The sequence below is a fragment of the Meriones unguiculatus genome, chromosome 6, assembly GCF_030254825.1.
Source record: "Meriones unguiculatus strain TT.TT164.6M chromosome 6, Bangor_MerUng_6.1, whole genome shotgun sequence".
Taxonomy (NCBI): Eukaryota; Metazoa; Chordata; class Mammalia; order Rodentia; family Muridae; genus Meriones; species Meriones unguiculatus.
Genome location: NC_083354.1, coordinates 10,017,280 through 10,089,368, shown reverse-complemented (window position 1 = coordinate 10,089,368; position 72,089 = coordinate 10,017,280).

Genomic DNA, 72,089 nt, shown 5'->3' with positions numbered 1-72,089 from the left:
ATTTTTTTCTTGTTTTCAAGCCATAACATGGAGGCTTTTAAGAGAATGTACTTGGTTCCCGTGTTAAGGAAAAACATACTGACTCATGTAGAAGGTATCTGTAGGAAAACATTTTAAAATTCATAATTACACACATGCACACACACAGAGAGGAGGAGAGACAGAGACAGAAAGAGACAGATAGAGACAAGAGAGACAGAGTCAGAGGGAGAGTAATTTAATAAGTCAAACATTGAGGGAAAGCTTATAAGGGTTCTTTATTTGTTGTTTCTTTTGTATATACTTATAATATTTCAAAATAAAAACTACAGTAACCAAAGGTTATACATATATTCATTCATTTTTAAAAAGATGCCACTACATAAGCAAAATTAATGGAGATAGAGGGGAGAGGTTACCAATTTTATGTTTGAAAGAGCAAGTTGATTGAGAGACCACAAGAGCCCAGAAGGAATTGTGCTACACTAATGTGTGTAAGCCAACGTACTGTAGCTATAGAGAGAGCATTCGAGGCCCTGACATCATGTGGCAATGACGTCATATGGGAAGACCTTTTAGAGATAGTACCTCAACCATCTTCTTTTATTCTTTATGTTAGAGATGGTGCTCAAAGAAGCAGATACCCACATGGAAGTGGGCCGTGTGGTAGACTGATTCTGTAAATACTTGGGACACAAATTAGGGAGGTTTGTTGAGGCTTCATGAACCAGCTAGCTACCACCTCATTTCTGGAGGGAAAACAGGAAAGAAGATCTGGCAGGACAGGCCCAACTGTGGTGCAGTTTCAATGAATTTTAGAAAAAGTTATTGGAAATCTCTCCAGCCAATGCCATCTGCCAGAGAAGGCTTAGATAGTTCAGAAATGGGTTTCCCGGCTGAACTCAATGACTGCCTGGGAGTAATCCAGTGGAAGTGTGGCATTAACAGAGATGTTGGGATGTCTTTTAGATTATACCAACTAGGGCTCTTAGAAAATCATGTATCCCACAGTTGGAGTTGTGCTAGGTACATTTTAAAGGTTGTCATATCATCCTTTAGATACCTAAGTAAAAGCTAGGGGGTAAACATATCCAATTTATATATTTTATAAAGATACTTTTTCTGGAGGACATTTGAAGAAGAACCGGATGGAGCAGTATAGAACTACAGAGTCTGCTAAAGAACCCTTAGCTCATAAATCAAGACAAAAAGAAAGGAAGAAAAGAAAATTTCAAACAGATGTAGACCTCTTGAATATAATTTGGGTAACTATCCTCAAAGGGGAGGCACGGTACTACAAATGATTGAAAAGAGAAGAGGGAAAAATTTCCCAATATCTGGCTGCGATGAGTTGCAAAGAGATGGGGTCATGGAAAGGGGCTAAGATACCAACTGCGGCATGGCTGGGTCCCAAAGAGAAGCTAATAGAAAAGTTCTGACTTGGAGCCCATGTGAGGTCAACCTCCCTGACTGCCAGAAACAGATTCCCCTCTCAAAGATAACAGTGAAAACCTGCGACAGAAGAGGGAGCCACACAGTAGAGCAAATTTATTTTTTTTTACTTTTATTAACTACACTTTATTCACTTTGTATCCCCCATAAACTCCTCCTTTTTCCCCTCCTAATCCCACCTTCCCTCTCCCTTCTTCACATATGCCCCTCCCCACGTCCACTGATAGGGGAGGTCCTCCTCTCCTTCCTCTGATCTTAGTCTATCAAATCTCATCAGGAGTGGCTGCAATGTCATCTTCTGTAGCCTGGTAAGGCTGCTCCCCCCTCAAGGGGAGATGATCAAAGAGCAGGCCAATCAGTTCATGTCAGAGGCAGTCTCTCTTCCCATTACTATGGAGCCCACTTGGACACTGAACTGCCATGGGCTACATCTGTGCAGGGGTTCTAGGTTATCTCCATGCCCAGTACTTGGTTGGAGTATGAGTCTCTGGGAAGACCCCTGTGTTCAAATTTTCTGGTTCTGTTGCTCTTCTTGTGGAGTTCCTGTCCTTTCCAGATCTTACTATTTCCCACTTCTTTCATAAGATTCCATGCACTCTACCCAACAGTTGGCCATAAGTCTCAGCATCTGCTTTGATAGTCTGCAGGGCAGAGCCTTTCAGAGGCTCTCTGTGGCAGGTTCCTAACTTGTTTCCTGTTTTCTTCTTCTTCTGATGTTCATGCTCTTTGCCTTTCAGGATGGAGATTGAGCATTTTAGTCAGGTTCCTCCCTCTTGATTAGTTTCTTTAGATGTACAGATTTTAGTAGGTTTATCTTATATTACATGTCTATATGAGTGAGTATATACCGTGTGTGTCTTTCTGTTTCTGGGACAGCTTACTCAGGATGATCCTTTCCAGGTCCCACCATTTACCTGCAAATTTCATGATTTCCTTGTTTTTCATTGCTGAGTAATATTCCATTGTGTAGATGTACCACGATTTCTGTATCCATTCTTCAGTTGAGGGGCATCTGGGTTGTTTCCAGCTTCTGGCTATTACAAATAAAGCTGCTACAAACATGGTTGAGCAAATGTCCTTATTGTGTACTTGAGCCTCTTTTGGATATATGCCTAGGAGTGGTATGGCTGGATCTTGAGGAAACGTTATTTCTAGTTGTCTGAGAATGCACCAGATTGATTTCCAGAGTGGTTGTACAAGTTTACATTCTCACCAGCAGTGGAGGAGGGTTCCCCTTTTTCCACATCCTCTCCAGCATGTGTTGTCACTTGAGTTTTTGATCTTGGCCATTCTGATGGGTATAAGGTGAAATCTCAGGATCATTTTGGGATACAAAGTGAATAAACTGTAATTAATAAAATTAAATAAAAAATTAAAAAATAAAGAAATGTAAAAAAAAAAAAAAAGAAATGCTCAGTGTCATTAGCCATCAGGGAAATGTAAATCAAAACGATCCTGAGTAGAGCACATTCTAAGCTTCTTAGCATTCATTTCTCCAGGAAGCCTAGCTTAGACCACTGGAACCCTTGAAACAGTGACGAGCAATAACAGTGAATTGATTAGAATCCAAGCATTGCTTTCCTGATTGCAGGAGATACTGACAGTACTTCAGTAATTCTAAACAGCCTGTGTGTAAGGGGGCGGGTATGGGAACAAGCCAATGCCGAACCTTCTCCTAAAGTGACAGAGACTAATGACGAAGCCCCCAAGTACAGACCAATACTGGGCTCTTTAAATATAACACAGACCAACACAAGCCCCTAAAGATAATACAGACCAATGGTGAAGCCCTCAAATACAATGCTGAATCCCTTAAATACAACACAGACCAATGCCACCCCACCAATACATGGCAGGCTTATGTGATCCCCTCAAACACAACACAGACCAATGCCAAACCTCTTAAATTCAACAGAGAACAGTGCTGAGCCCCTCAGGCACAATATGGATTGACATTGAGCCCCTCAAACACAACGCAGACCGAAGCTGAGCCCTTCAAATACAAGACAGACAATGTTGAAGACTCCAAACACAACACAGACAAATGCTGAGTTCCTTAAATTCAACATGGCCCAATGCCATCCCCCTCAAATACAACACAGGCGAGTGCTGAGTGCCTCAAGTACAAACAACAGGCTCAATTTCAGTGACTGACAAGGACATTTCAGAACTTCTGCTTTTCATATAAAGAGTAGAGGATAAGAAAAAATAAGTATGTTTCAAGGCAAATGGCAAAGGCAGATGGTAAACTAAGATTCTTGAATCTTGTTCCACTGACGTTTGTTCAGGCATTCTATGTCATCACTTGGGGACTGTTCCGGTTAGGTTTTGTCAACTTGTCACAAACCTAGACACTGGGAAGAAAGAGTTTCAACTAAGAAATTGCCTCCATCATGATGGGTATGTCCATGGGGACTTTTCTGGATTGGTCATTGATGTAGAAGGCCAAGTCCACTGTGGGAGAAGCCATTTCTGGACAAGTGGCCCTGGTCTGTATAAGAAAGGAAGCTGAGCAATCCAGGGAGAGCAAGCGAATGGCAATCCTCTATGACCTCTGTTTCAGTGCCTGCTTCTTGGGTTCCTGTTTGTTTTCTTGTCTGGCCTTCTTAGATGATGCACTGTAACTTGTAAGCCAATGGACTCTTTTCTCCCCAGGTTGCTATTGCAGGGTTTTATTCCAGCAATGGAGGAGGGGGCAAAGCAGGACAGGAACCAAACAGTGGGTAGAGGGAGGAGTAAGCAGGGAGGGAGGCGTAAGTGATTTCCTCAAAAAGGTGTAATTAAATGGCAAGAGGTAGAGGATGATGGAGGAGGATGTGTTTTGAGGGGGAAAAAGAGAGAGGAGGACATAAAATATTTGAAGCATCCTTTTTTTTTCATGAAGGAAGCTATTGCATTATTTCCAAACTTCAGGCATTTTATAAAACAGAAATAGCATAAATACCCTTCTCCAGAGGTTATTTTTTAATTGATAGGATTATTTTCTATTTGTGATTTTTTTGAGAAAAGAGTAGAAAGTAACCAATGTTGAAGTAACAAACTGTGTGGTAATTTAGTAGCACCGCTCTGAAGAATTAATGCTGTGCTGTGCTCAGCAGATAAAGGGGCTTGTTGCCAATCTTGGTGCTCCAAGTTTAGTTCCCAGGACCGGTAAAGCTGAAGGAAAGAACTGACTCCTGCAAGTTGTCCCCTGACCTCAAGGGTGCTCTATGACACATGAGTCCACCTCACACAATAAATGTAATTTTAAAATTGAAAAGGAACAACTAATACCATTTTGGCAGCTCCCTTAATAATGAGAAAGTATTACACAGCAAATGCTTTCTAAAATTCATTTACAGATAAGAATTCCAAAATATCAATATAATGTAGTGTCCTAGAGAAAGACACCTATGAAAATTTAGAGTTTCAATGTGAAATTTTTGAAGGAAATGGTAAAATGTAACATGCATTTTTCTGATTATAATACCTTTAAAAGTGTTTGATTAGTTAAATCACGAACCAGAACTTTCCCTGAGACTGCTTCTCATCTTCCTATCAAGGTGGTTTTCTACCAAGGGTGGCCTTTCCACACTAAATGTTCCACTCAGTGTCGGGTTCTGTGCACAGTGTCACAGATCAGGACAGGACTCTGGGTGGTGCTATACATTACTCAGTCTGCTGAGCATGAAGTGTCATGTCTGGCAAGCATGTGAGAGGCCAGAGAGGACAAATACTATGTGGAAATCAAAAGAGCCTATTTGAAATTTAAACGTACTTTGTTGGATAGCAGTCTTCAAGTTGTTTATACAGGGTTTCAATAACCACAGTTCAGCTTTAAGGGCAGCCTCACTGTTTACCTTTTTTAGTACAGTTACTTTGCACAGTCCTGTCGACAATGCTAGATAGAAGCAACACAGGGAAGGAAAGAGTTATTTTGGCTTATGGTGTCAGGGAGATTTCACTCCATCATGGTGGCATTGCAGTGAAAGCACTGCAGAGGCATGTTCACGTGGTGACTAACCTAGAAGCAAGAAAATGGGACTTAAGCTCTCCTCCCCTCCAATGTATTCAAGTGGATCATTATTGTGGGTTCTTTAGGTAATAGAAAATGCTTACTTTTCAAGTTATTGCCCTAAGAATCTAATATAAACAACACAACACATACCCGTTTAGCAGCATGACAGGAGTTGGACTTGACCATGACCATTAAATCCCTTCCTTCCCCCACCCACCCTCATCACTAATGATTCCACAGACCCTCACAAAGTACCAGCAGCCACTGAGCAAGCCACTCAGAGCATTCATCTGCGAGGCACACTTTATGGACTTACGGTTGCAATAGGAACAGGAACATTCCAAACAATTATCAGTAAGAGACTAAGATGTTAGACCCAAATGCCCACAATAAAAGAATTTCCTTGAGTTTTGTATTTAATCACAGAAGCATCCGTTTAACTGGACTAACATCATACTGAATGTCACATCAAATAGATACTGTGTCTTTACAGGAAGCAGAGTTGCATTAATTCCTCCTGATGTGGTAAAATGCTCAAACTTTCCTTGCAGTCTGAACAATTCATCAAATTAGATTAATTGGTGATTCATTTGGTCTAAAAAGGAGGAGGTATTTATATTCATAATTTGATTTTACTGATGAAATACTTTATGAGTTGATTCAAAGTTTTTATATTTATAATTCCTTGTGGAACTTAAGTTCTCTGATATACTCAAGTGATTAAACATTGTGGGATTTTAGATAACAGAAATTCTTACTTTCATAGCAGTTGCCTTAAGAATCTAATATACATGAAAAAAAGAATCTAATATAAACAACAAAACACATACTCATGTCGCAATATGATCATTATGACTTGAGAGTACATACTGTTGACATCACAACCAATTCTCATAAACTCTAAACACATCTGTGAGGCTGTTTGAAGAAGATACTGCGATTGTTTTCTTTGATCTTTGTGGTCTTTTAATGAAAGCTGAAGGCATTGACTGTGAAACTACCCAGGGGCTGGGAAAACGGCTCGGTGGGTAAAATGCCTGCCGTGCAAATTCGAGCTTGTAAGTTCAGGACCCCAGCTTCTATCTAAAAGTCAGCATGGCAGTGCCTGTCTGCAGCCCAGTGCCGGGAGCAGGAAGGTTCAGAAGGGTACCTGGGCACAGTGATTTGCCAGACTAGCTGAATCTAACTCAGCAAGAGACCTTGTCTCAAAAAAAAAAAAAATACAAAATAAAAAAAATAAAGATGGAGAGTTTTGGAGGAAGATAATGCACCCATGTGTACCTGTGCACTTAACCATATGAGCACATATACCACACACACAAAGGCACACACACGTACACATATGCACACAGAAAAACAATCTAAAATATTCACATCTCTTGACTTGGAAAATACAGTATATTGGTGTTTGAAAAATAGAAATGGAACAATGTCCAGAAAATCTAATGGTTTCTTTTTATTACAAATAACTAACTTTCTGAATTATTTGGGCTGAGAGATGGAGTAAACATGGGCTCCATTTAAGAGAAGGCCCTGTCTGCTTCCCTTGGTATCTACATGGAGCCGGGCTCACTTCTTATTTAGTGCCTGATTACCTCAGGATTTGTTTTGGGCTTTGAGTAAGCACTATATATTCCATTTGAGTTACTTTTAGTGAATATATGTACACAATTTACAGTTCTAAGGCAGTGCTTTAAGACATGTGAAGTGGAAAATTCTGGTTTCCCTGAAGACCAAGGTTGTCATGTGATGTCTCGCTGCAAGCTGGGCACGTGATGATTTGCCCAGGTTGGCTGGTGAGAGGGCACCTGATGTTTTTCTGTGAGCACTCTTACCCGAGGGGTGTGGCTTTGGCCAGCTGAGAACATCTGTGGGTGGACTCTGAGGAGAGGACATATTTAGAGGCCCATGTACAATGAGACATCGCTTTTTGGATCTACATTGCTGTGCTGATCTTTGGGCTTCGGCGATGCTTGACTTCACAGAGAGAAATGCTCCAAAGAACTTCTCCAGGCAATCCAACTGAGTCTTGCAACTTTCTCTGACTTCGAGTTGCTGCTTTGTGTAACCAACACTTTTATTCACAGAGCCATCTTGCAGACCCCTGAAGATGCACATTTCTAACATTTCCACATGCTGCTTTGTGTTGGCCTTTGGACTGGTCTGCTCGTATCCCGAGGACTGAGTCTGGTAATTTCCTAACGACCCTAATCAGCAGGAATTAGCTCTTTCCCCTACTAATTTTCTACCTAAGGTTTTGGGGGTGGGAGTTGGAAGGGAGGTAAAGGTGTTTAAGAACCCTTAAAAAGAGTAGATTTGGTAAAAAAAAAAACTAAGCCTACAGACATGGCCCTCTATTATACAGACAACAGTGTCATTTAAATCTTAGTTTTAACTGAATGCAACACTAGGTATTAGGCTTGAACAACTAGTTTTATGTAATGTTAAAGACAAATTTGCATTTCTATTTATTAGTTTTTAAGTTGTCTTTTAGTGTTTGGAGGTCTGATAGTTCTTTCCTTTCTTCTTTTTCTTCACATTTTAGATTAGGCCTCAGTATTTAGCTCAGGATGGCCTGGAACTCATTATGTTACTGTCCTCAAACTTTTGATTTTCCTGCGCCAGCCTCCTGAGCAGTGGAATAACAGACATTGTGACCACACAGTGTTTGGAGGTCACCATTTCTGCACGTATTTAGCTTTAAACTGGTACGGATTAAGAGAAATGACACTCTAACTTCTACAAAGAGGGCCAAGTCCTCTAGACCCCGAGTAATGAAAATGAAAGATTTACTAAGTTTTCCTGAGAACTTGAGTAATGGCTATTTATATACACAGGTGAACATCAGGGAGAATTTTGCTAATTGTATAAACATAAAATTGAAATGTATCATGCTTCTAGTGAGTTTATTTGGGCTGTGTATTTGTAGTTCTTCGAAAAGCATTTACTGTTGGGTGTTTCTTCCAATTAAGTTATCTTGAGATCATTTAGTTGGCTTTCTTACAAGGGCTTACAAAGACAGGGTAAGTAAGTGTTCTTGTCACAGAACCCAGTCCATAACTGGCAACCTGTTGATCTACTTGGTGCATATCAACAGATCATACCTTTCCTTCTTTCCTTCCTTCCTTCTTCCCTTCTTTCTTTCTCTCCTTTCCTTCTTTCTTTTGAGGGAGGCTATGCATGTGTGTGTGTGTGTGTGTGTGTGTGTGTGTGTGATAGATAGATAGACAGAGAGATAGAGATAGAGAGAGAGAAAATTAAGAGAAAAGATTAAGAGAGTTAAGAGAGAAGAAATGTTAGCTGCTTACAAACAGGATCAAATTCTTCAGACCCTGTAAAAGGAGATTCACGAAGTTTTCCTAAGAACTTGAGAAATGGTTATTTATGAGAGAGAGAGAGGGAGAGAGAGAGAGAGAGAGAGAGAGAGAGAGAGAGAATCTCAGAGGTTGCTTCTCAACTTCCACAATTGAGGCTACTCTTGATTGGTTTCTGTGTGCCAGGATAGCTGGCTTATGAGCTAGCTTCCTGAGAGCCTAGTGTGGCTGCCTCCAATGTCTCCACAGAAGCACTGAGATTACAAGTGCAAGTACCTGCATCTGTCATTTCAGTGGGTTCGGGGAAACTGAACTCACTTGCTCTTGCTCGAACATCAAGTACTTTATTCCCTGAGCCAGATCCCCAACTCCACAGATAGCATCTTTCTGTAAAGAACATGCAACTATGTCCACCCACGTTTATCTCCTCTGTTACCTCAAACAAGGTAACCATTTTTCTTCTTTCCTTTTCTCTAAGAAGTTTTACAAAGTGCTTCTATCGCCCAGTTCTTGCATGATACAATGTTCCAGAAATCATGCAGTCTGTTGACTCTAGATTTGCTACCCTGAGATTGGCAACTATTTTGTTACATTCATTTACAATGTATTTTGACAACTAATTCTATGCTTTCCACCCTGAATGCTTTCCTGAAATCCAAACACACTTTTGGAGGAGATGCCACAGGCTCAATTCCAGGTTAATTAAGGAGGTACCTTAGAGCTCTGTATGCCATGTTATGTTAAGATGAATGTCTAGCTCCTCAGTCAGAGACTATCTGAATGGGATCTGAAAATGCACTTGTCTGCTTCCTCCATTGGGAAGTGGTGACAACCAGCTACTAGGGCTTGGGCACTGCCAACCAGGCAGGTGCAAGTGATAAGAAATAGGAACTATTTCCAGCTACATGGAGCAGCAATGAAGAGCTGTATGCCCTCTGGTATGAGTCTAAGGATGGGTCTAAGCTTTCCTTCTGAAAGCTGTCTCTGTGGAGAATGGCATGATCATCAATGCGCTGGAACATGGCGCACAGACAGACTTGGCTCTGAACTTACGTGATTATATAGATGCAGAAGACCTGAGTGATTTCCACGGGACATACAAGAACACTTAGGAGCTTTGGTCTCAGATCAGATCTGAGAATTATCACACCTATCCAATGGGAGAAGGCTCCCGTAAACAGTCTCCCCTGGGAGCTCCCACCTGCTACTGCCGGAGAGGTGGACCTCTTTCAGTCTGTGAGTTTTTAGATAATATTTCACTTATTTATGTGTGTCTGTGTACCTGTGTGTGCACATGAACATGCTCACATGTGTGTACTTGAATGTGTACAGGTGTGTGTGTGTGTGTGTGTGTGTGTATGCGTGCATGGGTATGGAGGTCCAACTTGGAGGAATCAATTATTTCCTTTTATCATGTAGGTCCTGGATATTAAACTCATTAACCAGCATTATTACCCACTGAGCCGTCTTACAGATGCCCTGAAGATGCACATTTCTAACAAATTCCTAGGTGACACGGGTCCAAGGACTATATTTTAAAGCTGCCACTGCTCTAGAATATTTTAATCACATGTAGTTTAACAATTGACCTTAAGTATTTGCTCCTACTTTGTTTTTATTCCTTTTTTTTTTCCATTTTTCCTACGTGGAAACCTGCCTTTTACTGTTGTTGTGTTTGTTTTGAGGCAGGGTCTCTCTATTTAGTCCTGGTTGCCTTGAAACTCTATATGGAGAGCAGGCTGGGCTGAACCCACAGAGCTCTGTCTGCCTCTGCCTACCAAGTGCTGTGATCAACGTCGTGTATCACCATTCCCAGCTTTTGTCTTTATTTATTTATTTATTTATTTACATTTTAAAGAGAATGCTACTAGAATTATATATTTTTTTCTTACTTGGTCTAACTTATAATTCCAAATATAATTTGATATGAGCAGTGAGGTTTGGATTTATGTCTTATCTAGATCTTAACCTTTTCATACACACTGAACCTGAGATTCAGTCCAGTGCTTCAGTGAGGTGAATCCTATTTAGGCAGCCTGAATTTTAGGTCCCATCCCATTTATATGATTGTTTAGGTGAAAACAGTGAAATATGTGTGTGATGGAATGCTAGACACTCCTGAGCATCACCTGTGTTTTACTTTGCAAACTTGAGCACAGTTAAGGAACTATTTTAAGTCACAACAGCAACTCTTTTTTTTCCCATTTTATTTAAGTATTTTTTTTATTAATTACTCTTTATTCACTTTGTATTCCCCCATAAGCCCGTCCCTCCTCCCCTCCCGGTCCCACCCTTCCTCCCTTCTTCATGCATGCCCCTCCCCAAGTCCACTGATAAGGGAAGTCCTCCTCTCCTTCCTTCTGATCTTAGTCTATCAGATATCATCAGGAGTGGCTGCATTGTCATCTTCTGTGGCCTGGTAAGGCTGCTCCCCCCTCAGGGGGAAGTGATCTGAGTAGGCCAATCAGATTATGTCAGAGGCGGTCCCTCTTCCCATTAGTACGTAACCCACTTGGACACTAAACTGCCATGGTTTACATCTGTGCAGGGGTTCTACGTTATCTGTTTGACAATATTCAGGGCTCCTTAGTTTAGTATGTTTTCTATTTAATTGTATCTCCTAGCAATAAGGTAGTAATTCTCTGAGAGTCATATTTAGGTAATTTTTGGGGTAATGGCAATAAGGACTCTATGGATTTCCACAGAACTAGAAACATGGCCTGTGCCTTCCTTGTATAGACAAAGAACTAGGTAAAATAAAACAAAACACTGTAAATTTCCCTCCTGTTTAAATGGTTGATTTTTGGGAACTTAATGTTGCGTGGGAAACTCTCCTTTTTTCTGCCTCAGAGCACAGAAACAACGAAGAAGAAGAAGAAGAAGAAGAAGAAGAAGAAGAAGAAGAAGAAGAAGAAGAAGAAGAAGAACACAGAAATGAAGTGGGCAGAGGAGCACATAGCCCATGTGTGACCATCAAATAGGAACGCAGAACATTTTAGCCTAACTAGGGCCTTCACTTCCCAGCGTGACTTGTTTGTATTTGGTGCCAAGACCCCTCAAAGGGGTGACAGCTGCTTTCATTTTTCATTGCAGACTGAAGTGCGCCCCTTGAAGCAGCTGCAGAGCCCCTCCTCCACTCCTGCTCTGCATACATCCAAGAAAGGGACTTTTAATCTCTTGAGACAAAAGGTTTATTAAGGAACGAAATGAGGCCACGGGATTCCTACTTGAGCCTGAGAAACAGTGAAGGTGGCCAGCAAGTCACGACAAAACCAGGGAAAAGGACTCCTTTTGAGGCTTTGCATGGTTAATAAGACATGTGGATTCCAGCTGTTTTCTTAGACGGGACCACAGATTGCAGTTCCCAGAATGAAGGATGGCTTTCCATCTAAGGATTTTGGAAGATTCTCTTGGCAGGTTGTTATGATATAAGCTAGATATTTCCAGTTATTCCTTACTTTTATTGTTTTTTTTTAAAACCAGTTCCATCCTGCCTAGAAATTCAGAAAGTGCTTCTAAAGTTTGCAATAGGAAATGAGATTTCTTGTTGGTCCTTCAATGTCTTTTTCTCATTTACTTTAATAAATGTGGTCCTTATTACTCTTTTGGATCAGGCCTCTGTCTATGTCTCACTGAGACCTGCTGGTGGTGACGGCTGTCTGTCACTCTCCTTCCAAAGTAAACTGAGTATCCATGCAAGCGCAGAAATGGCGCAGCAGCCGAAACCAAGTGGGAGCAGCGGTAGCAGCCTTTCTGAAAGTATTTAAAAACAGTAAGTATATCGAAAACTTCAAGGAGAACTGATCAAACGAACTCATTCAACAAGTTCACTTCAGTACGGACTCACCCCTCCTCTTTTGCGACTCAGGCGTAGCGTAGCTAGTGCTGTGCGTGACTTCTGCTCTTTCATATCTAATGGAAGATTAAGAAAATCTTGCTGTTTTCTACTTAGTCATGATGCCTTTTCTGTTGCCTGCAGGCATTCTGTATGATTTATTGTCTGTATAACTCCTTGGCACCACCCATCAAAAAATATGTAAAGTTCTCTGATATGTAAATGTTTATTATGCATAGTTTATACTGTTATTTATTGTGTATGCTATCCAGATAGTCCCTTTGTATTATGTTTTAAATTAATTTTTAGGCTAGCAGGCAAAGAAATGAGTTTCATCATGGCATTGTCCATGTGTATATTTCAGTATAGTAAGTTCTTGTGTTACTTTCTGCCAGAGTTCTTTTTTTGTGCCCACTCCACCAGCTTATTCCCCCTTTCTCCCAAGAAAGGACCTTGGGGTGCTCATTAAGTTATTTAGTTATGATTCTCCTGGTTGTCTTTTTATTTTATTTTTTGCACTTTAAAAATTGAAAATAGTTCTTTTTAATACAGTATATTCTGATTATGGCTTCCCCTCTTCCAACTCTTTTCAGATCTTTCCCAATCCCCCACCTACCCAAATCCAATCCGATTCTTTTTATCTCTCACTAGAGTATAAACAGGCATTTAGTAAAATAAAATAACATAAAAACAAAAAAATACAGAATAGAACAAAACAAACAAATAGAAAAGTCTCAAGAAACACAGACGCTGAGACATATATTCCCACTTACAGAAAACTCATAGAAACAAAATCAGAAACTATAATATATGGCCCTTGAAGATTTGCAAAAAGAAAAAAAAAACTAGACAAAGCATTGTGAGAAAACAAACAAACACCCTCCCAAATACCATCGAGTTCATTTTGTGTTAACTATCTCTTCTCTGGGCATGGGACCTCCCCGTAAGAGTGATTTGTATACTCAGAGTGCCTAACATCAGAGTAACTAATCTTTTCAAAAATTTGTGAACACTTATCAATGGGAGATAGCTTCTGGGTTAGGGAGGGAGGCTCGTGTCTAACTTTCCCTCTCATCACTGGGACCCCAACTGGAGCAGACTTGTGCAGGCCCCGTGTGCATGCTGTCGCAGTCGTACCTGAGTTCACGTGTGCATTCATCCTGATGTGTCCAGAAGGCCTTGTTTATTTGGTGTCTTCCATCCTGTTTGTCTCTTAAAATCTTTCTACTTCCTTTTCTACGGTATCCCGAGCCCCGAGAGGGAGAGCATTTGATGGAGACATCACCTTTAGAACGGAATGTTCCAGGGCCTCTCAGGTTCTGCACAGTGTCCAGCTGTGGGTTTTTTATATTTGTTGCCATCTTCTGCGAGAGGAAACTTCTCTGATGAGAGCTGAATGAGGCACTGACCTATGAGTACAGGAGAATGTCCTCAGGAGTCATTTTATTGCTACATTCCTTTTGAAGAAAAGTAGTATTTGGCTTTCCTCTAAATGCATGGTCTATCTAGTTTCAGGTTCTTGATGATCCAAGCAATGTCGGGCACGTATTCTGTCTTATGAAGTGAGAGTTACTTCCATTCAGATAGTGGTTGGTTTCTCCCAACAGCTTTTGTGCTGCTGTTTCACCAGTATATACGGTAGGCAGGTCACCAATTTAGATAGCAGGTTTTGGAGCTGGGTTAATGTTTGCCTTTATAATTTGGTAGATTTCAGAGTAGCATGCACACTCTTCTGTAGGGGTAAAGGCTCTAGGTCAGTGGTCCTCAACCCTTCTTTACCCCCTCGTCTCTCTTTTTATTAATTTCCTTCCTCATTTTTTTTTCCAATAGCCCAGTGGTCTGTTTGCTCAATATTGTATGGGTCAATTTTCATGTATTTCTTCAGTTTCCGTGTCTTCTGTGCACTGACTTATAGTTTTCCCCTATTGATTTGATGAACCTAGGGAATTATTTCAATTCTTTTTATTTGATCACCTTGATTTGTGGCCCAGAGAGTGATGTACTTTAGGAAGGTTCCCTGGGCTCCTGAGCAGAATGCAAATTCTGTTTTTGTTGCTTGCAATACTTTGTAGTTATCTGTTAAAATCATTTGCTCTGTGGAACAATTTAACTCAAGTTTTAGTTTGGATAACCTTGTTATCAGGACCTACCTTAACTTTTGTATTCATTCACAATTATTTTATAAAATCAGGAGCCATAGTGTTTGGTTCATATATATTTACAACTGTTCTTTTGAAGAGCAGCTTCCTTGAGCTGCTTCCTTATTAGCATGCAGTGGCCTTTTTTCCCCTCTGTTTTCCTTGAAGTTCACTTTAGCAGTTATTAGGATAGTTATGCCAGTGTGACTCGGGTTTTCAATCATGTGATACGTTGTTTCACTGATTCTCAGTTCGTTGGTGAACTTTTTGTCTGTTTGGTTAACCACTGAGGTGTTTGTTTTTCTTAGAGACAACGGGTAGTTTTATCTAGTTTTCCAGCTTAGTGCACTGTTCTCTATGTCTTTATTGGTGAGTCAAGGTAATTTGCATGAAGGCTATTATTGAGAGTGTTTCCTAATGCCTGTAATCTTATTGGTTGTTTTCTGGTTGGCTGTTTGTTATTCACTTTCCCACACAGCAGTGATGAGATTTGCTCATTTACTGTGCTGGATATGATGAGTCCGTTCCTTTTATGAAATTTAGTCTTTCTTATGCTTCTGTGATGGAGACTGTCTTTCTAGTTTCTGTATAGTATTCCCTTAATTATCTTCTGCAGTGATGGCTTGGGGGTTATGTACTGCTATAGTCTGTGCTTTCTTATAATCTCTACTTCTCTGCTATATCTGAAATATAGCTTTACTGTTTATAGAAACCTAGGTTGGCAGGTATTTGTTTTGTATGTTAAAATGTCATCCAATGTTTGCTTTCTAGAGGCTTTAAAAATTGTTGATGAAAATTTTGATTTTATCCCAATGTTTCTTTTCACCCTTTGTAGATGAACTTACTGACTTTACAGTTTTCAGTATTTTTCTTTGCTTTGCATATTTGATATCTTGAAGGAGTTCTTTGACAGCTGTGTTTATTTAGAGTTCTCAATGCCTCTTGTGTGCTTGACTGTCTGTTTCTTTGTCTGTATTTGAATTTTTTTTCTAGTCTGTTGTGGACATGATCTCTGAACCTTTCCTGTTTAGCTGATATCCTTCTATCTTAGGTTTAAGATCCCGATAATATAAAATTCTTGGATATTAGGGTTATGTTAGCTTCATCTTCTTTTACTATTGTTTAAATATAATATTTTATCAACTGTATCCTCCATATCCAAATTCTATCCTCTGCATGTTTTTCTCGAGTAGTGATGCTTTCCACCATGTTTTTCTTTTGACTCATTAACTTTCTTCATTTTCTGATGTTTTATATGTCTTTTAAAATTTTAATATAATTTGATCTTTAAATTTTCTTTACACATAAATAAAATATATTTTGATTATATCCACTGCCTAATCTTTCCCTCCAACCTACCAGGTCTCCTTTCACATCTTCCTCCCAACTCTTCATATCTTTTCTTTCTTTCTGCATTTTTCTTTGCTTATTTCCTTTTAATATTACGGACTGACATAAATTAGTGCTGCCTGTATGTACCTGGTGTGGGGCTGACGTCTGGCGCACGGGCAATCTACTGGCATACACACCCTAAGGATCATCTCAATTTCCTTCTTGAATTTCTCGGTCACAGTACTGTCTTCTTCTTACTGCTGATCTTCTCATCCTTTTAACAGATTTGTTTTCTTCTGTGTTACCTGCTTTCCTCTCTGGGTACTGGGATGAATTCTTCTGGTTGTGTATTTTTTCAGGCCACTCACCATTTTTACAAGAAAATTAAACATTCTCATGTTGCATTTTACTTATTGCAGAATCTTTGAATTCACGAGCTGATGAGTTTTGAAGCATTTGAAGAGTCTTGGTTTTTTGATGTTTCTTTATCTTTTGTTTGATTTGTGGATCTGTTGACTTGGATATCTTTTCACTTTTGGAATGGGAGATTTTATTTTGCAGTCTACTTTAGATGGCTCAGTTTTCATTCAGTACCACTCAGAAAAAAGAAAACATATACTGTAATGGAAAAGGCATCAAATTATTAAAAAATACAACAATACACTTAAAACTGAGAGAATCCAAATAATAGATCATCAATAATCATGACAGTGAAAAAGTTAAAACTATTGTATATAGGATGTGCTAAGAAGTTCCAAGTTGTGTGGAAATCGTAAAGGAATGAGATAAATTAAAGATACAGAGAAAGAAGAGAAATGAGTAAAGAAAAAAGGAAAAAAGGAGAAGAAGGCTGGAAAGGAACATTGTGGAGTCAAAGATAAAGGAGAAAGATTACACAAAATAAAAAAAAAAACAAAGACAACAAAAGAAAAAAAGAAAGAACGAAAGAAAAAAAGATTTCTTAATAGAGTTCAAAGCCTAAATTAGATAAGTTTAAGAAGTGAAAAGTAAAATATAAGTATATTTAAGATAAAAACAATAAGATAAAGTAAAAATATAAGTATAAATGTAGAGGATGGTTGCTATAGAGAAACAATGTGTGGACTCTGGCGTCTGTGTTTCTAGTTGCCGAATCTGGACTGGACAGACATTTGATGTCTGCTAGAGGGCCTTCTGTTGGCCACATACAGCTTTGCAGTCCGTGGGCTGGGAATGTTCTCTCATTCTGATCAGACTTGCTACATCATGCCTGGAGGTGGGATAATGCTTTGGCCGAAGAGTGTCTCCAGGCACAGCGAGATTCACTTCAGCAAGGAAATGGGTACAGGTGGAGATTCAGTTATAGCACTTTGAAGGCCCTTTGAAGACCACACTTTTATATAAAGGCTCCTACTGGTATCAAGCACGTTCCTGAAACTCCTGAGTTGTCAGGATCTACAATATTCAACAAACGGTGGGCTCCAGAATTTGATTCATCTGCAGGATTCATACATACAACTATCAAAATTCAGGATGATCGTCAGTTGGTGAGAACTGTTCTTGGCTATGGAGGGCGCTGCCACTTCCCATATCCTCCTAGCCTGAACAAAGCCCTCTGTCACCTGTACGCCTGGCTCTCTATCACGCTGCTGCCTGCCCATCACTACCACTCCTGGCCTTCCTCCCTCAGGGGCTATGGGAGGTGAGTCTGAGTCCCAGGCTCCCTGACACATGACTGTTTTCTGATCTCAGACCTTAACAACAGATCCTCTCTCAGAATGAACCTGGCTGGTGCTCCATGAGCCACTTAGAATGACAAAGTGGGATTTCTCTGCAGCACTGACCTATCTGCTAGAAAAGCCTGGAACTAGGTTTAGGCTTGTGAGGGCTTAGGGCTTATCCAGAGGTAGGGCTGGCTGTGGTATTTTCCCCTAGCTTCCTTTCCAAAAGCAACTCCCTCTCCCTCTTTCCTGCCAAGGACTACATAGATAAGCCTGTATTCGGCTTTCATCTCCCAGCCACCTGCTTGTTTCAGGTGGCCTTTCACTTTCTTTATGTATTTCCAGATATCGTCCCTGCTTCTGTTTATAAGAGAGTGTCTCTGCCTTATTTGAATTCTCTCCTCCGCTGGCTCCCACAGAGTTGCCTCTAGTCTACCATAATCTTAACACTGGTTAGTTTTGTGAACTAAAATTCCTGGAAAGAAGCTGTGTCTCCAAAGACTGCTTAGCTGCTACAGTTGGGATACAAAGTGCATAAACTGTAATTAATTAAACAATTGATTAAAAAAAAACTGTGACAAGGTAGAGAGGTTGGAATGCTGCAGGTCCAGAGCCTAATTTCCATATCTGGGCTAGCTTCAAGGACACCCACCTCTACCCCAACAGCCATTCCTTGTTCACCTCTATGTCTGAACAAATATCTTGTGATTAAGAGATAAAACCTTTTGAAAAATCTATTAGTTTATCAGACCACTGGCTTCCACCACCAAAGCCAAGAATGCCACCATGTAACACCTGAGGTTTATAGAAAAGCTTCCTCCGTCTCACTGTGGCCATCTCTCTGATGTACTCACCACTGTATTTTAAGCTTGCTTTGATTTCTGACTTTCTTTGTTCTGTTAAACTATAAAATTTCATGAAACTGCTTCCACATTGCAACATGGAATCCAGGGTAACATAAATCTGAGTTCCCAGGCCATGGTCACTCAGAATGGTTCCAGAATAAACTATCTCTTATTCGCTTTAAGATGACAGCTGTCTGTTTTTTGGTTTGTTTCTTTTTTTTTCCCCATCAACAGTTTTATATATATATTTACTAGTGGAATCCCTTTGGTAGTAAGCTTTTAATTAATTTATTTGCTCACATTAGCAAATGAAGGTAGAGACAAAAATGCACTGTGGTGTTGTGTTATCCCTAAATTACAACCCAAGGAGCTAAATAGAGCCAAAATTCCTTCTGACAGACGTTTTTAATTTTTTCCATAATGTTTTTGCTCTAAATAACAGGAAGATACTCTGAAATCATATAAGTCTTTTTTTTTAAAGCTATGGTTAGCTTCCTCCTTTAAGTTGGAGAATGTTTTCCAAGCGCACCATAATGACGCTAATTATTGGGTCAGATGTTAATTATCTTCTGCAACCTTTAATGCTACTACTTTTCTCTTTTCTATAGTTGCATTTACAATTTTGTTAACACATACTTCATTATGTATTATTATTTTTTTTCATTTTAACTTGCATATATTATTTGAATTGTCCTGTGTTCTATCCTTGGATGACAATATGTTTACAATTTGAATAGAAACAATATTTATTGATGCACTCTTTCTACTAATCTTGTTTGGGCACCATTGAGAAGTCTCATTACGAAAAAAGAAACCATTACTTTATTACATCTCTACCAGATATACAGAATCTGTGTTAGGCACTTAGGATATATGCATTAGGCATTTAATGTGTGTGATATTCTCTTGTATCAAGCATTTTAACATTAACATTTGTAAAACACGTTGACAAGGCAGCACACATTGGGGGCACACTTCTATGCTTATACTTGAACTCAAGGGGCTGACATGGGAGGATCACGTGTTCAAATGTAGCCCTGACTAAATACAAACATCCAATCCAGGCAAGATAACAACCAACAACATCAAGAAAGTTTGTGAAAATATGAAAAAAACAATCAGAAACAGCTCACCACCCTTTTACAGACACCATTACTTCAATAGTGTGAGCCCACACTGACACTATGTAAATAAACAATGGACCACTTATATGATAGGCATCTCATTCTACACACCAAAGCAGAAAAATGCCTATCACCGAGAGAAAGTACAATAGAACACGAACAGCAGACACAGAAGAAGTGTGTGAATCACAACATTCACTTCAGGAAATGGATTTGCCACACGTAGAGAACACTTAAAGACCTGCTCCAAAAGTTTCCAATCACAAACCGCAATACTGTGATCCACCACTGGACTCTAGTTAACATGGTAAATAATCTGTGTGTTTAAAGGCTACGATGAAGAGAAGATGAAACAAAATTTTATCTTGGAAGTGAAGATAAATGTGATGTCTAAAGTCTTAAACAAATTGTTTACATAAATAGGGGTTTTATCTTGTATGTGTTCTTCCTTGTTTCCTGAGGTCAAGATGATATGAAAAGCTTTAAAGGTATTTATAGGGCTCTAGACATGGCCAAGTAGTTAAGAGAAGTTCTTTTCCAGAACCCAGGTCAGGTTTTGAACAGCTTCCTGTAATTCCTGTAAGAAATACAGGAAGATTACAGGGTCTAACCTTCTTGAGATCCATTGTGTTCACGAGTATAAAAGACACACTGATATCAGAAAACATTGATAAAAATATTTTCACTCATACCTGTTTTTCTTATGTAAGCATCCATTCCTATAACTCATACATTGAGGCATCTAAAGGCTTACCTACAGTTCTTTTCTTCACCATGAGTTGGTTCATGAAAGTAAGAAGGGTAGGCTTCAAAGTCAGAGCATCAAACCTAATCAGTTGTTGGTAGCCTTTGAGATAATTTAGAAAAAGCTGCCATGCTAATATGCTAGTGGTGATGAGCATTGGTAATGTAAATCCTTATACCACGTCCAGTTCCCACTCGGCTTCATGCTTCAGGTTGAGGATGTGGGCTCCCAGCCTCCTGCGTTAGCTGTTACGTCTGAGAGTTGGGAGCTCTCGCCTGATGATCTTATATCCCTCTAGAAACACAAGCCAAATTAAAATCTTTTACAAGATGCCTTAGACACTGTTTTACCACAGCAACCAAAAAGGCACTACCATTCATTAATAAAGTTTTACACCTGCATAAGTTATTTCATGTAATTGAAGAGAAGTGTGATGTCTAAAATGTTTCCGTGCTCTTTAAATTCACAGGGATTTTTGTCCATATCAGTTTGTAGGTACAAACAAATTAATGAGGGACATTTTAATGATTGGACAGATAGTTGATATTTGTCAATTTTTTTTCTCTAGAACAAATAGTCTTGTGTAACTGACTCTAACTTTGTTAGCTAAATATATTAGCATATCATTTATAGTCACAGATTCCATTCAGTATGGTCTTTTTCCTCAAAGACCACCATGATATACAGAGGCTTGAACAAATTTGTTACCTATTACAGGTTATACTATTTCAGAGAATTCTTCCATGGTTTCAAAGACAACCATGATGTGTAGCGACTTCATGGCAACATTCATAGGATTAAACTCCAATATAAATTATTCCATTCCTTTGAAGATAACTGTGACTTGAAAAGTTTTTAGCAAATTGTTTACATTTATAGGGTTTCTCTCCAGTATGAGTTCTTTCATGTACTTTAAGATGACTGCAAGGATTAGAGAAGGCTTTCCCATATTGTTTACATTCATAATAATTCATAGGGTTTCTTTTCAGTATGTGCTCTTCTATGTATTTGGGGATTACTCTATATAGAGAAGGCTTTACTACTTTGGTTTTTCTCCAATAAGTTTTCTTTCATGTACTTTAAGATCATGATGATATCCAAAGGCTTTCCCACACTGATTATATTCATGGGTTTTCTCTTTTATATGACTTCTTTCATACCTTCCCTGTCTGCTAGAAATTTGTCAGTGTTCTTCATTATTATGGTTCCCTTTGGTAGCCTATAGCAGTGAGATTCCTGTAGGTTTCCGGCATCTTATCTTTGTAGAGTCTCTTCCAGCAAGGCCCACTCATCCTGCCATCTAGTCTCATCCTGGCTGTTCATGCTCCATCTTTATCCTCCTGGAGACTCTCTCATGGAGGCCTTCTCATGGCCCCCCAGTGACCTTCTCCCTTCATTATTTATCTTATGACAATAATGAGTGTAACTTAAAAGTAGTCATCGACACAATAAAGCATCTTGGAATTATCTTTTCTCTCTTCAGAAGATTCTAATCTGGCTGGCCCTGCCCCTTGCTGGCCTGGCTGAGGAATAGCCTAACCAACTCAGCTGCCTTCCAGGCTCAGATCCAGGGCTTTGAGTTGGTCCACCCTAACATCTGCTATATCTGTGAACTGCTGGAGTGTGTGTAGGGGCCAATCCTGCAGAACCAGAGCTGTGGGATCTCCATGACTATGTCAACAGTACGGTATCTGAGAAGAGTCTCAGCCGTGGTTGAGTACTGATGGTGTGGCAGAAGCCAGAGGCCTCGACCAGATCAATGGCTCATTACAACAGCTCTAAAGGACAAGGAATAGATGACTGCAGACACATAATAGAGAAAGAGGAATATAAAAGGCTTTTGTGACAAGCCCTCCCTTTATCCAATCCCCTTCCTTCCAAAAAAGTAACAGCCATTGAAGAGGGAGCCACTAAAGAGAACTCTTAAAAATGTGATGAAGATGCTGAAGTGTAGCTCTCCACAATTGACGGCTTCTGGTGGGGGTGCTTGTGGAGACAGACTCAGCTCTCCTTAGGGAGCTGGCCACTGGGAGTTAGAGCATGATCCAATAAGTATGTGAACAGCACAAAATGGATTTGTTTTTTTTTCTTTCCTTTTTCTTTCTTTCTTCTTTTTCTTTTCTTTTTTGTAGGTGAGGGGAAGAGGTCATAAAGGAGGGGAACAAAAGGAGACCAACAGAGCCAAAACCCTGGCCCAGGGGGGCCTGCAGAGACAGATATCCAACCAAGGACCATGCATGGAGAGGACCTAGAACTCCTGCACAGATGTAGCCCATGGCTACTCAGTCTCCAAGTGGGTTCCCTAGTAAGGTGGGCAGGGGCTGTCTCTGACAAGAACTCAGTGGCTGGCTATTTGATCACCTCTTCCTGAGGGGTGGGGTGAAGTCTTACCAGGCCACAGAGGAAGACAATGCCAACAATCTTGATGAGATCTGTTAAGCTAGGGTCAGATAAAAGGGGAGGAGGTCCTCTACTATCAGTGGACTAGGGAAGGGGCATGGGAGGAGAAGACGGTGAATGGGTGGGATTGGGAGAAGAAGATGTAGGAGGCAGCTGGGATACAAAGTGAATAAATTGTAATAAATAAATTAATTAATCAAAAAGGGAGGGGGAGCATATAGGAGGACTGGAAAGTGAGTGCCATTGGGGTACATGATGTGAAATTCCAATATAATTAATGAAAATATTATGCTAGAAAAGGAAGAGTCTCATCCAATTAAAAATAATACTTTACTAGGCAGACACACTACCACTGAGCTACATCCCCAGCCCCCTCCAGCCAATGTCTGTTTTAACAAAAATATTAGAAGCAGCTGATGAAACTAAATATAAAGGTGTGACAAGATATTCTCTCTCATAAGCTGTAATGAAGGGGAGATAGAAAGTTCCTCCCTCCCAAGTTATCCCAGGATTCCAATTAGGGTTGAGCTAAAAGTTAAAAGTTAGCATTTCTAAATATTTTAACAGAGCCCACAGGAAGTGGGGTTTCTGTTGTTATGTTTTTGTTTCTGTTTTTTTTTTTTTGAGTAAAAAAGAATGCTCATTGCTGTCTTTCTGCATAAATGAAAAGTGTTATTAATCAGACTGCTTTAAGAGCACAAAACAAGAGTAGAGCTATGTACCTGGTCAGATGTCACAGGAGGGAGAGGATATTGATGTCACCCTTAGAGAAGGAGAGGCAGTGTTCCTGCCTAGCATGATAAAGCTCTTGGAGTCAACCCCCAGCACTGATATAGGGTATTAAAACGGTTGGCCATTACCTACTAGAGTAGAGAATCTCATTTTCATAGACTGTCTGAATAAACAGATTCAAATTGTTTATAAAATTTCCTTAAACCACAAGATATTAAGAACTAATTGCATCCTCCAGAGATTGACTGTTACTGTTTAGAAAGTCCAAGCTGAGCAGTAAATAACAGGCTTCCTCCTCACATCTCAATGCTTAGGTACATGTTCCTCAGAGGCGGGAGTGAAGGGAAATGTTGCTGAATAGTTTAAGTCAGAGCTTTAAATGTCTCAGTTAAAGTAGTGCTATTATTTTAAATTCATTTTTTTTTTAAAATTAGAAATGGGATGTGCATTGAATGTATGACAGGAGTCTACTGAGCGCATCTGAAAGACTCTAACTAGCAGTGTTTTCAAAGCAAAGACTCATGACCAAACCTTTGGCAGAGTACAGGGAATCATAAGAAAGAAGGGGAGTTAGTCTGATGGGGAAAGGATAGGAGCTCCACAAGGACCAAATATATCTGGGCACAGGGTCTTTTCTGAGACTGACATTCAATCAAGGACCATGTATGGATATAACCTAGAACCTCCACTCAGATGTAGCCTGTGGTAGCTCAGTAACCAATTGGTTTCCCAAAGTGAGGGGAACAAGGACTATTTCTAACAGGAACTCAATGACTGGCTCTTTGGTCTCCCCACCCCCGAAGGGAGGAGCAGTCCTGTTAGGCCACAGAGGAGGGCTTTGCAGCCAGTCCTGAAGATACCTGATAAAACAGGATCAGATGAATGGGGAGGAGATCCCCCTTATCAGTGGACTTGGAAAGGGGCATGGTGGAGATGAGGGAGGGAGGGAGGGACTGGAAGGGAATGAGGGATTGGGACACGGCTGGGATACTGAGTTAATAAAATGTAACTGATAAAAAAATAATAATAATAAAATAAAAAAAAGAAATTTCAAGCATAACAACTTTGAAACTGGAATGAATGTTTATTTTCTATTAACTAAAAACAAACTGTGGCAAAAAATACTTTGCACGAACAGTTGTAAAAACAGAGAAATCACTCAAAATATAAGAAAACTTCGTATATACACATGTATGTTTATATACGTGAAGCAGAAACACATATAAGATTCAAGTAAATGAGGATAATAGAAACAAAGTCAGCCTTTGCAAAGAGATGAGTCAGAAGTTCCACACTTCATCAACGACTTAAAAAGCAAAACAAGAGAAAGACAAAGAAAGAAACCAGACGCACATTTCAGCTCCTTCTATGGAAAGTATTATATTTTTATAGTATCAGCAAAGGTACTAGAATAACAAAATGGTCATTATGCTCCAGCAGGACTCACAGTGAAAGCGAAAAAGCACAGAACTGCTTAATCAAGAATATGCTCATTTTATAACTACTGGATGACAGCAATTTTGTGATTTCCCCCACCGCCCTGACTTCAGTGATGTTTTCGGAAAGTTACTCTTGTCATGTTGGGAACAGATAACAACTGAAGAGCTGCATGTACAAACTTGGTGACATGCTGATGCTAACTTAGAGTAAAGCGCTGACAAAGCGTCACAGTTGAGTACGTCACTACAGATCGAATGTAAGTCATAGCAATGTTAGGAACATTTGAAGGGAGTTTGTTTCTGATTCCTTATGCTATCTATGTATTTATGTATCTATCTATGTATTTTATGTATCTATCTATCATCTCTCTCTCTATCCATCCATCCACCCAACTATCCATCTATCTATTATCTACTTACCATTTATCTACCATCTGTCTATCTAACTATATATCGTGTCTACCTATTAATCCTCTATCTATATCCATCTCTCTATGTATCTATTTACCTATTTATCATCAAACTATCTATCATCATCATATTTTTGTTTTTCGGTCTGTCATCTATCTCCTGTCTAGTTGTCTCAGCCATCTATCTAATCTATTATCTGACTATATATAAATCATATATATTACCTACCTATCTATCTACCTTTTTTATCTATATCTATCTATCTATCTATCTATCTATCTATCTATCTATCTATCTATCCATCCACACCATTATAATTAATCATCTGTCTGCTTGTCTATTTATCATATATTTATTTCCTATCTGTCTAAGCTTAACTGAAGTATAATTTATATACATTAAACTAGTCTGCTTTAAGTTCACATTTGCTTGAGTTTTGTTAGTAGTTTACAAGTGTGGAAATAACATCAAAAGAGACCCTAAATTTTTGTCTTAGCCTCTGCAATTATTCTCCCAACCTGACCTTTGGCTATGGATACCTGCTGAATTGTAGGCTGTCAAGTCTGTTTTCCTTGGTCTAAAGGTTCATCCAAATGGAATTATATAGGATGTACTTTTGTTTGACAACTTTGATTATAAAGTCTTTGTAATTCTTTTCATTTGTTACATACATACATTTATTTATTTATTTATTTATTTATTTATTTATTTATTTATTATCACTGAGGGAAGTTCTGATACTATACTCTAAATTGTGTATTGTTCCATGTTATTGGACATGCTAGTTTTTGGCTGTTATTAATAATCTTACAATAAGTATGTCTTTGTCCGGATATATTTTTTATTTGTCTTGAATAAATTTCCAGGGGTTGGTTTTCTGGGTTCTGTTGTGGCAAGATAGGAAAAATTGCCAACAAAAGGATGAAAAGATGTCCATTACTCTGAAGTCTGACTAAAGCCTTTGTCAGATGAGAATCAAGAATTCCAGGCAGTGACTGCTTAAAGCCTTCTCTTTTCCCAACTGCAAAGACTGACCATTTCTGTACAACTGCTAGGATCAGTTTACTACAGAGTCCTTTACATTCCCAGTTCAGCCAGCATTACCCGATTTCCCATCTCCTTGGTAAAGCAGGGGAGTGGATATACGGCCTTTGTGTTGAACGCCTGACTCTTGAATTTCTTCCTAATTGGCATACCTCAGCTATTCAGCAGCCTGGTTTAGGCTTGTCTACGTGGACAAATGAGCTTTTTTTCTTTTCTTTTCTTTTTTTTTACATCTATGGGAGTCGTTGCACATCAGAAAATGTGAAAGAGGCCCTGTGTTTGAGTTTTTGTCGCTTCTGCAGACCTGCTATCCGACTTAATCAGAGTCTAAATTGCCTTTCAAAGTAGAAGGTGAATTAATATATAAACAATTTATGTGTGGTTTTGTGTAATGCTGATTGTTGCTGGTGTCGTTGAGACCGTAAAGGCCCACTAAGCGAAAGCTGTTGCCTCTCAGATAAAGGAATAGAATCTACTAGCGAGTTCCATAACTGTTACCTTCTTTTCTTGCTTGCTTTTCCACAACAGCTTCAAAAGAAATCTCCTATCTTTGCTTGCTTTAAAAAAAAAAAAAACTAATCAAGAGGGAGGACGCCAGCTAAAATGCTCAATTCCTATTCAGAAAGGCAAAGAGGATGGACATCAGAAGAAAGAGAAAAGAGGGAACAAGTCAGGAGCCTGACACAGAGGGCCTTGAAAAGCTCTGCCCTGCAGATGCTGAGACTTATGGGCAACCTTTGGGCAGAGTGCAGGGAATCTTAGGAAATAAGTGGGAAATAGTAAGATCTGGAGAGGACAGGAACTCCACAAGGATAGTAGCAGAACCAAAAAATCTGAGCACAGGGGTCTTTCCTGAGACTGATACTCCAACCAAGGTCTATGCATGAAGATAACCTAAGACCCCTGCACAGATGTAGCCCATGGCAGTTCAGTATCCAAGTGGGTTCCATTGTAATAGGAACAGGGACTGTCTCTGACAAGAACTTATTGGCCTGCTCTTTAATTACCTCCCCCTGAGGGGAAAGCAGCATTACCAGGCCACAGAAGAGGACAAGGCAGCCACTGTCCTAATTGACTAGGATCAGAAGGAAGGAAAAGAAGACCTCCCCTATCAGTGGACTTGGGGAGGGGCATGCATGCAGAGGGTGGAGGAAGGGAGGGATTGGGACCGGAGGAGGGAGGGAACCACAGGGGGGATACAAAGTGAATAAAGTGTAATCAATAAAGAATAATAAAAAAAAGACCTCGTCATACACCTGTCCTCACAGAGGGCTGATGTTGGACTGAAGTCATGTTGAATTTCAGAGGGGAAAGTGTTAATTATAATGTGATTTTTATAAATTTCATCACATATGTTTATTAACATTATGAATTTATACAAATAAATGGTTTATTCTATCATACTGTCTTTCAGTACAACTTTGACAAAATGACATTTTAACTTTAGGTATTTTTCATTATGCTAATAACAAAACTTTTGAAAGAGCTTATCCTCTTTAATTTATCATCTAGCAAATAAACATGCCGTTTTCTAATTTAAAGTCATGCAGCAAGTCCCCTGCACAACCACACTCTAGGTCAACTGCCCTGAGCCCTGGGGGCCTTTGGTAGCTACAGGTGAGACTCTTGAGAACCGAAGTTCCCAGCCTTCCCTGCCCTCCAGGAAAACCTAGCAGTGGAGAACTCCACTCCATGTCCTCCTCACACCCCGCTCCAGGTCCACTGCCCCATTCCTGGGGGCCTTCGGTGGCCACCTGGGGAAGAAAGCAGCAGCAGAGAGTGCCACTCTGTCCCCCATCCCCGGACCAGTGCCCCATCCTGGGAGGTCTTTAGATTGCCACTGGGGAGGACAGGCTGTTGGCCCCTCAGGACCACCAGTTGAGACCCTGCAGACCACCATTCCCAGGCTGCTCTGCTCTGCTCGCAAATCTAGTAGCAGTGAGTGCCATCCTGTCTCCTGCACACCCCATTCCTGGCTCAGCACCCCATCCAGGAGGCTCTGAAAGACCACCTGAGGAAGACAGGCCTATGGACCACCAGGCCATAGGGCAACATAGCAGCAGTGAAATATCCTGTATCTTCTGCACCCTTCTTCTGCTGGACCTTACAAGTAGATGAATTACCAGAATCCAGAAGCCCCCAGGGACCACCAGCCAACACAGAGACAACCAGATGGCTAAAGGCTGGCATAAGAACACAAATAATGAGTCTGGGCAATATGTCAACACCAGAACTCAAGTATCATACTACAAATAAGCCCAGGATATCTTAGCACAGCAGAGGAATATGAAAATGACCTTAAATATGGCCTCATGAAGATGATGAAAGATAAAGGCTTTAAAGAAGAAATGAATACATCTCTGAAATACAGGAAAATACAACCAAACTGGTAGAGGCTTTTAAAGAAGAAACTAATAAATCCATTAAATCCCTTAAAGAACCACAGAAAAACACAATTAAACAGGTGAAGGAACTAAATAAACTTTCTCAAGATCTAAAAATGGAAGTAGAAACAATAAAAAAAAGCACAATCTGAAGGAATCCCGGAGAAGGAAAACTCAGGGAATAGAACAGAATTAACGGAAGCAAGCATCTCCAACAGAATCTAAGAGATGGAAGAGAGAATCTCAGGTGGAGAAGATGCAATGGAAGAAATTGATACATCAGTTAAAGAAAATGTTAAAACTAAAAAGTCCCTGAAGCAAAACATCCAGCAAGTCTGGGATACTATGAAAAAACCTAACCCACGAATAACAGGAATAGAAAGTGAGGAGTTCCAGCTCCAAGAACCAGAAAATATTTTCAACAAAGTCATAGAAGAAAATTTCCCCAACCCAAAGAAGGAGATGCCAATAAACGTTCAAGAAGCATACAGAACACTAATTAGACTGGACCAGAACAGAAAATCCTTCTGCCACATAATAATCAAAACACTAAATCTACACAACAAAGAAAGAATATTCAAAGCTGCAATGGGAAAAGGCCAAGTAACATATAAAAGCAGACCTGTCAGAATTACACCTGACTTTTCATCAGAGACTCTAAAAGCCAGAAGGACCTGGGCAGATGCTTGAAAATTCTAAGAGATCACAGATATCAGTCCAGACTACTCAACACTGCAGAACTCTCAATCACCTAACTCAATGGCAGGCTCTGTGAACTCCCCACCCCGAGAGGGAGGAACAGTCCTGCTAGGCCACAGAGGAGGACTTTGCAGCCAGTCCTGAAGATACCTGATAAAACAGGGTCAGATGAAAGGGGAGGAGGTCCTCCCCAATTAGTGGACTTGAAAAAGGGCAGGGAGGAGATGAAGGAAGGAGGGAGGGATTGGGAGGTTTTTAGAGAGAGATATACAGCTGGGATACAGAGTTAATAAAATGTAACTAATAATAAAAATAAAAAGAACTCTCAATCACTATAGATGGAGAAAACAAAATATTTGAAAACAAAACCAAATTTAAACAATATCTATCCACAATCCATCCCTACAGAAATTACTAGTAGGAAAACTCCATCCCAAGAGGGTAGCTACAGCCAAGCAACATAGGGAATAAATAATTTCACACCAGCAAAAACAAAAGAAGTGAAACACACACTTACACCACCAACCTAAAATAATGGGAATTAACAATCCTTGGCCATTAATATCTCTCAACATCAATGATCTCAATTTACCAATAAAAAGACATAGGCTAACAGAATGGTTGGGAAAAAAGAATCCATCATTCTGCTGCATACATGTCAGCAACCAAGATAAACACTACCTCAGAGTAAAGGGCTGAAAAAATATTTTCCAAGCAAATGGATACAAGAAGCAAGCTGGAGCAGCTATTTTGATATCTAATAAAATAAACTTTCAACCAAAATTAATCAAAAGAGATGTGGAAGGACATTTCAAACTCATCAAAAGAGAAATTTACCAAGATGATGTCTCAATTCTGAACATCTATGCCCCAAATGCAAGGGCCCCCACATCCATAAAAGAAATGACACATTGAACTCCACACATTAGTAGTGGGAGACTTCAACACCCTCTCACCCCAATGGACAAACAAAAATAAACAGAGAAATAAGAAAACTAACTGGTGTAATGAACCAATTGGACCCAACAGATATTTACAGAACGATTCATCCAAACACAAAAGAATATATCTTTTTCTCAGTACCTCATGGAACCTTCTCCAAAATTGACCACATAGTTGGTCACAAAGCAAGCCTCAACATATACAAGAAAGTTGAAATAACACCTGTGTTTTATCAGACTACCATAGATTAAAGCTGGACTTTGACAACAACAGAACCAACATAATGAGTACAAACTCATAGAAACTGAACAACTCTTTACTCATGTCCACTGGGTCAGGGAAGAAATGAAAGAAATTAAAGACTTTCTAGAATTCAATGAAAATAAAGGCACAACATATGGAAATTTGTGGACACAATGAAAGCAGTGCTAAGGGGAAAGTGCATAGCACTAAGTGTCTTCATAAAGAAAATGGAGAGATCTCATACTAACAAATTAAAAGCACACTTGAAAGCTTTAGAACAAAAAGAAGCAAACACACCAAAGAGGATTAGATGGCAAGAAATAAATTACACTTGGAGCTGAAATCTATAAAATAGAAACAAAGAGAACAATACAAAGAAACAACAAAACCAAGAGCAGAGGGAGAGTGTAGGCTTAGATTGTCAACAAACCTACCGCAAAGTTCTTAAATACTCTTTCCTCCCTTCCAACCCACTGACCAGAGATAAGGGAGAAAAAAGGTTATTAGGAAAAGAGGATTGTGGACATTTTTAGACTTGCCTTGGGGCAAGTCTACTTTTCCTTGTTATGATAACAGCAGTCCAGTCCAAATACCAACACCAAACAACAACACAAATCAGCATGATTCAGAAGAAACAGCAAGACTCCGCTAAATCAGAACAAGTCAGTGAAAGCTGCAAAACTCAGTTGGATTGTCCCGAGAAGTTCTCAGGAATGTTCCTCCCTTTGAAGTGAAGTGTCAAAGAATGAAGACCAACAATGCAATATACATCAAGCCAATAGTCAACATCAAGTGAAGAGAGAAACTTGAAGCTATTCTGCTGAAGTCAGGGACAAAACAAGGTTGCCCACCCTCTCCTTACCTTTTCAATATAGTGCTTGAAGTCCCAGTTAGAGTAATAAGATAACTAAAGGAGATCAAGGGGATACAAACTGGAAAAAAAAGTCAAAGTATCATTAATCACAGATGATATGATAGTATGGATAAGGGACTGCCCAAATTCCACCAGAGAACTTCTACAGCTGATAAACACCTTTAGCAAAGTGACATACAAAATTAACTAAAAAAAAAAAAATCAGTAGCCCTCCTATAAACAACAAATGAGCTGAAATAGAAATTAGGGAAACAACAACCTTCTTGATAGTCACAAAAAAGCATAAAGTATCTTGGTGTAATTCTAACCAAGCAAGTCAAAGACCTGTATGACAAGAACTTCAAGTGTCTGAAGAAAGAAATTGAAGAAGATATCAGAAGATGGAAGATAGCATACGGAAAAACAAAAAACCCAGAATAGCAAAAAGAAGCCTGTATAATAAAAGAACTTCTAGAGGTATCTCCATCCCTGATTTCAAGCTATTCTACAGAGCAACAATAAAAAACTATATGGTATTATCATAGAAACAGATTCTATTAAAGAAATCAAACTGAAAACCCAGAAATATATCCACACTGTTAGGATTTTGGAACAAAACCTGCTTCTGGGTTGCCTAGCAACTTATGATGTCATTATGTGTCGCTGGCCAGGTGGCCACACCTGGAAGGCATGGTTACCTTGTCCCTTAAAGGGACAACCAGACACATGGTCTCTCTTGCTCTTTTGGTCCCTCCTTTCTATTGGGGTGCCCCCTCTCTCTTCCCTCTCCTCTCTCTTTCCCCTCTCTCTCTTTCTTCCCATTATGTCCTGCTCTCTCTTCTCTCCCTCTCTTCATATCCACCTAATAAACCTCTTTCATAGAAGATCTGCTGTGAATGTTCATTAATTGGTCCCAACACACACATCTGCAGACATTTGATTTTTAACAAAGAAGCATACATTGTATGGTTTTATTAAAACCATACAATGAAATAAAGAAAGCATCTTCAATAAATGGTGCTGATCTAATTAGATATCCTCATGTAGAAAAATGCAAATAGACCCATATTCATCACCCTGCACAAAACTGAAGTCCAAGTGGATTGATGACCTCAGCATAAAACCAGACACACTTACAGTAGTATGAGAGACTGCCACAGGAAACAACTTCCTGAACAGAACACTTACAGCTCAGGCTCTAAGATCTAGAATTAATGAAACTGAAAATCTCTTGAAACTGAATATCTCTGTAAGCCAAAGGACAAAATCTCTGTAAATCAACAGAATAAAATGGTAGCCTACCGTTGGCAAAACTTCTTCACCAATCCTACATCTGACAAAGGGCTAATATTCAAAATATATAAAGATCTCAAGAAATTAGACACCAACAAAGCAAGTAATCCAATTTAAAAATGGGCATAGATCTAAACAGAGACTTCTCAATGGAGGAATCTCGAATGACTGAGAAGCACTTAAAGAACTTCCTTAGTTATCAGGAAAATGCAAATTGAAACAACTCAGATTTCATTTACACCTTTCAGAATGGCCAAGCTAAAAAACTCAATTGACATTACAGGCTGGCAAGAATGTGGAGAAAGGGGACTACTTCTCCATTCCTGATGGTAGTGCAAACTTGTATAACCAATTTGGAAATCAGTTTGGTGCTTTCTCAGAAATTTGGGAAAAGCTCTACCTCAAGACACAGCCTTATACATTCCTCGGCATATACCCCAAAGAACTCTATCATACAAGGACACTTGATCAACTATGTTCATAGTAGCTTTATTCACAATAGCCAGAATTTGGAAACAACCTAGATGTCTCTCAACCAAGGAATAGATAAAGAAACTGTGACACATTTACATAATGGAATGCTACTTAGCTGTTAAAAGCAAAGAAATCATGAAATTTGCAGGCAAATGGATGCAAAAGAAAAGATCATCCTGAGTGAGGTAACCCAGACTCAGAAAGACATGGTATGTACTCACTTATAAGAGGATTTTATCCATATAGTACAAGATAAGCATACAATGAGGCATAGCCCAAAGAAGATAATTAATAAGGAAGATCCAAGGGAGGACACATAAATCTCACTTGGAAGGGAAGACAGAATAAACAGAGGTAATGGCTGAAGAGAAGGAACAAGGTAGGAGAAGGGCACAGAGAGTCAAGAGGGTGGAAATCAGACCTGAGGAGAACAAGGACCAGAGGACAGAAGATCTTTAGAGAAGAGAGAAACTGAGGGTGGGGACATCTGTGTGACAAGCTGGAGACCTAAGTCAGGGTAGGCTACTGGAAGGATATGAGGGGGATTCAAGAAGAGACTCTTAGCAGCAGAGACCATAGAGACTGAAGAGGACATCCTCTAACTAGCTTAGTCTTCGAAAGGGCAGGGAACACCAACCCACCCACAAAATCTTTGACTCCAAATTTACCCTGCCTACAAGATGTGCAGGGATAAAGGTAGAGCAGGTAGAGCAGAGCCTGAGGGAATGTTCAACCCATGCCTGGTCCCACCAAAGACCTACCCTATGGGGGAGTATGAACATATGAAAGATACTCTGCTAAGCTTGCAGACAGGAGCCTGTCAGAGCTGTCCTCCAAGAGGCTCTACCCATCAATGCCTCAAAACAGATGCTGAGACTCACAGCCAAACATTGAGCAATGCACAGGGAGTCTCGGGGAATAGTGGAAGGAAAGAGCAAAGGATCCAGGAGTGGCAGGAGTTCCATGAGAAAAGCAACAGAGCCAACTAACCAGGGCCCAGAGGGATTGCTAAGACAGAAGCATCAACCAAGGACCATGCATGGACTGGACCTAGGCCCCCTACAAAGATGTAGCAGATGGGCTTCAAGTGGGTCCTCTAGTAAGGGAAATGGGACTGCATCAGACAGGGACTCACTTGGTAGCTCTTAGATCACTTTCCCCTGGCAGGACTTCCTTAACAGGCCACATGGGAAGAGGACTCAAGTTTATTCCTGATGGAAGTTGATGAGTTGTGGTAGATGGAAAAGGGAGCTTCCTTCTTCTGAGGAAAAGGGGATGGGGGAAGGGAAAGAGAGAGAGAGAGTGTGGAACTAGGAGGGGAGGAGGGAAGGGACTACAAGGATGTACAGTGAATAAAATAAATAAATGAGAAAAAATTCTGCACACAAGGTTTTTCTGTAGTTACTTAAAACAATATTTCTACAACTATGAGCTAGCTGTAACAATGATCGAACTCATAAAATTAAAATACAAAATTTATATATAATTACATATAGTGATGAATAAGGTATATTTACATTTTTCTTTACTTAATCCTTTAGTTACGTTAAAGAAATCCACAGAGTCTGTCTCCTGATTAGCAGTGGTGGGAGGGTGTCAGTTGGAACTAGTTGATAGATGTGGCGTAAGTCTTGGAGGCTCCTAGGATTCCGCTTTTCCAAGAATAGGAGACAATGTTGCCTATGTCATATTTTACATGCACATATGGCACCGAGCCACAATCTGGGGGGCACATGTGCTGAACTTCTCTGACAGTCGGAATGGATTCACAATGATTCAGTCACAACTCTTGCCAAGATCCACTGACAAGCTGTCCAGATTTAAGGGCTGTCGCTTACTTACATGTTTCAGAAAAAGAAAAAACAAAACAAAACAACAACCACCTCTCTACAATACTTGGGTTCAAACCCTTTTCGCTGGTCTAGTGAGAGCTTTTATACTGATGGTACTTCTTCTGGACAATATAATCTCTGGAAAAAAATACTCAGCTGTGTTTACCTATTTATACCACGCCCGCCCACAAACAGCTTAGTCCTTTGGCATGGGTTCTGAGAGCATAAGACATATCAGTACAAAAAGATTTCACAGCTGTGGAGCTATTCCAGGCAATATCAGTTAGTTTGTCAATAGCATAAATGCCTCTGGAACACTTTCATAAGGTCCAAAATACTAAAAGATAAAAGCATCTGAAGATAGAACATGATATGAACATGCACATGAAATATAAAAGCACGTAGATACACACTTACTAGTCACCTGAAAATAACAGTAAAATATGACAGTCCCTTAGCTTGCTGCCACTTAATGCCAGAAATACTTTTAGAAATAAACTTTTATTAGTTATTAGTAATAAAAGTTTATTATTAATGTAAAAATATGAATCATTTAAAAATTGACAACCATTTTAGAGACAATAACTTCTTTAAAATAAGCCCCAAGTCACACTTACAATCGACTTCAAAGAGAACCTCCAACTTTCTGCTGTCTATTCATCATCATCATCATCATCATCAGTGAGGCACAGGCTGGAGACACAACACAAAACCGTGCCGTGCCGTGCTACAGCCTGAGGATTCTTTTCAGAGTCCTCTATTCAGGCAAAGAGAGGTTGATACTTGATTTCATCTCAGAAAAGAATTCCAGGACGAGTCAACATGACACAGTAAATTTTACTTTTATGTAGATTTGAGCACAGGGATTGATAGGCAGAGAGGCTCTCTGTCGGGTGATGTCTTGTCCATATATGGATATATGATTTTCAGGAGAATGGCAGTCAAGTGTCTTTAGAGTTCTGACATAGGATTTGGGTGGCCTTTGAAGTCACATTGCAAAAGAATACGAAGAAACTTACATGAGATCATATGGTGGTTTATGAGGTCACTGGAGAGGATTCGAGCTCTTGAGGTAAAACCTCAGCTCACAAGAGGTGCACTGAAAGTTAAGATTTTTATTAGTGAATGAATTAACTATTTGTTTATTTAAACTGTCATTGTATTTATTCATTATTCATGGCACCATGTTCCATGAGGATATTTTCATAAGTGTGTATTGCATTTTTCTGATGGCTAGTGAGGATGAACATTTTTCATGTTTATTGACCATTTGCATTTTGCCATTTGAAAACTATTTATTTCATCAGCCTATTTATGGATTGGGATTTTTTGTTTAGGTGTTTGAATTATTGGTATAGTCCAGGTATTGATCTTCTACTAGATATATAGAGAGCAAAGATTTTCTGTGAGATAGCTCTTTACTCAATTGTTTCTTTTGCTGTAAAAAAAATTTATAAACCACGAAGTCTCATTTTTCAAGTGTTGGCTTTATTTCCTGAGTCAATAGAGTCCTTTTCGGACAGTCCTGCATACTATATAATCTCTATCTTGAAGTGTTTTTTTTTTTTTTTATCTTTTCTTATAACAACATAAGTTTTAAGACTTACATTAATGTCCTCTTTATTTTTTTAATTTTCCATATTAATTTATATGATGAGCTATTCAATTATTATTATTCAATTATTATACGCATTATTCAATAGTGCGCTGTTAAATTTCCAAGAATTTATGTATGTTCTGTGATTTCTCTTTGCTATTGAGTTCTGGCTTTATCCAATAATAGTCAGATATGATTTAAAAAAATTAGTCTGATTTTTATTTATTAAGACTTGTTTTGTGTCCTATTATATCTTTTTGAGGACTTCCACAGGATAATGAAAAGACTGTGTCCTGCAGTGTTTAGATGGAATTTTCTGTTAACAGTTGTTAGATTCATTTGCCCTGTACTGTATTTAATTTTATCTATCTATCTATCTATCTATCTATCTATCTATCTATCTAGTTATCTCTTTCTCTCTCTCTCTCTCTATATATATATATATATATATATATTATTTTAGTCAGGATGGCATGTGAGTTAGTAGGACTGTATTGCTGGAGTCTTGCACTTTTATCATGTTGAAGTTAATATCTGTCCTAATATCTAGTCAGATTTATTTTACAAAATTGGGTCCATCCATATTCCATACATATGTTCAGAATTATAATTTTCTTTTCATGGATTGCTCCTTTATCTAGTGTAAGTTCTTTTCTGTCCTTTTGACTATTTTAGTTGGAAATATTTTTTTGCCAGATATAAGGGCAATAATCCCTACTTGTTTTTTGGTTTCACGTTTTTCTAGTATATTTTTCAGTTTTTTTTTTCCCTAAGGCTGTGCCATTTATGGTAAGGTACATTTCTAGTAAGCAACAAATCACTAACAATTCCTTTCTTGTTAACCAATCTGCTTGTCTGTGTATTTGATTGGGGGAACTGAGAACACTAATATTCAGGGTTATTATTAAAAGGTATATATTAATTCCTGCGTACTTACTCATTTATTGTGAGCATATGTGTCTGTGTGCATGCGTGCCAGAGCTGAAGTGTGGAAGTTAAGGGATAATTTTGGAAATAGTTATCTTCTTTCATTGTGTGGGGCCTGGGTATCAAAATAGGGTCCTCAGGTTTTTACTGAGTCATCTTGCTGGTATCAGTTCTATTTCTTTAAAAAAATATGTCAGTGTTTGGTATGTGTCTATATTTCATGTGCTTTACTACTGCTCTAGTATGGCTACTCCTTTTCTGCTGCTTTATGAATGTGTTTATCATTTTCTCCAGTCTGAAGGATCCCTTTAATCATTTTCTGCAGAGTTCACTTGGTAGCTATGAATTCTATTACCCTGCTTTTATCATCTAATTCTTTTTTTCTTTTCCATCCAATTATGACATTTTTACTTGGCTCATTGTCTGAATTAGAAGCTATTGTCATTCAGAGATAGAAATATATTATTCCAAGTCACCCATGTTTCAAAGTTTTTTTTTTTTTTTTTTTTGATATCTTGTGTTATTCTACATGGCCTTTTTTCATGTGACTTCATATTCTTTCTTGCAGATTTCAATGCACTTCCTTTGTTTTATATATTTAGTGTTTCCTCCATCATATGGCTCAGGGAGGTGTGTTACTTTTCCTGTTTCATCTTCTGAAGGCCTCCTCTACATGATGATTATCTATTTCCATTGATTTGGGATTTTTTCACTGTAATTTTGTTTTTATAATTACATCTTCTATGCTTTTAGAATGAATTTTTCCTTCTTATAACGTATGTATATAATTTAGCTTATCTATAGCCATTAAATAGAGGAGAAATACACCTGAGGGAGAGAGAGCCTTGATGGTGTATGAAGTTTGAGATCAGTCTCACTTGGCTTATAGCTGAAGCTTTAGTATTTCTTTCTATCTCCTTCATGTGGTGTTCTTTGGTTGTCTGGTCATACATACTGAACCCATCAGAGGGCAGTTCTTCAAGCAGCAGCCACTGATGCTATTTGACTTCTGGACAGTCTTCTTCAAGGTCAAGATCAAGGTCACAGATGATCATCCCATCCGTGGGTGATCTCTCATGGATTGTTGAGATTGCTCATGGATCATGAGATCTCATGGATCCCATAAATGTTGGTCCTATCTCTGAATGATCCATCAGTTGTCTGGATATAAATGCTGGTCCCTCTCCTGTACTATTTTCCTGGCACAGGGTATCCCACTTGGATCTCAGGTTTATGGTTCACTGGAGACTCTGTCTCTGGCAAGGTTTTCTGCTAAGTGAACATTGTCCAGTTCTCATTCGAAGTTTCTTACCTAAGTATTTTGCTTCAGTGTACAGCTCCATGACACTTCCTATTAGTTTTGGGAGAGTGTCACCAAAGATCTACCAGTAGTAAGCCACTGACTCTGCAAAAATCTTTTAAGAACAGTGTTTTGCCTTTGTTCTAGTTTGAGTACCCAGAGAAAAGAGTTTCCCTGGTATCTCCTGTCTGCTGCAGACCATTCATGGGTGTAACAACTGTCTTGGGGCTCCCACTTGAGTACAGATGTTTTATCACTGTAAACAGAAGTCTGTGAAATTCCCAGAAGACTTAAAGATGGGAGAGGAGTAAGGCCATTCATGTTTAGGCCTTACACATGATGCATTTCTATTTTTAACATTGTTATTTGAAAATATGTGCACATTGTTAGAATTAAATTGTTGACTCATTTTTTTGAGAGCCTTCACCCAGACTTCAGAATGACGTTAGCTATTATTTCCCTGTGTCAACATTCTTCCTTGTCTCATCATACAAGCTATGTTCCACAAGATTGAATAAGCTCAGTAACTGGACTAAAGGCCAGGATGAACTGTAGTTGCTCTATTTATACACCTCAGTTTTCTGAAACTTTTACATATATTCCAGGAGAGAGGTGCACTGAATCAGAATACTGGAGTCACTGCCATATATTTTTGGTTATGGAATATATATCTTTTTTTCTAATAAAAAAATTTTATTTTTTTTATTAATTACAGTTTATTCACTTTGTCTCTCTCCTGTACCTCCCTCCCTCCTCCCCTCCCAATCCCACCCTCCCTCTCCCAGTCCACTGAAAAGGGTGGTTCTCCTCCCGATTCCCTCTGACCCTATTTGATCAGGTTTCATCAGGAGTGGCTGCATTGTCTGCTTCTGTGGCCTGGTAAGACTACTCCCACCTCAGGGGGAGGTGACCAAAGAGCAGGCCAATCAGTTCCTGTCAGAGACAGTCCCTGTCCCCATTACTATGGAGGCCACTTGGATACTGAACTGCCATAGGCTACCTCTGTGCAGGGGTTCCAGGCCATCTCCATGAGTGGTCCTTGGCTGGAGTATCAGTTTCAGAAAAGACCCCTGTGCTCAGAATTTTAGGATCTTTCCCTGTCCTTGTGGAGCTCCTGTTCTCTCCAGGTCTTAGCATCTCCATTTCTTTCCTAAGATTCCCTGCACTCTGCCCGAAGTTTGACTGTATAACTTAATGTCCTTAACTTGGAGAACTCTTCCGGGGATAAAGTAGATTTCTACACTCATCTGTTTGTAACCATCACCACAGGCATAGCATTCAAGAAGAAAATAGAACAGATTTATGACTAGTATCAACTCTACTCAGATGCTACCAAATGATTCAGCATTCAAATGATTTCCTGTGGCCAGCAGGCCTTCATTTTTCTCCTGCCTGCATTTCCTTGTTTTATTTATTATGGAGTTTATACTGCTACAGGTATACTCCACCAGCTTAGTAACCTATCATTTATATTTAAAAAATCAAGTCAAATTACTTAAATTGACAATGAAATCTTATTTATTTATCATGTATAGCATGATGTGAAACATGTGTATGTTCTGAAATGCCTCAGTGGAATAGCTACTTAGTAGATGCATTCTTTCACGTACTTACGTATTTTCCTATGAGAGTGAAATCTACTCTCTTACAGATTATGACAGAGCATGCTATTAAATATAATTAGCATATTTACGAAGGAGATTTTGTTGTTATCCCTCCCTGTTGGTCTGAAATTTGTGTCCTGTGATCAGCGTCTCAGTTTCCCCTCTTCTGCTCCATTCAAACCTCATTCTCCTCTACTGTGACTGCAACCTTTCTAGGCTTTGCATACAAGATGAATATCGTAGCTGCCTTTTTATGCTTCAGTTATTTAACATGATACACTCTTTTCCATACTTCTCACAGGATTTTCTCCATTTATTGTCTTAAAATTCTCTCTGTATACTCATTGTATATGGTATTGTGCTACAAAGGATCTTTGCACACAAATGTATACTGTTCACTAATTATACTATCCCTCTAACTCCTCCTTTTACTCTTTCTATGTCCTCTTTATTCTTTGGACAGTTTGCCTTTACTTTCTTGCCATACATTCATATATACATACACAATTTTATGTAGCTACATAAAATCTAGAAATCATAAATGAGAAAACCCACATAACATTTAGCTCATTGCAGTAACTATGACTGTCTCCAGCTATATCCATTTCACACTGTAAATGATGTCAATTTATTCTTCTTGTGCCTGAAAAAAATTACACTGAGCATCTATGACATCTTTTCTTTATTCATTCCTTTGTTGTCATACTCTTAGGTGAATTCAACAGTTTGCTGGTTAGTTTTGTTGCAAACTGACATATCTAGGAAGAGAGAACCTTGATTGGATTGGCCTGTGGGAGTGTCTAAAAAAGACTTTTTTTTTTAATTGTTAGTTCCTACGAGGTCCAGCTGACTGTGAACAACACTATCCCTGGGCAGGTGAGCCTGGGAAGTAGCAAAAATCGAGCAAGCCAGAAGCAAGCCAGAAAGGAACATTCCTCCATGGTCTGCTTCAGCCTCTGTCTCCAGATCTCTACCATGAAGTTCTGTATTGGCCCCCCTCAATGATAGACTGTAAAGTGTAAACCCAGCAAACCATTTCCTCCCCAAGTTTGCTTTTGGTTATAGCGTTTTCATCATAGCAATACCTTGCCCAGACACCAACCAAGAAACAATTACAAATATGCCATGTTAATGTAATGGTGTTAATAAAAGGAAAAAAGTTGAGTGGGTTATATGGAAGTTCTGCACTTACTGTATTTGCACCTTCTCTGTGATCTTGGCATTAAACTGAAACACTTCATTTTCATTTGGGAGTCAAATGAGTTTGGCTTTGAATCCGATGAAATTTTTAAAAAGATGTTTTACTTAAACTGAATATATAATTTGTGCCTTAGTTTCTTTTTTACTGCTTTGGTAAGACACCATGACCATGGTAATTTATAAAAGAAGGAGTTTTATTTGGCTATGGTTCCAGTAGGTTAGAGGTTCTGATGGCAGAGCAAAGGTGTGGCACTTGGCAGCTGGAGCTGCATCTGGGAGTTCACATCTTGATCCACAAGCAGGAAGCAAAGAGAACACTGGAAACTGCACGAGTCCCTTGGAACCTCAGAGTCCATCCCTAGTGACATACCTCCCATAAAGCCACACTTTTTATTTTTTATTTTTTTTTTGAGACAGGGTTTTTCTGTGTAGCCTTGGCTGTCCTGGACTCACTTTGTAGATCATACTGGTCGCAAATTCACAGATATCCACCAGCCTCTGCCTCCTTGAGTGCTGGGATCACAGGAGTGTGCCACCACTCCCAGCTAAGGCCACACTTCCTAATCTTTCCCAAACTAACTGGGGACCAAGTATTCAAATGCCCAAGAGACGATTAGGGGTCATCCCATTCAAACCACCACAGTGCATAACTATAATAAGACTCAAAGGTAAATAAGCAAGAAACCCTTTGGACATTTTATGTGTGGGAGGAGGGTATGGATGTGTGCTTATGTGAAAGCCACAGGCTGACTTCAGAAGTCTTTCATCTATTATTTTTAAGACAGGGACTTTCACTGAACCTGGAGTTTGCTATTTCTGCTTGACTGCTTAATTAGGGAATCTTTAGGTTCTATTTGTCTCTTTCACTTCAGTGCTGGGACAAAAGGTGTGTATCATCATGCCTAGGTTTTTATAAGGGTCCTGGAGATCTGAACTCAAGCCCCTGTGATTATACGTCAGGCTCTTTAGCCATGGAGTCACCTCACCGGTCTGAACACCCCCCCACACACACTTCTTTTCTTATAAGACTTTTAAAAACATGTATGGTAGACTAAGTGCTGTTAATAGTGATTCATCAGGAAAAACCAGTACTCTACCCATATTCATTTTTCATTACTTATTTGAAAAGTAAATTCTATAGTTGGTTTGTGGAAATCAGGTTGAAACAGATCTGCATATTATATTCAGTTAACATGTCTTCAGTTTGTTTTAATTTATAATAGATAATTCCTTTCTAATCCTATTTTTGATAAGAAGAGTTTTGTTTCACAATGGAATTGTCATCAAATTTTAATGATATAAACTGTGTTTTAATTTATAGCACTCTTTTCCCTTTGTTAGGAATATATAATCGATGGTTCATATCACAGTGGTACTTAGATCTGATCAAACAGAAGGAAGGGAAGTCAGTTACTTTCTCTGTGCTGGGTTCCTCATCTGTGCTGAGAGAGGATCAGATAAAAATGAAGCTTTCTTTTCATTCTAAAAAGTCACAAACACACACAGAGGCCTAGTAAACAAGGAGCTAGTTGGAACAGAGCTCATCAACTCTGCTGAGGCTGTATGGAAACATTCGCTTTGCTTTGTTAGTTTTGCATTTCTATGTCCACCATGCTGACTGCCAATTTATTTTTCCTAGAAGGAAAGCAGAAAATGTCTTTTTCCTAATCAACATCTTACACAGGTAACATGGAACTCATGCACTATGACGCAATCTTTACCACTGACTAAGCTATGTGCTAGCAATGTCTCCTTCCTTTTCCTTGTGAGTTTATCGTCAAATTATGTAGGAGAGTAAGGAAGAAGCCAACGTTATGCACGGAATGAAAGTCAGTGTGGTGTGATTAAAGAAAAAAAAAGATAAGTATTTATGATTGGCTCCTCCTTTCGGGCCAGCTCTGCAAGGAGCATTTGCATATTCCCCAAAGGCCCTGGGTGACAAGAAGCTGTAATGAAGCCAGGACCCTTGGGCCAGGATTCCATCAGTAGTTAAAACCTGGCTTCATGTCTGAGACTCCTCTCAGAGCCAGGACAAGAGAGCTTTGCCACAGGAAATGAGATAATGCATCTCCAAATTCATTTATGTTCTTGGGAAAATACATAACTCTAAGATCTGTGTTAAGGCTCTGGATATCTTAGACATTCTAGGAGATACATTGCAGTTAGTTACACATGGTTCCTTTTTTTTTTTGCAGAGTTACTGATTCACAATCATCATTCAGACCCCTCTATATGCTATGATTTTATATGAGACAAAATACCTCCCTGTATAGTGTTCCCAAAAAAGCGGTAACAACTAACGCGATTTTCTATAGAAAAGAGAGCCAGATGTCATGGAAGAGAGCTAGGCCAGTGTAGGGTTAGATGCTCCAGATTTGCCCTTTAAAAAGTACGCGAAGCCCAGGTAAATTGCAGTAGACTGTAGTCCCTTAGTCACTCTGTACTCATCTATTAAGTAGAAAAAGATAATCTCTAATTCATAGAGTGCATACAAAATTTGAGAAGCCTAAATCATGTAGGACAAATAAAAACACTTCCAACATTATACAGCTATGCAAACGGGGACTTACTTAGTCTTTTGGTCTAGCAGGAGCTGAAAGATCCTGTAGGATCCTTTCTTTAGTAATTATACGTTACTATGCAAATTTTTACTATTAACTTTAATAGTGTAAGGCACTTGGTATGTAAAAGTTGGCAGTGACATCATTGACTGAATAGAGTCTGAGTTTAGTTTCAATCCGAACTGGTTGACTTGTGTTTTTATGGGAGCATCTTCCTTTTAAGGAAAGAGTTCCTTAGCTGACCAACATCCTGGAACATGATTTCCTGTTTACCTTGAAGTGGATGTTGTGGTTTGTTCTTAATGATTGGAGGACATTCCAGTTCTCAGTGAAACCATCTCATTTAAACATAGAGCAGGAAAGGCCAAGGAACAATTAACTCTTGTTTCGTTGTATATTTCACAAAACTGGACAGATGTATGAATAGCACACTTATAAATTCATTTCAGTATTTTATATCTCCCCATCAGCATTTACTGCATATTAGTGGCTGGCATCATTGTAGGGACTGGTAATGACAGCAATGGCCAAATGTGAGCTCTGGCTTAAATGAGACAATAATCTTACTTAGAAAGTAGACAAGGTCATTTATGACTATAGGATAATGTGGTAGTAGAAGTCGATGTATTTTTCTCAGCTTCTGCCTCAGGGCTAAAGATTCTGCATAAGAATTCCAGTGCTCACTAAAGAATGCACTGGAAGGTCTTTTTTTTTTTTCAGCTCAAATTCATTTATTTGTTCCCCACACTCCTCCTTGTTTCCAGAAGGCACTCACTGAATGTGCTGACATGACAAAGAATACCTGAATCTTCCTACTATAAATGGCCTTTCCAACTTCTGTTTCTTGTTTCAGATCCACAAAAACTGTACCAGAATAGAAAACAGTTCCCCCAACTCACAGACACAGTTTAGAATTTGAAGTTAGATGAGAACACTGTTAATATTGTCTGCTTGTAGCCAATATTTTATTGAGTAGATTGTAACTTTCATAGGGACCAGTTGATGCCTGAACAATTACAACTAAAATTAGAACAGGGAAAGATGATTGCTTAGGAATGAAAATGCAGAAGCAGCCATATCCATGCTGACTTCAGGGAGCAAGATGGCTAGAGAAATTCTGAGGAGGTCAGGCTCTGTGTCTTGGTGATGCTGTTTAGTTTTCTCAGGAGGAAGAACCTGGAAATGATTTCAGAACTGACTTAATATATTATGCATGCCATTGTTTAGTAGGTCTTGCTTTCACAGGTATGTCCAAATGTAACTCTGCCTTACAATTAATTTTAATCTCACTTCCTTAGCGTTTAGTCTGCTTGACAGGAAGAATGATCACATAATTCCAAATGAGCACAGATATCCTCCAGAGTTTCTCCAAATTAACCTAGGCGACTCTCTCTGACTCTTTAGAAATCAGCTATTCTCTGGCCTTGAGGAAACAGATTGGCCCCTAAAGGCACTTGAGATGCCTTGTTTGCATCTATTTTTGAATGCAGCTTCTTCTGGATCTGTATCTTCCCGCATCTACTGATCTGTCTCAGCTCACACCAGGCTCTGTTGCTATCCTGCCTTTTATTTTCCAGGAAGACCTTCCCCCTCCCCTTGAAGATAAACTCGCTGAGGCCATGGAAGCCAAAGAAACTTTTTTTAAAATTATTTATTTAACTTTTATTAATTACACTTTATTCATTTTGTATCCCCCCATAAGCCCCTCCCTTCTCCCCTGCTGGTCCCCCCTCCCCCCCTTTCTGCATGCATGCCCCTCCCCAAGTCCACTGATAGGGGAGGTCCTCCCCTCCTTCTTTCTGATCTTAGTCTATCAATTCTCATTAGAACTGGCTGCATTGTCAGGGTTCTAGGTTATCTCCATGAATAGTCCTTGGTTGGAGTATGAGTCTCTGGGAAGTTCCCTGTGTTCAAATTTTCTTGTTCTGTTGCTCTCCTTGTGGAGTTCCTGTCCTCTCCAGCTCTTGATATTTCCCACTTCTTACATAAGATTCCATTCACTCTGCCCAACAGTTGACCATCAGGCTCAGCATCTGCTTTGATAGTCTGCAGGGCAGAGGCTTTCAGAGGCCCTCTGTGGCAGGTTCTGAGGTTGTTTCCTGTTTTCTTCTGGCTTTCAGAGGCCCTCTGTAGCAGGTTCCTAGGTTGTTCCTGTTTTCTTTTTCTTCTGATGTCCATCCTCTTTGCCTTTCAGGATGGGAATTGAACATTTTTTAAGAATTCTTCTCTGTGTTCTAAGGGAGCAAATCCCTTGTTCTTCTGGACCTTCACAGAATGCTTGAAGAGAACATTTCCTCTACGGTCTAGATGTTAAAGGTCTAACATTGCTCCTCTATTACTGGTCTATGAATATATTTCTGAGAATTTATGTCTTGTTTGTGATTAGAGTGTGCTTTCCCTGGGGGCAATTAATAACCTGTATCTGGTTTGGTCTCAATGTATGGAAACCAACTTATTTTCATGTTTAACTAGTTATGTGTTGGGAACCAAGGAGGCTTTTCATTACAACATACAATGTTGTTCTTGAGCTATTCCGTGGTTACCTTCAGAAATACTGGTTAGTAATTACTATGGGTATCTTCACAGATAGCTATATCCACTAGGTTTTTTTGTTTCCATGCAGTTTTAATGCTCAGAGTGGGTAACTATGATGCTTTTCTAGGAGAGTCTAATGGTTTAGCTTTCCGTGGGATAGTGTCTATTTCTTAGGTGAAGAAAGTAAGGACTCACAGAAGACGAGTACACTAACATTTTCTTTGGGGGTAACAAAAGCAAGGTAGATGATACTCAGGTCACTTTGGATTGGAAGCTGATGGGTGTTGCATGTCGGCTGTCCTAGGGGACCCTCTTAGGAAAAGGCTGCATCACGCATATCACAGTGTCCCTCAGTCCTTCCTTGGAAAGAATGTGCAACAGGCTCCTGTATTTTAAAATAAATTAAAGTTTCAAGCTATGATGTTCCTAACTGCTTGTAAATTTTGTTAGGGTTTTGCATTTCCCTGCCACATCCCTCTTAATTTTCTTAGTTCCGAAGGCCTTAGAAACTAACACACTAGCACTTTATCTTATGTTGGCTATAGCGATCATGCTGATAGTCACATTTTGCTAAATGTGTGATTTCATGGGGATGGTTTAGGAGAAATAGACAGAAGCCGAGATAGGGTTTTATTTGTAATCTGCATTTAGTAGGACTGCTTCTTGATAGTTTTAATCAGTTTTTCATATGAAAAAGTTTTCAGAGATAAAAAGATGAACTGGAAAGTCTTCAAAGTCTTCAGAGGAACCTGTACTATATAACACTAATATCAAACCATAAACTTCTTGATGTGTTTTCTCATTGATGTTTCTATTCACTTGAAGTTATATAAAAATTAGCCTTCCTGGTTGCTTCAAGCCTGTGCTTGATTACCTTCTGTAAAGATTTTAATTTTTATTGGGAAATGCTAAATTAGAGGAAGGACATAATCATAAATTGATAAGAACAATTTATTACATTGTAAATATGAATTGTGACTTAGAGTTCCTATTTCTGAAAGCCCCGTTTCACACACACAAAAAAATGAAGGCCCCTATTATTTCATATGAGGGACCATAATGAGCGCAGCGAGCACAGCTGTAATTACTATTCCAGTCCCAAAAGCCACTGTGATGAAGTCATGGAATTATAGTCTCTTCTAAGCTTATAATTGTGTGTGTGACCATATGCACAGTTTATATTACCACAGTGGGTTCCTCTGAAAGAATCACGCTCTGGAAACATTTAAGACAAAATTAAGCTTTGCTGATCTGTTAATAAAGTAAACAATCTTGATTTAACAAAAATAAATCATATGCTAGGGACAAAACTGTCAGGTTCTTTGCGTGGGATCTCAGCTCAGTGTTCTCTCAGAAACAGGAGAAACCCTACACAGTAGTTTTACCATCTCGGTGTCAATAATTACATTCCACCCCCCAAAAATCTCTTTAGGCTAAATCGGCATCATTTCAAGTTCCTCTTCTTCTTTACCTTCATTCTTGCCCTGGGCATTTCTCTTGCAGGAGTAGGGTTTGTCCTTTAGACCAGTGGGACACTGGTTATTAGTCAGGCTGAAGCAAAGTCAGGAAAGAGAACATTTGAAGCTGTTGGTACCCGATACTGTGCCAGAGGCTGGGCATGAGTGAGGGCGTGGGTAAGGGGATGGTTGAAGGCATGGGTGAGGGCCTGGGCATCTGAATGCTGCTTTCAGAGATGTAGCAGGAAGCCCTCACCTTACAGGGATTACTTTAAACAATGCCAATTTTTCTATGAGAAGTGGCTAGACAGAAACAAAGCACCTGTAAACTGATCCAGTCCTTTGGAATGGCAGATGTTCAAAAGTGTATTCATCTGACCCCTCTGACCACTCTGTCTGAGAGACCAGAAGTACTTGGCCTTTTCTTTCCCATTTTCCCCTACTTTTGCAAATTGCCATGAGTTGTGAATTTGGAATAGAATTTAAAAAAAAATCTTCTTTTGGGTCCAGACATATTCAGGAAGAAAAATTACATCCAAGGTACTATAATTCTGAATTTAGAATGAAAAAAAAAAAAGTCCTAAATGCAGCCAGGAATGCCTTTTTTGAAATCATAACCTACTTTAAATTGAATAAATGTTTTAAAAGCATTGAAAGTTCACTTATTACAATGATATGCATTTTACCTACTTATCCAAATTATATAATTAGAAGATTATAGTAAAGAAGAAAAGTTTTATTAACCAAAGAGTGTGTTATCTTTTTGTGTTTTCCCTGTATACATATTTTATATTATGCAGTATCTATAATTTCCATCCTTCAATAAATTTGTCTGTGTCCTTGATTTGAGAAGAGTCAATGATTTTGAAGTGTCCATAAGTGACTATTGTAAGCAACACTAAACGACACTGAGAAATACTTAGGTTTTGGGGATGTTTGTGTTATTGTATAGCTAGTTTTAACAACTATACCAGTGGCCTTGGAAACTGTCAAGCTTTCAAATGATCTCTTACCCTTGGTAGCTGCCTGAGTGCAACATTATGAAAGATCCTGAGGAGAGATATCGAATTAAGCTGTAGCTGCAGTTTCAATCCACAGAATTTAAATTTAATATTTAACGTTGATTTAATATTTAAAGTGCTGGTGCTATTTATTATCCAGCAGTAGATAACCAAGGCATAGAAGATTTGTAGTGTACTCTTGGTCAAATCACTAAACTTGCCTGGTTAATGTCTTTCATGGTAAACTTTAACTAGATTGGTATTTCCCAAACCCAGTCATGGGTTTAAACCATTCTAATAGTTTCATATCTAGTTGTAGTCTCTAGATACAATTCCCTAAGTGTGTCAAAGTTTATCATGGTGCAAAATTACCTAAATCCACTTAGGACATTCAGCAAACCTCTCTCTGGGGAATGCTGGTGGTCTTCCAGCAGATGTAAACATTGAATGATATGTTTTTTCTTCTGAAAACTCTGTGTCCAGATGATACAGTGGAAATCTTAGACTAAATTTCTTGAAAGGTAAAGTGTTACAGATCGGAGATACCATCCTTATAAGATGAACAAGGATTTTATTGAGCAATGAGAGTAAAAGCTGTAGACCCTCTGCTAATCATATATGGAATACGAAGAAACCCAATCCCTATCATGATATGATATGACAAAACTGTGCCCTTCAAAAACTAACTCATTAGCAACCAAACACAGAAAGAGTTCTCTATTTCACTGAGTACCTTGAAGTCTTGCCCATGTTCTACAAATTCTGACTCTCAAAAAGGGCCTCTTGCTTTTCTGATCCATTTTTATTAAAAAAAACTTATTATTGTTGCTTTTAGAGCCTGTGCTGTTGGTGTTCTGTTCAGGAAATTTTCTCCTGTACCAATGAGTTCTAGGGTATTCCCTACTTTTTTTCTAGCCGATTTAATGTGTCTGTTTTTATGTTGAGGTCAATAAATGGGACCTCATGAAACTGAAAAGCTTCTGTAAAGCAAAGGACACCGTCATCAAAACAAAGCGACTGCCTACAGATTGGGAAAGAATCAATACCAATCCTTTATCTGACAGAGGACTCATATCCAGTATATATAAAGAACTAAAGAAGCTGAAAAGCAGCAAACCAAGTAATCCATTTAAAAAAATGGGGAACAGACCTAAACAGAGAATTCTCTATAGAGGAATATCGAATGGCAGAGAAGCACTTAAAGAAATGCTCAACCTCATTAGCCATTAGGGAAATGCAAATCAAAACAACCCTGAGATTTCACCTTACACCCATCAGAATAGCCAAGATCAAAAACTCAAGTGTCAACACATGCTGGAGAGGTTGTGGAGAAAGGGGAACCCTTCTCCACTGCTGGTGGGAATGTAAACTTTTACAACCACTCTGGAAATCAATCTGGCGCTTTTTCAGACAACTAGGAATAGCGCTTCCTCAAGATCCAGCCATACCACTCCTAGGCATATATCCAAAAGAGGCTCAAGTACACAAAAAGGACATTTGCTCAACCATGTTTGTAGCAGCTTTATTTGTAATAGCCAGAAGCTGGAAACAGCCCAGATGCCCCTCAACTGAAGAATGGATGCAGAAATTGTGGTACAGCTATACAATGGAGTATTACTCAGCAATGAAAAATAAGGAAATCATGAAATTTGCAGTAAATGGTGGGACCTGGAAAGGATCATCCTGAGTGAGTTGTCCCAGAAGCAAGAAGACACACATGGTATATACTCACTCATATAAACTTACAACATAGGATAAACCCACTAAAATTGGTACATCTAAACAAACTAAGCAAAAGAGAGGACCCTAACTAAAATGCTCAATCCCCATCCTGAAAGGCAGAGAGGATGGACATCAGAAGAAGAAGAAAACAGGAAATAACCTAGGAACCTGCTACAGAGGGCCTCTGAAAGCCAGAAGAAGAAAACAGGAAACAACCTAGGAACCTGCCACAGAGGGCCTCTGAAAGCCTCTGCCCTGCAGACTGTCAAAGCAGATGCTGAGCCTGATGGCCAACTGACGGGCAGAGTGAATGGAATTTTATGTAAGAAGTGGGAAATAGTAAGAGCTGGAGAGGACAGGAACTCCACAAGGAGAGCAACAGAATAAGAAAATTTGAACACAGGGAACTTCCTAGAGACTCATACTCCAGCCAAGGACTATTCATGGAGATAACCTAGAACCCCTGCACAGATGTAGCCCATGGCAGTTCAGTGTCCAAGTGGGCTACATAGTATGGGAACAGGGGCTGTCTCTGATGTGAACTGACTGGCCTGCTCTTTGATCATCTCCCCCTGAGGGGGGAACAGCCTTACCAGGCCACAGAGGAAGACAATGCAGCCACTTCTGATGAGAACTGATAGACTAAGATCAGAAAGAAGGAGAAGAGGACCCCCCCTATCAGTGGACTTGGGGAGGGGCATGCATGCAGAAAGGGGAGGGTGTGACCGGGAGGGGAAGAGGGAGGGGATTATGGGGGATACAAAATGAATAAAGTGTAATTAATAAAAGTTAAATAAAAAATTAAAAAAATTATTATTTTACTTATTACAATTTATTCACTTTGTATTCTAGCTGTAGCCCCCTCCCTTGTCCCCTCTCAATCCTGCCCTCCCACCTTCTTCTCCTCCCATGCCCCTCTCCCAGTCCATTGATAGGTGAGGTCCTCCTCCCCTTCCCTTTGACCCTAGCCTATCAGGTCTCATCAGGATTGTCTGCATTGTCTTCCTCTATGGCCTGCCAAGGCTGCCCCTCCACCAGGGACAAGTGATCAAAGAGCCAGCCACTGAGTTCATGTCAGGGACAGTCCCTGTTCCCCTTACTAGGGTACCCACTTGGAAACTCAGCTGCCATGGACTACATCTGTACAGGGGTTCTAGGTTATCTCCATGAATGGTCTTTGGTTGGAATATCAGTCTCAGAAAAGACCCCTCTGCCCAGATTTTTTGGTTCTGTTGTTCTCCTTGTGGAGCTCCTGTTGTCTACACGTCTTTCTATCCCTCTCTTCTTTCATAAGATTCCCTGCACTCTGCCCAAAGTTTGGCTATGAGTCTCAGCACCTACTGTAATACCCTGCAGGGTAGAGACTTTCAGAGACCTTCTGTGGTATGATTCTGTCCTGTTTCCTGTTTTCTCCTTCTGATGTCTACCCCATTTGCCTTTCTGAATGAGGATTGAGCATCTTATCTAGGGTCCTCATCCTTGCTTAGCTTCCTTAGGTGTACAGATTTTAGTATGTTTATCCTATATTATATGTCTAATGTCCACTTATAAGTGAGTTTGTGTGTCTTTCACATACCGTGCGTGTCTTTCTGCTTCTGAATACCTCACTCAGGATGATCTTTTCTAGTTCCCACCATTTGCCTGCAAATACGATTTCCTTGTTTTTAATTGCTTAGTAGTATTCCTTTGTATAAATGTACCACAATTTCTGTATCCATTCCTCATTTGAGGGACATTCTTACGGAAAGAATGTCCATGTCAGGCTATCATGTTCTCCATGGAAAGGGCTGAGGAAGGATCAGTATGTCTATCTATTGTAAGTTCCCCTCATCTTGAGTGTTGTGCTTTAGTTTTGTAGATCTACTCAAAGGGGTAGGGTGTACTTAGTATTCCTAACTCATCATTTATCTTGAATAATATGCATTTAATCCACCAAAGATTATTTCTGTGAAGGGTGTTGTTTCCCTAATTTCTTTCTCAGCCCTTTTGTCTTTTGTATCCAGGAAGGCTACTGATTTTTTTTTTTAGTTAATTTTGTATCCAGCCACTTTGCTGAAGGTGTTTTTCAGCTGTAGGAGTTCCCTGGTAGTTTTTGGGGTCACTCAGGTATACTATCATATCATCTGCAAACAGTGATACTTTGACTTCTTCCTTTCCAATTTGTATCCCCTTGATCTCCTTCAATTGTCTTAGTGCTCTAGCTAGGACTTCAAGAACAATGTTGAAGAGATATGGAGAGAGTGGACAGCCTTGCCTTGTCCCTGATTTCAGTGCATGGAGATAACCTAAGACCCCTGCACAGATGTAGCCCATGGAAGTTCAGTATCCAAGTGGGTTCCATTGTAATAGGAACAGGGACTATCTCTGACATGAACTGATTGGCCTGCTCTTTAATTACTCCCCCTGAGGGGGAAGCAGCATTACCAGGCCACAGAAGAAGACAATGCAGCCACTCCTGATGAGACCTAATTGACTAGGGTCAGAAGGAAGGAAAAGAAGTCCTCCCCTATCAGTGCACTTGGGGAGGGGCATGCATGCAGAGGGTGGAGGAAGGGAGGGATTGGGACTGGAGGAGGGAGGGAACCATAGGGGGGATCCAAAGTGAATAAAGTGTAATTAATAAAAAAAAAGATTATTTCTGATCTATTGTAAACTTATTAACCAATCCTTTGGTGTAAGGAAGAATAGGACATAGGCTATCTTGTGAGTATTTCTCTCTTTGAGCATTGACTTTTGGTTAAGACCTCCTATGGTATTTGGGCGACGAAGTGAGAGTGCAAATACCTGAAAGTGGACTCAGCAGTCATCAGCCAGATCTTCCTATAGTCCTCTTCTGCTAGCATTCACTTTTTTCAGTTTATTGATTCAGCATGCCTCCAGGCATCCCTGTATCCCTGGCCATTGCCAGTCCCTTCCTCAGCATTCCAAAATCCTCCATGCTCCTCTCATGTGGGTTACTGCAATAGCTCTGCCACCTGCAGTGCTTTAGTTTCTGTCAACTGCCATTCTACTCAAAGGCAACAGTGGAGTTTGGCAATTGCCTTTTATCTAAACCAGTGCACTGAGGGCCAGTGATATCTTTGGCGTACGTCCATCTGCACTACGGTTTAGCCCAGTCTGCGTCTGAACGTAGTACAGCTTCTCATCGTCCTTATACTCTTTTTGCTCACGTTCTTAACAAAATCTTTCTCTTCTGCAAGAATGTGTTTCTCATCGAGGGTCAGGCATGCCAAGTCTGAAATTTAAAATCTAAAACATACTGTGTTATCTGAAAGCAAGAGCTTTGGAAAAGTTGCCTGATGGAAAAATTACTAGATTGGTTTTTCCTGGTGCCCAAGTAGATACTTTTTAAAGATAATCATCAGCTAGTCATTTTGTAGTTTTAAAGGAAATCAGTAGTTATCGGGGGGAAAATGTGCTATTAAGATGAGTAACTGAGAAGATGATAACACAGGGAACTTATACATGTTTTCATCCCAGTGGCTTCACGGATGTCACAGACATTTGTTTTCAAAACATAGGACACTTAAAGGGACTTTTGCATTGAGAAATGTATTGGCATACAACGTGGTCATAGAACAAGACTAGTTCTATATGAACTGTCCCAACCTTATATCTGCTGTTATCTAATAAGCAAAGTTGTGGACTGCTGAGTATATATAAGTTATAGTCCATGCATATGATTATCTATGTAATAAAAAGTAAAACACAGTTTTCATTAAACATTTACTTAAGGATCCCATCACTTTTATTTCACTTGACCAGTGTAGGTTCTGACCCATGATACGCTCAAGAGAAAAAGAATGTGTCATGGGTAGAGCTGACACTGTAAGAATGTGGCTGTTAAACTATGTTTTCCCAGGTGAGGGGAAGCGATGGGAGCCATCCTCAAGCTTTACTAATACATGACTTTTGCTGAGCCCAGAGCATTTCTATCTAACTAGCCCTAGGCCTAGGCCTGGAAGCTTAGAGCTCCCATACAATCAAATCTTCAGCAAGCATGGCGCTTGAGGACTTTAGCTTCCAGCTTCTGTCTATTAACTTAGACCTAGTAGACTCTGAGACTTGCTGCTGAATAAGTTCACCCTTTCTAGTTCTTTCTGAACTCTGGCTGGCGGGTTAAACTCAGCTGTTCTGGCTCAAAATCCCTTTTCAAGCTGACTGATTCAAACTGGCTTCTCACTGAATTTCTCTGCTTGGAAAAAACTGCCTCTGAACTCCATGAACTGAAGGGCATGAGCTCAGCCGTGCTCAGGACTGCACTCAGCTGCCTCTGAACTGCACAAACAGAACTGCGCAGACTCATCCGTACCTCACTAACCTTCACGGAACTGCACCCAACTGTACTGTACTCCCAACTGCATTGTCCTGTCTCCACAAACTCCTGTGTATTCCCGTACTGTACTCCCTTCCTCCCTATTCTCTCGGCACTGCTCTTCTGGAGCTTCTCTTTCCTGTCTTTTCTAATGAGGGTTGGGTGTGTTCTATCTATGACTCATTCTGTCAAAACTTTCTCCGATTCTTGATACTTTGTCTGCCCCTCAATTAGACACCATTGTTTGGGATTAAAAGCGTGTACTAAAGTTATGTCTGTATTCCGGCCAGTAGGATTAAAAGTGTGTAGCCCTGGCTGTTCTGGGACTCACTCTGTAGACCAGGCTGGCCTCGAACTCATAGAGATCTGATTGCCTGCCTCTGCCTCCAGTGTGTTGGGATTAAAGACAGATGCCACCACCAACCAGCCACAAAAGTTCCACTCCTACAAGATTTAATAAATATCTGAAAAGATAAAAAAAAATGTGTTCCTTGTCTGTACTCCAGCCGTAGGGATTAAAGGTGTGTGTACTAAAGGCATGTCTATATTTCAGCCAGATCACGCAGACCCAGGCTTGCCAGAGCAGCCATATTGCTGGGTTAAAATTCCTCTACATCTCACTAGTTTTTAGCAGCCTTGGGATTGTAAGTGGCGTGATGGGAGCTGTCACTAATACTATGCACGCAACAACACTGCATGTTTTAGAGCTGTTTTTAGACATTTAAAATTAAAAGTTGGAGGGATGGTGACAACTTGGTTGGTTTATCCTAGACTCAAAGACACCCTCATTTCTGACAGTCATGTTCTAGGTCTTTTAGCCTTACAGTTGCTCCCCATTTGGCAGAAGAGGTCTCTCAGGGAGTCTAGTCTGAGGGTCAAAGAGTTGAAATAGAAGCTATATTTGATGATTTTCTCTAATGAATAAGGATATACTAGTTGGATTCGGAATACTAGCCTCGTTTTCTTTGTCATATCTCAAACTCCATACCAGAAGGATAGTACGTTTACTGCTTCACAGGGTCTTAACAAGGGTCTCAGATGGTGTGTGGTTTCATCTTTCCCCAGAAATTCTAGCTTCCTCTCTGTTTTTTCTTAACACCCACAACTTCCCAAATCGTTAGCATTGTTCGCATTCTAACGTGACTGCTAATAGTCACTCAAATTCTGAAAATATGTAATTTTGCCAGTAACCATGTTGAGAGAAAATTCCCTCCTCTCTCTCCCTCCTTTCTTTCCTTCCTTTTCTTGCCCACTTCCTTCTCTTCTGTCTCCTTCCCTGCCTTCCTATATTTTCTAATATTCTGATGTTTATTCTTTACCCTTTAATTGAAGTAGATCATACCAACACACAGAGTGCACAGCTTGATGACCGAGATCACACCATGTAGTCACCCAACCTTAAATTCTTTATCAGACTTCTGCTTTTCACTAGAAATAAGGTCTTGTTCTCAGTTGAACAACGGAGTATAAATGATCTTGGCCAATGAGAGCTTTTCATGTAGATGTGAGTTGTGGCTTTCCTTATGACTTTGTACTTGTAAACGTACTCACTATTGATGCTAATAAAGCCTACTGAGCTAAGGTTATCCTATGTGGCTGGAGAAGAAGGGAATAAAGGGAGCCTACCTTTGCTTTCTTAATATAGTGATTATGTCTTTCCTCCCTTTGCTTCACACTTTTTTTTTCCTTTTGTCCTTTCCAAAAAGACAGAGACTTAAGGAACAGCACGTTCCTAATAGGATTCATGGATGGTCAAATTTTTTTTTTCATTTAAAGTTTACTTTGTTCACAAGATATCTCTCTCTCGCTCTGTCTCTCTTTCTCTCTCTGTGTGTGTATGTGTGCGTGAACTGTGAACTTTATTTTTAGGGCATGTTACTTTTTTAACAGTTCCCAAGGATAAAATATTGGGCTCTCATTGTAAGAGAAAACAAAGGAAAGGAGAGTCTGGAAGAGAGCGCATTGTTTCTGACCTGAGACAGGCCACTGGGGGCAGTTCTGTTGAATAACACCTGGATTCCCCAGCTGTGGTAAATTTAGTGTCCTTTTGGCTCAGTTGTCCCTCTTTCTTTGGTTTTACTGTCTCCCAAGCAGATGTTCTGGCTCTGCATGGACATCTCCACCTAGCAGCTCTTGGCTCTCAGTCACTCACCCCTCAACCCAAGCTTCTTTTGTGGTAGAGGAAGGCCAGCGTCCAGTACATGGGAAGGGCTGCTTATGACCTTTGTTCTTGCTATTTTCCTCTCAGTTATCACAGAGTTGACTTCCATTTTTGCCAGAGATTTCTTCCACAGTCAGTTTCACACACAAGGACCCACCTCTTCCAGAAACTATTTTAAATAGCTTCTTTCTGCCATTATAAATAGTCCAGAGACTATTATTTAACTAGTTTTTAGTTTACACAATAGTAATTAACCCACGGTGAATCAATAAATGAATAGAAGTCCCAATGTTGCTAAGCAGGTATTTTGGAAATGATCGTGTTCTTTAAAAAATAAAAGGGAAGCTCATTAGACCATTTGTTTTCTTACATTCAATTTCCATTCTCTACTTATAGTCCTCTTTGTGTGTGTCCAGTTCCCTTTCTCACTGCTTGCATGGAACCTATGTGTGACACCACTAGAGCGGCCACAAACCCGAGATGGTATCGGTTATAGGCCTAGGAGAAAATCTGCTATGATTCTGCTAAAGAAGTGCAGCAATAAAATGACTCCTAAAATGCATTGCTCTACCATAACACAGAGTATCATTCGATCTTCAGAAAAGCTTCTTCTTTAAGTAGACTGTGATTAACAAAGAAATGCACAACTGGAGAATGTGCAGAGCGTGAGAGACTTTGCAAGTACTCAGCTCCAACTGGAATATTCCTACCCAAACACTTCTATCAAGACTCAGAAATCTGTGTAGAAGAAGAGGTGGAAAGATTGTAAGAGCCGGAGGTGGCATATGACTGTAAGGAGACAGCATCTAACACACGCAGCTGGACAGAAGATGCACATATGAACTCGTGGGGATTGTGACAACACACACAGACCTGCCCAGATTCAAACAGGAAGTGGAACTTCTGATGACTTTTGTTTCCTACTTTGATAAGTTGGAACTCATAAACCCGTAAGCTCGTTAGTACACAGATGAACTCCGCTCTTTCACTTTGGAATGCATTCTGCATTTGCAGGCAATTTTATCATGTATGGTCTGGAGACATACTGTCAGAAGTTAGTGGGTCTGGATCCTTCTCGATTTAGGGGGCCCAAGAATATCTCCTATTTTCTCTATCTGTCTCTCTCTCTCTATGTGTGTGTCTGTATGTCTGTGTCTGTGTGTTTGTATGTCTGTGTGTCTGTGTGAGATGGAGGAAGAGAACGAGGGAGAGGGAGAGGGAGAGAGACAGGCAGACAGAGATAGGGAGCATGGAGAGGACACCAGCCTGAGTGACTATGGTCATTGTTATTTTACTCATAAACCGATAAGCCAATTTTCCCTTTGGGGAAAAATTAATACTTCTTATTTGAATGATGGCAGGATTTAAGGAGGGACATAGAGTTCTTATAAGAACACGAACAAATAGACAGTTCTTAATGAAAGCTGGTGTTTGTTGGGGCTTAGTGCTAAACCCTATGCTAAGCATCTCTCTCTCTCTCTCTCCCTTTCTCCCCCCTCTCTCTGTGTGTGTGTCTCTCCCCCTGTATCTCCTTCTCTTCCTCCCTCCCCCTCTCTCTAAGTTTCTCTCTCTCTTTCTCTCTCCCCAGTTTGTAGCTATCTCTTTCTTCCTAAGAAAAGATCTTTTGCAGTTCTCACTGTTCTTGAACTCATGATACACCCCAACATTACCTTATACGTGTGGTCCTTCTGCTTCAATCTCTGACTGCGGGGATGATTTCAAATTTTGCATCACCATGCCTGGTTTATTTATCGCCAGGTATGGATCATGCGCAGAGTTTCAATAACTGGGTTATATTTCTAGATCTCCAATTTTTTTTGTAATAAAAAGAATGTTGGTGTTACCGTATTCTTAGAGGAAAAGGTAAAATATTAAGAGGAAATTATGATGAAAACTATGTATGTAAGCTACTTCTCTCGTTCATTCACAAATTTCGTTCATTCACAATTTTTTTTGTAATAAAAAGAATGTTGGTGTTACCGTATACCGAGGAAAAGGTAAAATATTAAGAGGAAATTATGATGAAAACTGTTTCCAAGGAGCTTTTCTTGTTATGTGTTGGCTCTGTATGTAAGCTACTTCTCTTGTTCATTCACAAATATTCTACACTGTTAATTGCTTTTGAGCTTATGCTATTCAAGCTAGCTACAACATTTTATGTTTGAGAGTTGGGATATTAAAAGAATCAAGAGAAACACGATGCTATGTTAATGGTTGGTGTTTCCTTCTGCACCCCAGCTATCCCAAATAACAACTTTTAGCCTTTATATTTATGAATATATGCCTAAGCATATATCTTTTGTTCTTTTCTCCTTTTAGTTTGTTTTGCTATTTTTCCTGGTGGGTCTTTCTTTGTTTCTTCTTTCTTTTAAGAGAGAGAGAGGGGGGGGAGGGAGGGAGAGAGAGAGAGAGAGAGAGAGAGAGAGAGAGAGAATGATCAAAATACATTGTATGAAAAAAAATTACAAAGGAAAAAAAAAACTTGAGTTTTTTTATCTTAGCCATTCTGATGGGTGTAAGGTGAAAAATCTCAGGATTTATATTTCCCTGATGACTAAGGATGTTGAGCATTTCTTTAGTGTTTCTCTGCCATTAGATATTCCCTTATTGACAATTCTCTGTTTAGCTTTGTACCACAGTTTTTAATTGGATTACTTGATTTGTTGCTGTTTAATTTCTTGAGTTCTTTATCTATTATGCATATTAGCCCTCTGTCAGATAAAGGGCTGGTGAAGATCCTTTTCCATTCTGTAGGCTGTCGTTTTGTTCTGACAACAACACATGCTGGAGAGGATATGGAGAAAGGGGAACCCTCTTCCATTGCTGGTGGGAATGTAAACTTGTACAACCACTTTGGAAATCAATCTGTCACTTTGTCAGACAATTAGGAATAGTGCTTCCTCAAGATTCACCTGTACCACTTCTAGGCATATACTCAAAATATGCTCAAGGATACAACAAGGACATTTGCGCAATCATGTTCATAGCAGCTTTATTCATAGTAGCCAGAATCTGGATACAGCCCAGATGTTCCTCAACTGAGGAATGGATACAGAAATTGTGGTACTTTTACACAATGGAATACTACTCAGCAATTAAAAACAAGGAAATCATGGAATTTGCAGGCAAATAAATGGTGGGAACTAGAAAAGATCATCCTGAGTGAGGTGTCCCAGAAGCAGAAAGACACTCATGATATATACTCACTTATAAGTAGATATTATACATATATTAAAGGAGAAACATAATAAAATCTGTACACATAAAGAAGCTCAGCAAAAAGGAGGACTCTGGGTAAGATGATCAATTCTCACTCAGAAAGGCGAACGGGATGAATATTGGAAGAGGGAGAAAACAGGGAACAAGGCAGGAGCTTACCATAGAGGGCTTCTGAAAGACTCTACCCAACAAGGTATCAAAACAGATGCTGAGACTCATAACCAAACTTTGGGCAGAGTACAGGGAATCTTATGAAAGAAAGGGGAGATAAATAGACCTGGAGGGGTCAGGAGCTTTACAAGGGAGCAACAGAACCAAAAAATCTGGGCACAGGGGTTTTTTGTGAGACTGATACTCTAACCAAGGACCATGCATGGATATAACTTAGAATCTCTGAACAGATGTAGCCCATGGCAGCTCAGTGTCCAAGTGGGTACCCTAGTAAGGGGAATAGGGGCTATCTTTGTCATGAACTCAGTGGCTGGCTCTTTGATCACCTCCTCCTAATGGGGGAGCAGCCTTACCAGGCCACAGAGGAAGACAATGCATCCACTCCTGATGAGACCTGATAGGCTAGGGTCAGATGGAAGGGGAGGAAGACCTCCCCTATTAGTAAGCTTGGGGAAGGGCATCAGAGGAGATGACTGTGGGAGAGTGGGATTGGGAGGGAATGAGAGAGAGGGGGCTACAGCTGGGATACAAAGTGAATAAACTGTAATTTATAAAAAAATAAATAAATTTAAGAAAGAGTCGGAAAAAAAGGGTGAAAAAAAAAGAATGCTCAGTTTCTTTGCAACTGGAGGTGACCATAGGTTTCAGGCATATTCTCAAGAAATCTCCTAATAGTAAAAGGATAAGATGTTAATCCTTGACTATGCCTATTTTTTCACTTTGTGTAAATTCAGACACACTGTCTGACAAATCTTACCCAAATGAAGAGGTGCCTGATCTCTTTATGGGAGATTCTCTAATATAAACATGGTTGTGCAGGGAAGTCAGTAGGAACCTGGATATGTGATGGCATCCTCCTGCTCCTCCTCCTCCTTCTTCTTCCTCTTCCTCTTCCTCTTGTTCTTGTTCTTCTTGTTCTTGTTCTTGTTCTTCTTCTTGTTCTTCTTGTTCTTATTCTTCTTGTTCTTCTTGTTGTTGTTGTTGTTCTTCTTCTTCATTTCTCCTTCTTTGTAGATCACTGGGTAATTTTTAATCTAAGGGCAATTATGAGAATTTTTTTCAGAAAAAAAATCAAGAGACAAGTGAAATTAGGATTCTCTCTGTCCATTTCCACTTTTCAGTTCACATTTGCAGCAGGATAGCACTGTTATTTAAAATATGTCAGCTGACTTCTTCCAGGTTTGTAATTAGCAGCTCTGGCAACTGATGTGAATGGAAGGCAAAAAATGGACAGAGGGTTTGGGACAGAGACCCTGATTCTTATACTTAGCTAGGAATGTCCTTGTTTCTGTCCTGGCTTGAGCCACAGAAATGCCAGAATTGGGCTGTGGTTTCTGTTTTAATTTCTTCTTACCTTTCTTCTCTTTGTTACAACATCAGTGAGACCCACTGCCTGAAAGTCATGCAAGAGGATGTGATTGAACATGAGAAGTATATGTACACCTTATTGGTAGGTCATCAGGACTGATGGTACCTTCTCTGTGCCTCACCTCACTTTGTGGTAACTCCCAGAATAGCCTCCAGACCAGCAGCTGAGACATCCTTTTACGTTCTGAGGTAGATGCACATGAGACAACTTCTAGTGGTTTCCTAGGTGAGGGTGACCAATGGTTTGGAGTAATCACTTCCTGCATTCACCTGGGTAAGTCTGAGTTGTGTCTCAGAATGCAGAAGACTTGCATACAGGCTATATCAGACCATTGTCTTTTTGTCTTATAAAACTAATGTATTTTTAAAATAGCATTCTAGTTAGTAGATTAAAATGGAGACCATTTTTCTCCCATTCATTAGTTCATATTCAGGCCAGGCTTGAGCAAGGAAAAATATCAACCAGGCATTTATTTTTCAAAGTCTGTGGGTCAGTAAGCTTAGCCCCGCTAACTATGGTGTCTCTAGAATTGGACTGAGCATGCTACACCAGTCCTCAGTATGTGTTTGGTTTATACCAACTAAATTAACTTCATAACTGAGCAGCACATGCTACTGTTGAGTCTCAGATTGATTGACTTTCCTCAGGTCAGTATCACTCTTTTTCACCACTGATTCAAAGCTAACCAGACAAAATAGATCAAGATCACAGCACGTAGAGCTAAAAGCCATTTCATTGAGTAGGGACTCATCCAACAGGGCTCCTTTCCTATGGGGTTACATGGGAAGGGGGAGTGGTCAGGGGACTTCCTGATGGGAGGGTGGAACAAGATGTTCTAACATGTCCTTTTGATCTTATACATAGATAACTGCTCATTCTTTGTTCTTTCCTTTCGACTCTGTATGTGTCCAGGAGCCAAGAGTTGATACTGAGTCTTTTCCTCATTACTTTGAGGATTCAGAGCCTGCCAAGACCCCCAGTGTTTCCTCATAAGCATAATTTTTTTTCTTCTGCCATTATAGGGAACACATGTTGCCCAGACTGGGATATGCAGTCTTATACATGCTCTCTTTTACTTACAGGATCTGGAACAGATAAAAGCTTGTCTTGGAAAGAGTTTCAGGTGACCTGAACAAGCACATGAAGTGTTCAAGAGAGTATCAATCCTTTGATTTAAATCAGAGGAATATAAAGTTACTCATGGAATTAAACATCTTCTAGACTGTTTCCATAAAGAGGAGATTAAAAATAGGAAAAAAATAAAAGGGAAGAAAATTATGGCCCTTATAGCCACACTATTGGAAGTTAGTCAGAGGTCAAGTCTCTAGGAAGAAAAGAAAATAGCTTTTGCTTATTTTAGTTATAGGTAGAAGGGTCACATAAAACAGGAAAGTCCCTACAAAAAGAAAAGGCCCTCTAAACCATATCCCATCTTCCAGAGATGATTGGATGTCCCCAGAAACAAAGATTCCTAAGTCTTGAGGTCTTTAGAGGGTTCAACAAGTGGAACAGATGGACTAAAAGAGCCCCATATTTCTCTGTACCTACCACACCTCAGACAACCATGTCTAATTAGAAGCTTCAAATACTGGTGACAAACAGAAGATTCTTTAACAATTCTTTAGATATGTCTAAAAGATTTCTAAGACACAATGACTCCAAGGAGAAAGAGTTAGTACTTCTTGTCAGCCCCCATAGTACACAGAAACTCACTCCTGTTCCCTGCAGGATGGTAACATCCTTTCCCAAAGGCTCCAGCTTTACTTCACCCTGACTCCTCTCTTAATTTTACTTTTTCTCTCATGTTTCTGTATGGGCACCAATCATTTCCATTCCTCACTTTTCTGGTTGTTATGCCAGGGGCATCGCCTATGTATTTTTAAGCCCCTTTAGCTGGGTCCTCAATTGCTACTTCCAATGACCATATTCATCAGGTATAGTAAGATCAGTCATCACCCAAATTTTCCAAGAGCTGTTATAGTTACCTCTTCAGGAGAGAAAATGGCAGAACAGAAGATAGAAACTTGTTAACAGCTTATGGACATGGACACCAATTCTTATCCTTGACCATAAAAGTCTTTGGTTTTATTCAGACCAGAAGTGCCAGAAATCATCTCTCCTTCCTACTCTGTTTTTTTTTTTTTCCAAGCTCCACTGCTTGAAAGCTATAGGAGAATATTGACTCAAACAGTTGCCTAGAACCCTTGGAATGGGCCCACTGGACCGACTGGCCTCATGTTCCCTCTGTGCTTCACCATGGTATCCTCCAATAAATCCCAGGCAAATCCCTAGACTAGCAGCACTGTTTCTGGGACTGACTCCTGCTCTACTCTGTCTTCTCTTTCTCTCGTATGTTCTTGAATTTAGTTTGCAAGTATTTAATTGAAAATAATGTATGTGTTTATCAGAGATAATGACCTACAATTTTCTTTTGTTCTTGCTGATGTGTCTCTATTGGGTTTTGAGATCTATAAAATTCATTCTCTGGAATTACGGAGCCAAGCACCAAGGAGCCAACAGCTTGGGTGTGCTCTGCTGTCCCTTGGTTTGTGAAACACCTTTAACTCTTCAGCAGAATGACTCTGATCCTTTTTTTTCTAAAATCATTTTTAAAAATAAGAACAACCAAGGACCATGTATGGATATAACCTAGAACCTCTGCTCAGATGTAGCCAGTGGTAGCTCAGTAACCAATTGGTTTCCCATTGTAAGGGGAACAGGGACTATTTCTGACAGGAACTCAATGGCATCCTCTTTGACCTCCCCACCTCCCAAGGGAGGAGCAGTTCTTCTAGGCCACAGAGGAGGACTTTGCAGCCAGTCCTGAGGATACCTGATAAAACAGGGTCAGATGAAAGGGGAGGAGGCCGTCCCCAATCAGTGGACTTGGAAAGGGTCAGGGAAGAGATAAGGGAGGGATTGGGAGGGAATGAGGGAGCGGGATACAGCTGGGATACAGAGTTAATAAAATGTAACTAAAAAAAAAAAAAAAAAAAAAAAAAAAACCCGCAAAACTATAAAACTGTTCAGGTTCCTAAATCCCTAAGGCTGGTTTCCATTGTTTGGGCAGAGTATTGATATCTTTTAAGAATTTCGCAGTTCCAAGAAAAATCATATAGATGAATAGAGCGACTGTGAAACTTTCAGTGAAGGACCGAGGGCGAAGGATGCCTGAGACAGTGGCTCTCCACTGTAGTCTGAGTTAGCGCCAGGAGCAAACTGTATTGTGTATTCAATCACCCACCTACCATGAACTACGAATGTTGTGTGGTTGGAGGAAACAGTAATTGTTTCATACTTTAAACTTTTAAAAATATTTTATGCATTAATTTTTTTGTGTCTAAGCTTAACAGAGTTAAACAAAACAGATCAAATTCTATGAAATCAATTTTTGTGAGTTTTTTTTTTTTTTGTAAAGCAGAAAATGCTAGAATCTTCTCAACGCAGCGGTTTTTACTGAGTACAATGGTTCATTTGAATATTAACAAACTCTTTGCTGCCTTTATATATGAGTCTATAATAAGCCCCACTTGGACTTGAAGAGTGTCCCTCATTTTGGTAATTGGTAACAGAAGCTTCCATCCTTCTGCATCCCTGTGGTGATCTCAGTGTTTATTGTTCAAGCTGAATGGTGGCAGCTGTTTATTTGCTTGTGTATACAATGGCTTATTGGACTGCTCTCTTCACATGGTGATTATTTTTGTTTCAAATTTTCTGTTCACTTACTATCTCTGTAAAACTGTAATTATATATTTTCCACTGTGGGTATGGCAAAGATGATATCTGAAATGCCAAGAATGATGCTTGTCTTCTTTATATGTGTTTATCACACAGTTACTGTAAGCCTGTTGATATTAGTTAAATATTGTTGTTTCCTAGCAATGACACTCTTTGATACATGACATTATTTCTGGAATCCAGCTTTGGCAGACTGTTGGCTTTTCTTTTCCTTGTGGTGTTGAGGATGGGGCACAGTCTCACATCTGCTAAGCAAGTACTGCGTTCTCAGCTGATGGCTCAGATCAGTGGCCACACATGTGGTTCCAGATCTTGGCCTTAAAGCCTTCTAGTTGAGTCTAGGTTATTTTGTGTTACTTTTTCTGGGAATAGAGATTTCACACAACCACAAAACTAGAACTGAGCCCATTTTCCCTCTGCAAGAAATTTTAGAGCAATAAATAAAAAAATAAATAAATAAACTCCTCTCCTCCTGCTAGCACTATATGCACTATACAACACAAGAATCCTTTATTTGGACATACTTAAGATTTCTGAGGAAGATTATTAGTTATAGCTTATTGCTAACTATTCAGTTGTAAAAAATTTTATTGATTATACATAAAAACCTGGCTATGGTAGGACATATTGACTGTTCTAGAACTTGGCTGGAGCTGGAGGATTGGAGGTTCAAGGGCATCCTCAGCTATATAGGCAGTTCCAGGTTAACTTAAGTTGTCTGCATTCCTGTTCCCTTCATGACAAATAAAAGAATCATCTCAAGGTACCTGTGTCTCATGAATGTAAAAAATTAGTGTTCAAATAGTCCGGATAAAAATGTCCTAGAGAAGCAGGAGCCAAGAACATCTTCCTATGATGGACTCCTGGAAAGAGTGACTGATAAATTCAAGGTGACATTACTTACTCTGTGAAGCCAAATTTTATAGATCTCAAAACCCATTAGAAATACAATGAGAACAAAAAGAATAAGAAAAAGTTTAGCCTATTAGTTCTGATAAACCCAGATACAAAAATTCTCAATAAAATACTTGCACACTAAAGTCATGAAAATATCATCTATCTTGATCAAGTTGCCTTCATTCTGAATATGTTATGCGTTAATAAATGTAATCTGTCACATAGACTCAAAGCTAGAAATTATGCTATCATTTCACTAGATGATTAAAAAGCCCCAGACAAAATCCAATATCCTTTAATGTTATAAACTCTAGAGAGACTAGAAATACAGAGAACACATCTTAATATGATGAAAGGTATACACAACAAACATACAGCCCACATTATGTTAAATACAGAAACCTCAGAGCATTCCAGCTAAAACTGGGGACACACTTTGCACTCCTATTCAATACAGTGCTTAAAGCCTTAACTAGAGCAATAATACCAAAGAAGGAAATAAAATGATACAAATAGGGAAGGAAGATATAAAAATATCCTCACTTGCAGATGACATGATTCTGTGTACAAGAGTCACTGAAGACTCTACCAGATAACTCTCAGAACTGATAAACGTCTTCAGAAAAGGAGTGACATTAACTTTGTATTGTTAATCTATTACATATGTCATGTATAATATATATGGTATATAATATGTATTCCTACATGCCATGACAAATACATGAATAAAAAAACGAGGAAAGCAATATCATTCACGATAGAACTAATTAAGCTTGGAATAAATCAGATCAAGAAAATGAAAGACATCTGGAATGAAAAGCTAATATTGCTGAAAAAAGATTTGAAGAAAACAGTAGAAGATGACGAGATCTCTAATGCTCATGAATCAAAAGAATAAATATTATAAAACTGACCAAACTACCAAAATCAATCTACTGGCTTATTGAAATTCTTTTTCTTGTTGTTGTTTCATATCATGCATGAAAGAATTTTTTTTATACTTTCACATAGAACCAGAAAACATTAACATTTGAAGATCTTTAAATTGTTTTTTTTCTTACAAATAGACAAAAATGAAGAAACTCAAAAGTGAGATTGCTTTTACTTTATCATTTTCTTCTTTTCCTTTTCCAAAGTAGCAAAACCATGATGAGCTCTCAGCTTTGGCTTTGACATTCAATGCTTTTAACAAAGTCTATCACTTAAAAGTTAGATTTGTTATTCAGTAAAGTTAAAAAGAAAAGAATGAAATTCTTATCAAAATCCCAGCTCCATTCTTTACAGAAATGGGAAAAAAATCTAAAAATTCATCAGCCTGGAAAAAAGGCTTATTAGTTGACTGCAAGTACTATTAAAAAATGTTTGACAGAAAAAGAAAAAATGAAGAAAAAAAATCAATGATAGCTATGGCCACATCACAAAAACAAATAGTGCCAGAGGTCACCAGGCCTGATTTCATGTTATACTACAGTATTACAGGAGAAAAGTGGGCCAAATGTACCAAAAATACACCTTGAAGGAAAGACATTATCTTTAATGAATTGTTTTGAGAAAACTGCATATCTACAAGTAGAAAAATGAAACTAAATGTTTATTTCCCCTCCTGCACAAAATAATCTATAAATGTATCAAAGACTTAAAAAACAATAGCCAAATTTTTTAGAGAAAAAGCTACGGAGCACTGTAGAAGACAGAGACATATAAAGACATCATAAGTTAAAATTTGGTTCATCTTTTTTGTTCAAGGAAATGGCCAACAATAAATTCAAAAGCTTCACTACAGCATAGGAAACTTTGGGCTAAAAAGGCAGGAACAGAATGGAAAAGAATATTTGCTAGCTTTACATCTGGCATAGAATTAATATGCAGAATACACAAATAATTCTGAAAACTAAATATGAAAGAAGGAAAACAGCCTACTTAAAAATAGTCTCTAAATCTTAACAAAGTTGGGGAAAGCAATAGAGAGAAGGATAGCAGGGACAAGTGTTTGATTGGGGAATTGGGAGAAACTGGGGGCTTCAATTAGGGTTGGAGAGGAAGATAAATATAGAAGGAGCATAAAATAACAGTAAGGAGGTCTGGAAAAGTCATAAGAAATCATACTATTAATTATCTAGCTACATAAGACTACCTATAATAGATATATGCCAGTGTGTAAATATACATATATAATTTAAATATTTTTCATCTGGGCTGACAATACTGCCTCTAAGAGTCAAAGACCATCTAACAAAAACCTAAATGCTAGTCACAGGAAGCCCTCTTTTGAGTTTTGGTCAGGTTTATCCAAGATACTCTCAGAATATTATACAGTGTAGCTACTGCCCTTGGTTGTTCCCCAGGAGAGGAAGTTAAGACACTACACACTTTAGACATGGGTCCCACAAGCCCTTGCACTGAAATTGACCTGATAGCCTTCTTCTCAAGCACACAAGGACATTTGTTCAACCGTGTTCTTAGCAGTTTTTTTTTTTTAATAGCCAGAACATGGAAACAACCCAGATATCCCTCAACGGAGGAATGGATACAGAAATTATGGTACATTTACATAATGGAATACTACTCAGCAATTAAAAACAAGGAAATCATGAAATTTGCAGGCAAGTGGTGGTATCTAGGAAAGATCATCCTGAGTGAGGTATCCCAGAAGCAGAAAGACACACATGGTAAATACTCACTTATAAGTGGATATTAGACATGTAATATAGAATAGACATACTAAATTCTGTACACTTGAAGAAGCTAAGCAAGAAGGAGATAAGATGATCAATCCTCACTCAGAAAGACAAACGGGATGGACTTTGGAAGAAGGAGAAAACAGGAAACAGGATAGGATCATACCACAGAGGGCCTCTGAAAGACTCTACCCAGCAGTGTATCAAAGCAGATGCTGAGACTTTTAACCAAACTTTGGGCAGAGTGCAGGGAATCCTATGAAAGAAGGGGGAGCTAGTGGGACCTGGAGAGGACAGGAGCTCCACAAGGAGAGCAACAGAACCAAAATATCTGGACACAGTGGTCTTTTCCGTGTCTGATACTCTAACCAAAGACCATTCATGGATATAACCTAGAACACCTGCTCAGATGTAGCCCATGGCAGCTCAGTATCCAAGTGGGTACCCTAGTAAGGGGAAAAAAGACTGTCTCTGACATGAACTTAATAGCTGGCTCTTTGACCATCCCCCACCCTCTATCCCCCAAAGGGGGAGCAGCCTTGCTAGGCCACAGAGGAAGGCAATTCAGGCAGTCCTATTGAGACCTGATAAGCTAGGATCAGATGGAAGGGAAGGAGGTCCTCCCCTATCAGTGGACTTGGAGAGGGGAATGGGAGGAGATGAGGGAGGGAGGATGGGATTGAGAGGGAATGAGGAAGCAGGATACAGCTGGGATACAAAGTGAATAAACTGTAATTAATATAAAAAATAAAAATTTAATTAAAAGTGAGGATGATAGCTTTAGGTCTATCAATATTTGTAAGCCCAGCATGCCATCTATCTCAATAATGCCTAACAAAAATGCCAAAAGTACAGAAACAACCATGGTGAACAAGGGCTTGCAGCTGACAGTGATTGCTGTATTTGAGGTGATGGGGAACAGCATTTCCATTAGTTCAAGCGAAATACAATCCCTTGCCAATCCTGGGTATCAGTCTATTCAATCCCCTGTTGTGTGTGTCCATTTTCTGTTGTTGCAATTAAAAATTAGTTGTTAAAAAAAAAAGAAAAGAAAAAGAAATAGCATATAAGCTTCTAAAGGGGGGAAGCAACTGAAAGTCCTACCTAGCAATGATACCTGTGAATCACAGCAATGACCACCATGGCAAGATAAGTGTTCAGTAGTTGCATATATGCCTTGGGAGTAACCATGAGATCTCCAACTCTATTTAAGACCTACTCAACTAGAGGGAAATTATGCATGTTGCTGGACACCTAGGCAATTACCCACATGTAGTGAAATCATGGTTCTTAGAGGAGAACCTACAACATGAATGTACTAAAGTTAGTACAATACCTAACTACATTCTAACTATTTGTCCTTATGCCACAGATAAATACAGCCCTCATCCCTCAACAGACAGAGACCATTACAGAAAACCACACCAACTAAAATACAGAGATGTGGACTCCAGCCCCAAATAATGCACATGCAACATAACTAGTACACCTAATATTCAGAGGTCATTTTGGAACAAAGAGCAAAAATATTGTTAGAGGCAGAGGAACAAAGAGTTTGCTGTAAGATTGTGTATCCCAGGAATGTCAGAAGCTACACTCATAATAAACTAACATGAATTCAGTGGCTGGCTCTTTGATCACCTCTCCCTGTGGCAGAAGCAGCCTTACCAGGCTACAGAGAAAGACAATGCAGACGGTCCTGATGAGATCTGATAGGCTAGGGTCAGATGGAAGGGGAGGAGGACCTCCCCTATCAGTGGACTTTGGGAGGGGCATAGGAGGAGATGAGGGAGGGAGGGTGAGATTGGGAGGGGGTGAGGGAGGGGGCTACAGCTGGGATACAAAGTGAATAAACTGTAATTAATAAAAAATAAAGAAATAAAAAGAAAAACTAAAGCCAGAAATTCTAAAAAGAATGGTATTTTGGAGGGCATGGAAAAAGGAAATGGAAGTGGGGGTGCTGTAATTATTTCATCATCTCAAAATATAAAATAAATAAAAATAAGTGATGAAAAAGAAAACAAAAGAAATACATATAAACAATAAATACTTTACAAAGTAATCAACATTCTTAGTCATCAGGAAACTGCAAATTTAAATGAGTTTAAAATTCCATCTCACCCCAGAATGGCTACCTTCAAGAAAAAAAAAAATTGAGGACAAACCTTGTCCCAATGTCAGGGAAAGGGGAGCCTCATTCACTGTGGAACAGCAAGTAACTTGATATAGTCACTGTGGAAATTAGTGTAGAGTTTTTCTCAGAAAGCTAAAAGTAGAACTACTGTGTGACCCACAACGCATTCCTAGACATATAGCCCAAGGATTCCATATCCCATGATAGAGATGCTTGTGTGTCTATGCTCATTGCTGCCCTAGTTACAGTAGCTGTGAAATGTAATCCACCTGGAGGGGCTTACTGGTGCAGCCGTT